At 37.4% G+C, this 72,089-nt stretch overlaps 5 protein-coding genes across 5 annotated transcripts in view; 2 read left to right on the top strand and 3 right to left on the bottom strand.

Moving 5' to 3' along the window:
* The window catches only part of LOC130085179 (aminopeptidase N), a 6,700-nt gene extending 3,381 nt beyond the window's left edge, over positions 1–3,319 (bottom strand). The window contains exons 1-7 of the mRNA XM_056250785.1: positions 2,750–3,319; positions 2,153–2,295; positions 1,540–1,673; positions 1,276–1,402; positions 1,034–1,188; positions 825–938; positions 1–39 (exon numbers count right to left, since the gene is read on the bottom strand). The exon at positions 1–39 is cut by the window's left edge and continues 105 nt beyond it. Of these exons, the coding sequence (XP_056106760.1) occupies positions 1–39; positions 825–938; positions 1,034–1,188; positions 1,276–1,402; positions 1,540–1,673; positions 2,153–2,295; positions 2,750–3,279 (1,242 nt within the window). The 5' untranslated portion in view covers positions 3,280–3,319. The remainder of the gene's footprint in view (positions 40–824; positions 939–1,033; positions 1,189–1,275; positions 1,403–1,539; positions 1,674–2,152; positions 2,296–2,749) is intronic.
* Positions 3,320–4,066: 747 nt separating this feature from the next.
* anpepb.1 (alanyl (membrane) aminopeptidase b, tandem duplicate 1) lies at positions 4,067–10,623 on the bottom strand. The gene is made up of 20 exons (XM_056250784.1): positions 10,003–10,623; positions 9,778–9,920; positions 9,302–9,438; positions 9,074–9,200; positions 8,738–8,892; positions 8,524–8,637; positions 8,283–8,426; positions 8,116–8,181; positions 7,936–8,001; positions 7,674–7,846; positions 7,412–7,488; positions 6,419–6,552; positions 6,250–6,305; positions 6,018–6,165; positions 5,849–5,937; positions 5,661–5,771; positions 4,764–4,931; positions 4,540–4,680; positions 4,365–4,446; positions 4,067–4,273 (listed from the first exon to the last, which is right to left on the bottom strand). The coding sequence occupies exons 1-20, from the start codon at positions 10,587–10,589 to the stop codon at positions 4,124–4,126; spliced, it is 2,868 nt and encodes a 955-aa protein (XP_056106759.1). The 5' UTR covers positions 10,590–10,623; the 3' UTR covers positions 4,067–4,123.
* Positions 10,624–12,823: 2,200 nt separating this feature from the next.
* ap3s2 (adaptor related protein complex 3 subunit sigma 2) lies at positions 12,824–20,268 on the bottom strand. The gene is made up of 6 exons (XM_056250782.1): positions 20,108–20,268; positions 19,524–19,615; positions 19,269–19,380; positions 18,813–18,884; positions 16,027–16,134; positions 12,824–13,104 (listed from the first exon to the last, which is right to left on the bottom strand). Exons 1-6 carry the CDS (start codon positions 20,174–20,176, stop codon positions 12,979–12,981), a joined length of 579 nt encoding a protein of 192 aa, XP_056106757.1. The 5' UTR covers positions 20,177–20,268; the 3' UTR covers positions 12,824–12,978.
* A 5,989-nt stretch (positions 20,269–26,257) lies between these two features.
* wu:fa25f02 (uncharacterized protein C11orf24) lies at positions 26,258–27,469 on the top strand. The gene has a single exon (XM_056250781.1). It carries the CDS (start codon positions 26,518–26,520, stop codon positions 27,049–27,051), a length of 534 nt encoding a protein of 177 aa, XP_056106756.1. The 5' UTR covers positions 26,258–26,517; the 3' UTR covers positions 27,052–27,469.
* Positions 27,470–32,044: 4,575 nt separating this feature from the next.
* Positions 32,045–60,030, top strand: LOC130085175 (low-density lipoprotein receptor-related protein 5-like; the record flags this gene model as incomplete). Its single annotated transcript, XM_056250780.1, has 8 exons — positions 32,045–32,323; positions 42,985–43,185; positions 46,510–46,729; positions 51,696–51,893; positions 55,022–55,218; positions 56,888–57,019; positions 59,371–59,767; positions 59,855–60,030. Coding segments are annotated over exons 1-8 (1,603 nt in total), but the record flags the coding sequence as incomplete, so codon positions are not given.
* Between the last annotated feature and the right edge of the window lie 12,059 nt (positions 60,031–72,089).

The following is a 72,089-nucleotide window of genomic DNA, read 5'->3' as shown; positions in this document are numbered from 1 at the left end:
AAAAACACGGTGTACGTCTTTAAGGATGATCAAATCTTTCTGTAGGAGCGTTAAGGGAGAAAGAATATGTCAGCAAGCAACAAATGAGTCTTTTTTATTATTCATGTTCTTATAATTAAGAATATATATTGTTTTCACAACTTTCAAAAAGAAGAACAAAATATAGAGATTGATAACGCAATAGTCAGAAGATCAAGACAATACCGTCACCCCCACAGCAGCGTTAACTAGGTTTTTTTGTAACTTGATGCAAAGGTAATATTACACAAATAATGTTATAAATATTCATACATAAAACAACTTTAGGCTATAATTAAAAATAATAATTATGTAATTTGTTTTGCAGTAGGACGATGGTGATGTCCGTTTAAGCGTCATCACAGTCTGTGTGAGGTTCAATGGTTGCCTGAGGAAAATTACAAAAGGCGCGAGTAACGTGTCCCCTGAAAGTTTTTTTCCCCCATTCCACCATAGAATGTAAAGGTCTCCAGACTCTCCACCTATTTTTTTTTTTTTACAGTATGGTCTCCACACGGGTCAGGGTCACCAAAATGAAGATGTGTCACGGGCCGCATTTCAGCGACAGGTAGCTATTGTTTCCTTTTAAATTTTGCAAGGCAAATTTGCTAAACTACTATTTTGTCATATTTTGTGATATGAAGGATATGAATATGACATTAGTTTAATGCAGTAATACAAAAAACACTTTGAAAAAGGTGTCAATAACTGTTTATGACTGGTAAATGTTCTCAATTGACCAACCATTGGCAGATGCATAGGTCTAAGTTAATTACCGGTAGTGTGTGAAAGTTGTGAACACTCACCACATTCCAGGATGGTTCAGCAAAGTCTGCACCAAGATACGACACATAAGAGGCAAAACCTTCATTCAACCAAACTTCATTCCACCATTTTAGAGTCACAAGGTTCCCAAACCACTGACCATAAACACAAACAAGCCATAGTATTATTATAAAACACATAGTATAGCCACGTAAAACCTCTCATATCATCCTTTTATAAATGCAAGTACCATGTGAGCCAATTCATGGGCTATAATGGTGGCCGTTCTCTCTTTGTTTGCATTAGAGGAGATGACTGGATCATATAGAAGGTTTGTCTCCCTGTAGGTCACCAGCCCCCAATTCTCCATCGCCCCAAAGTAAAAATCAGGCAGGGCAATCTGGTCTTCAAGGTAGAGAATTAAAAATCCTTACAAAAAACTTTTCCCAAGGCAATAATATTCATGAGATGATTTTAGATGCTTAAACATACCTGATTTAGAGAGTGGATATGGTACACTGTAATAGTTTTCAAAAAACTTGAGGATTGGCCCAGTTATATTCAGAGCATAATCACCATGGCCATCCTCAATGGCTTTCTTACGAGCCCATATTCTTATCTGTTCAGAGCAAACATAATTTAGTTCTATGCAACACGAGCAGATATGCTGTAAAGCTCATTTGGTGGTCAATAAATGTACGATTTTTATCTTTTAAAGCAGCTATACTGCTCATAAAAGGCGACAGATGGCCATACCAAGGTGTCATTCGCTGATGTAATATTTGTGTAGTCACTGACAACAAGTGCCAATAGATACGAGGACATGTTCTTTGTGGGTTCAAATGTTGTCACAGTAACAGGTTGTCCATCAAGAACGGTGTCCACTTTCTCTGAATGAGGAAAACAAGCAGTACATTAGATTATCCATCCATCAATCCATCCATCCGCCTTTAAACTTCAAGGCTTTTTAAATGTATAAAATTTTCAGACAATACTTGAATTCAATGTTTGATATTGTATAATTTTCTGGATGCTTCTACAGTACTAAAGCAAAAATAAATAAATCGAATTATTTCACTATTTCACCAAAATAGGGCTGCCAATAAAATAAAATAATTATGATTAATCTCATGATTTCCAACCGGTCTTTAGAACGCAGATTGAAAATGTAAAACTGTAAACTTCAGGAAATGTTACCTTTTTTTTTAAAACAAACATTTTTTAACATTTCTGAAATGTTCTATGCCCCTGCACACTTGTTGCTGACACTTGGGGGACCCTGGAGCCCAGTTTATAAATGTTCTAGTTTACATTATATGGTAGTTAACATAGTCAAAAAGTGTGTAAAACTGTCTTTAGTAAAACTGACCAATTTCCATTCCATTGGACAGGGCCACAGTTCCTCTGTCATGGATGAGGGTTATGTCGAAAACTGCTCTCATTGCAGGCTCATCGAAACACGGGAAGGTCTTGCGAGCATGTGTGGGATGCATCTGGCTGGTGGCAACTATCCTGGAGGAAATAATTATCATTATATTGCTAAGATAAAGTGTTCCTAACACCAGAGGTAGGTACAGACCATAAAATAAGCTCTGGGTTATTAGTATACCATTTTAGAAAAACAGTATTTTCTGTGTCCAAACAATGTGTAGCCTACATGATGATTGAATCGCCTACACATGAGAAATCCTTCTGGATGTTATGTAATGCTCAAACACATAAAAAAGCTTCTTTATGGATCCATTAAGTAATCTTCTCCTTTTATATGAAGGTACAAAGGTTTAACAGAAATAAAACGGCCAAGAGACTCATCAAACAAACATGTGACCTGCCAACTGCAATAGCCTTGAAGCTGATCTTGATATCTCAGATGTTTTTTTCATCTGCCACCATTATGCACATTTTAGAGTTCCTGACTGGTGGTATTTTAGATCTGTGTTCAGATCTCAAACATAGTTGGACTTACTTTTTCTCTCCATTCTCATCATATTCACTCCGGTAGAACCCTGCCAGGTCATCTGCAAGTTCTCCCACAAACTCTGTGTAAAGCTCATAAAGCTCTCCAGCCTTCAGTTTTCCCTTCAACTCTATGACAAGGTACTGCGTCGTCTCCTGCATCCAGGTTTTCCGTATTGAGGGCGCTACTGCGGTACCAAGCGCAGAGAGTTTGGCCATATATCCATCTGTTGAGGTCAGGTTCAGCTTATTGGAGTGAATGAGGATGACATCGGTCTCCCTCAGACATTTGAAGATCACAGTGGACTTTCCAGTGAACACAAAGAGGCCATAACTGTTCGGCTGAAGTCGAGGCCAGAGAGTGATGTTGTAGTAGTCTGGAACCAGTGTGTCTGGTAGACGATACTCTTTCCAGGGCTCAGCTGGAGGTTGTGTAGAAGGAAGGAGTTGAATGGTCCACAACCCAACAATGGTGGCCAACGATGCCATTCCCAGTAAAGTGGATCCAACACACATTGGACTAAAATTGATTCCCACCATGTTCAGTCACCACAGGTCAGCAAAGATCAGACCTAACTGTGATGGCATTTTATTTATTCTTCCCACCTTCTCTCCTCCCAAAGGGGAATAATGGCTTATCCATTAACACTGAGACTAGCCAGTGAAAGAATCTAGTAACCTGATAAGTTGAGGTGCACTAAGATAATATATTGTGGCATGTGTCTTCCCTGACATGTATATGCAGCCATTACTCTTTAGTAAAATGTGATGCAGAAAATCGTGGGAAGAAGCTTAGAAAAACAAACATGGCAGCGTCACAGCTGTGAAATCATCTGATATAATCTAAAATGTTTTCAATTAATTTAACCTTTTTGATGAGTCTGTGCAAGTTGTAAAATATTAATAAAAAATAAGTTTATATCCTAAAAAATGATGGTTATAATTTACCATCTGAAGGACACAGTAACATATATAGTACTACTACTACAATACAAAAGTTTGAAAATTGGCTAGAAAAGTACAAGATAGTTCATGGATTTAAGTGTTTATTTTCATTAGACAAAATATGAAAATGATAAATACCAAAGATTTATACTATTTCCATATTCAGTTCATTTAAATTCATTCTACAAAGTTATTTTACAAAAAATAATCGAAGGAAATAACAATTTTAACATGAGGCACACTTTAAAGAAAGATATGTATATACTGTACATCATCATAGGAATAAAGTAGCTCTGGGAAATATTGCAATTTAGAACATCCTGAATAATAAATAATAATTTTCTTTCATGCTAAAACCCTCTAAGGCCAGGCAAAACAATGTTCCAGTGTTACTGTCCTCCTCAGATCAAGCAAACTATAGTATGTTCATCTTTCAGGGTTACGATGGATTTTTGAGCCAGGCTAAGACTGCATCTTTGTTCTGCTCGACCCATTTGATGTTGGCGTTAGTCCTCTCGATGGATTGTTGAATGGCAAGGGTTCCCGAACCGAAACCTATGTTGGCGTTGTCATCCCTGAACTGTATCAGCTGTGTTTTTAAAACAAAACAGATTCAGAAACATTCAGATATAAGTATCTGTTGTACAAGATGACAATAAATAAAGGGGAAGATCACATACCTGTTGCAGTTCAAACTGAGTTGAGAATCTCTTTGTGACACCATTGATCAGATTGGAGAAAGAGAAAGATCCACCTCCATACCTAATGGAGAATGAAAAGGGGATATTGTAGCTATAGAAAACTGCTGTATTTTTAAGCAAGTAATAGCATAGTCCCCAAGTATTTTTTTCTTACTGATTGAAAATGTACTCCCAGTTGGCCCTAACAAAATCCCAAGCCAACGGTTGGCCGGCCACATTGCTTGCAATGCTGATGATGGTAGAGGTGGCATCTTGCTTCCGAATTTTCGATGCATCCAAAGTGTAACTGAGATACCTAGAACATCAATCAAAGCACATGTATTTAGCTAAATACAATGAGAGATGCATGTAATTGTCAGCATGAATCTGTGAGCTCACCTGTTCAGTAACCAGGGCTTGGTGGCACATGCCATTGCAGCTCTCAGTTTATCTTTCTCTGAAGCAACATTAGTTTTTTGAAATATTTCCCAAGCAAAGTCCCACTCCTTATCATCACCTGCAGCAATGGCACTGCAGTATACTGTAGACCTCAAGTTGGCGTGAATACTGATGCAGAGAAAAAAATGATAGTGACAGGTTATTAAAAATGACAGTTAAATGGCAATCTATTAATTCAAGCTAATCAGCTGATATTTTTACAATATATAAAAGTACTGATATACTGCAATAACTCATGAAACAAAACACAGTGCACCCCCCCAAAAAAAAAAAACATACATATTTTTTTGTATTTGGGTTTGCATAAAATAAAATAATTTATGTATACAGTTTATACTAGGTGTCAAATGATTCTAAACCTTTTCTAAAAACTATTCTGAGCCATTCATTTTTTTTTAAATAAATAATGTATTACATTTACAGTCATGTTCTAAAAAAATGTGACAACCAAAATGTTTTTTGAAATATCTTTTTAAAACATTTTTAACATTTTTATCGCTTTATACTTTAGTTTTTTTTGTTTGTTTGTTTGTTTTTTTATGCAATGACATTAAAACATTTTTAAGTGTAACTAAAATATCCACATACTTTTTGGGGCAACTTTAAATGCATAGGGATATATATATATATATATATATATATATATATATATATATATATATATATATATATATAATATCAGTGATCATTATAAACATTAAAAACATTTATAATGATAATACTATTTTGAAACTAAGAAGTACATATCTGCATCAGTATACATTTTAACTATGATGCACTCAGGAAAGATCATCAGACACTCTCTAAGATTTCTATGTACTCCTGATTGAAACTCACGGGTTGTCATCTGGATTGTTCATCCACTGTTGAAACCAATCTTTTACTAGAGTCGTACAGTTTTCCAACCCAGTACTGCAGGCAACTCTGAGCGCATTTATTTGATTATATCTGCAGAAACAAATACAGTGAATAAAGGCTTGAGAGTAAATCTAAGCATTTATCGTCTCTATATGTGCAGGACTTACTGGTCAGTATGTCCTTTTGGCACATCCTTCCAATCTGTAAGATCTGTAAAGTGTTTAAACAAAGGTACCACCTGTTTTCCAACATATGCCTGCAGGTTTGAAATAATGCGATGTTAGAATTCAAGCTCAGTTCGATTGATGTTCTGAAATATCCAGAGACGACGCTTACCTGCAAAGGGCCGTACAGCTCTGTGCGATCAAACATGAGGTAAAAGTAGTCCAGGTTGTCGAGAGCAGACTCCCAAGGCATGTACTCAGTTTCATCAATGAGGAACAGTGTGGTTCTTAGAGCCAATGTTGTTGGTATAATTCCTGCTCTGTAAATGGCGGAGATACGTTTTAGCATTTGGACTGACTGGAAATTACACTCCTACGTTTGAAGAATGAAGTTTGGATCTTACTTGGCCAGGTTAAAAGCATCATCAATTAACTGTGCCCGGTTAATAACTGGAATGCTCTAAATGGAAAAAGATTGCTGTCAATTATTATGCCGGATAATAATCAAAATTTTCAAAAACTATAAGTATCTTTAACAATATTCCCTGCGTCTTTTATACATTTATTTCTTACATGTCTGGATGTCTGGAGAACATTAAGCAGGCGTTCCCAGTTTACTTGATCATAGTTAACCCTGTAGTATCCTGTCACGTTGATGTTGGCCAGAACCCACTCATTTGCATTTATTTTCAGGTCATCTGTTTGATCTAATTTAGAAAAGGAAAGCAGAAATACATAGATTTATGTTAAAGCATACAATATTGTCCTTTATTAACATCCAATGATAATTTGCAAATATAATTAAGTGCTAAGTTCACACAAACTTGAAAAATCTGTCATCGTTATCATGGCTTTCTTTTCTCAGTGGGAAAAAGAGAAAGATATTTAGCAGAATGTCCAAGCTGTTTAATGAAAAGCATTTAAAGAAAGTGGATGTTGACCACAGCTGCCAAAGTTATCATATGCCTTCAGAAGATTTGGAATATAGAATACAAATGGTATGTAATACTGTGGGAAGCAGGACGAGTCTGAGGGCCGTGAGAGAGCGGCACGAGGTCGGTGGCGTGATTACTGATGCGCGACGCACCGGTCTCTCACGGAGGAGCGGAAGCATAAAAGGAGGAGCGATGACAATGGAGATCGAGAGAGGAACAGGCCTGATTTTATGTTGTGTTTTATTTTGTTATATGTGACAGCAGTCGTCTGTGAGGGGGTTCTGTCTTTTACTTTCGTTGTGTATTTGTTTTACTTTATGTTATGAAACGTGTTGATTGTTCGCCGGTTCCCGCCTCCTTCTTCCCATAACATCTGAACCTCGTTACAAATACTTTTATTTTGCTTTTTTTTTTTTTTTGCAAAGGCCTAGGTCTTTATCCACTGTCATTGTATGAAACAGAGCAGTTTTGGCATTCTGCTAAACTTCTCTTTTGGAGTCCCACATAAAGTCATACAGGTTTAGAACAACATGAAGGTAAATAAATAATGTCAGAATTTTCATTTTTGTGTGTGAACTATCACTATCACAACAAATATAATTGTGAATGTCAGTGTCATCTTAAAACTCACCAGTTTTCTCTAGCAGCCATCTCATGGGTTGTTCTGTTCCTGTCTTTATCCATGTACATGGTACAAACCACTCATAGCTAAAAAATAAAATAAAGAATATTCTGATATAGTAATTTCAACAAAACCTGGTGGTGATTTTTTTAAGTATAATATATCTAATTCTTAAAGTATCTAGTAAATGGTGCCATAATTAAAATCAGTAATAGGTGCTTTTAGAAAAAAATATTTTTCTTCTTAAATATATATATTTTTTTTTACATACTTAAACTCTGATGGCCTGTCTGGTTTAGTGTTAGGGTCTAGGAGGAAATGCTCCTGTGTGATCTTGCCATTTGTTGTGTCAAAAGTGACCACAGGGAAGCCCATTTGAAGAACCCAGCGGTCCATAATTTCTTGCACAGTTTTGGGCAGTTGGTAGCCAGTCTTGTCCACGGCCTACAACATTTCAAATATGAGCGCTTGTGTTTTGTGCCAACGAATCCGATAATTATGCTGCTGATCATTCTTGTTTAATTACAACATACCATTTGAAGATGGTCCCAAAGGTCTGTGTACACTGTGTTTTTGAATTTGAAATGATCCAGATAGGTCTGTTAAAAAAACAAATTTGTTGTGAATGTACAAAAACATTCTCTAGATCAAAAACATATTACATTTTTATTGTATCATGGCACACTAAGGAAAAGCATACAAAGGGAGCTTACTTGGAGGCCTTGAGTAAACACTGGCTCAGTCAGAAAATCAGATAGCATCCTAATTACTGATGCACCCTAGAGGAAGAGACTGCATGTTATCAGACAAACCACATGTAATCAGCATGTTCTTGATTATGAAACATTACAGTCAACTTAGCAAACAGTTCCCACGCTACCTTACTGTAGGAGATGGTATCGAACACTTCACTAATTTGCTCCGGTCGTTGGATCTCCTCTTCTTTAGATGACAAAGGGTGAGACGAGGCCAGTGCATCTATGGCGAAAACTCGGTGCACATCATTAAGAACGATCAGATCTTTCTGTGGGATAGAAATAGAGTCAGTTATGATTTCATGCTCTTGGTGATAGCTTTTAGCATCTGGCATTATTGCCCTGGCTTTAGCTTCAAACACTCACAATGTTCCAATTCGGCTCAGCTTCATCCGCCCCAAGATATTCTACGTAAGATGCAAAACCTTCATTGAGCCACAGGTCATTCCACCACCTGATAGTCACAAGGTTTCCAAACCACTAAAAAGAAACAGGAAGATGGCGAAAAGTAAACTTTACATTCTGTAAATCATTTTCCATTTAGAGATTCAAATTGGAAAAAAAGGACTCCTGATCATACCTGATGGGCAAGTTCGTGGGCAATAATAGTAGCAATCCTCTCTTTGTTTCCATTTGAGGATATTTTATCATCGTACAGCAGGGCCGTCTCTCTGTATGTGATTAAGCCCCAGTTTTCCATTGCACCGGCATTGAAGTCCGGCAGGGCGATTTGATCTGTGCAACATTTTGAGGAATGAGTTAAACTTCTAAAAACCGTCTAAAAAGTAGTAACGTAATCTTAAACTGTCATTTCAATAAAAAAACTATTTCATTGCCTCATAAAATATAGGTCATAAAACAATAAACAAACTAAATAAACCTTTTTTTTCATAATTTCTTGCTCATAGGCTCTTACCTGATTTGGGCAGCGGATAGGAGACATTGTAATACTTCTCAAAGAATCTGAGAATCAGTCCTGTCTTATTGAGTGCATACACTCCTTGTCCTGCAGCTATGGCTTCTCGGCGGCCAAAAATTCGAATCTGTTTGTATAAACGACAGTATGGATTTTTTTAGTAAATTAATCATCTTGGTGGGCAAGATAACATAGTTTTCTCTGTAGACCTTGTGAAAAGACAATTACCTGCAGATCTTTATCTATTTGTTCAATGAAGGTGAATTCGCTGACAATAAATGCCAACAAATATGTTGACATTACTTCTGTGGCTGCAAATGTTGTTTTGGTTAAAAGAGTGCCGTCCACTGTGATCTGAACCTCGTCTGAAAGTCAAAAAGAGATATTGACTGATCAAACTCAGTCAGATGGATTTTCATCAAATTTTCTTGAAATCGGTTTGAATGAACAGAGGAAACTAATTAATCACACTTCTCTATAGTACAGTTAATAGTTTTTATAGTTACAACATTATGGACCCATACATAGAATAGGAACGTCTGATTAATTTTAGTGAATCAATTTATCCTGAACTTTCCTCTCACTTTTTTAAAGCAGTGACTTCACTGTAGTTTAACTTTTTCAAATTCTAAATAACTTGTAGCTTGGCAAGCAGCATTTTTAAAGCAGCCTCCCCAACAATACAGAATAAAGTGTTCATTTACCTATCACAACACCATTGGAGAGGGCTCTGGTTGCTGGATCATGGAGAATAGTGATGTGGAATACTGCTTTCATTGCAGGTTCATCAAAGCAAGGGAACGCCTTCCTGGCATCTGTTGCCTGCATCTGGGTTGTTGCGACCACTCTGAAGAACAACAAAGAGATTTAACTATATACGAAACGTCTTTCAGAACAGAATGAATAGATAGGACAGATCAACTTCTTACTTCCTCACTCCATTCTCGTCATCGTATTCACTTCGGTAGAAGCCGCCCAAGTCATCCGCAAGCTCACCCACAAATTCTGTGTAGAGCTCATATCTTTCCCCAGCAGTTAAACTTTCTTTCAGCTTAATCACCATATACTGTGTTTTTTCGTACATCACTATTGAGTCAATGGAAGGAGCTGGCTGGCTTCCAAGTGCTTTCAAGGTGACTGGCTTTGTCATGTTCAGCTTGTTGGAGTGAATGAGGACGAGGTCTGTCTTTTCCACACATCTGAAGATCACGCTGGACATCCCTGTGAAGATGAAGAGTCCGGATGTTGGATCCAGCTTGAGCCGTGGCCACAGAGTCACATTGTAGGTTAGTGGACTTAGAGTTTGAGGAAGGCGCCACTGGTCCCATGGTTCATTGGATGGTGCCGTTGTTGGTGGAACTGATGTTGCTACTTCAGCTGTGGGTTTAACTTCATTGTTCTTGGACTTCTCTTGGGAGTAGACCACAGAGAGGGCAATGATTGTGGCTACTGCTGCAGCTCCTACCACAATCAGTACTATCCCGACAGTTTTACTGATGTGGAAACCCTTTCCCATGCTTGATGAATGACAGGATGAGAGGAGTGAAACTGACATCTGCACAACTTTTTTTATTTAAAGAACGGGGAAGTCTCTCCTCCCACATGAATGAATGGTTCATCCATTAACAGCGTGTACAAGAGGGCGTTTGAAATATCAGAGGGTTTTAGAAAGTCATTGATGCCTGATGTGTTATCAAAATGTTGCTGTTACTCACTGTTCTATACTTTTTCAGTGATGTGATAACATTCTAATGGTTAAAAATAATTTTATATTGTAAATATATTTAGCAAATTACCCAAACCGTTCAAAATTACCCCAAATATATTACAAAAGAGACAAGCAAAACATTTAAAACACTGGAATAAAGGAATAAAATATTTTATATATTTCTACAATGCAACTATATAAAAAAAAATGCTTTTTTAATAATATGGAAAAATTGGTAGAAAAAATATGGAAAAACAAATCACTAAAATACATTCAAAATACATTTATATAAATATATTTTCTTGATATATGATATAAAAGCATCAAAAACATAAATAAATTGTATATTAAACATATATTATAGATTTAAAGAAAATATATGTGCAGACCACTTGTGAAATCTGTTGTTTCTTTTGATATTAAATCAGATGTCCCACACAGAATCACACATTATACTGTTAAGGCTGGTCATAGTGAACCAAGCATCTAAGTGCACTGTTGTAAATCCATTAAAGCTGAATTTAATTTGCTGACATGAACCTGCACTTCACACAAAAAAGACAGTGTCCTCAGAATCATCTGTACACGGGCTTGTGTAACTGCTGGTACAGACACTTAATTGCTGGTGTAACTGTTAAAGAATAACTACATGTCACTGCAATACAACTATACTGTTTAAGTGGAAAAAATACAGTTTAACTTTAGTTTAGTTAAATTAACTTATGTTTACAGGAGCAAAGGACGGGATTAGTAACAAATGAACTTATAAAAATACCTCCTTCAGTGGTCGTCAGCCTGGACTTTAAACTGCACTTCCCCAAAACTGTCAAATAAAATATGAATTTGGCCTTTGGAATACATGTTTTTTTATGGTGGAACATTGTTCCAGGGATGGTGTTATTATTAAGATTAGTATCTCAGAAAATATAGCCAATAACACTAGTTGGACTTTTATTTGTAAATGCATGGGTGTAATGATTATCAGTCTTTATGATATCTCCCCATCATATTAACTTGCATCAGCTATAAATGAGGTATTCAACAAAGTCAGGAGACTCCATAAAACTCACCTTAGCAATGATCTCAAAGCTTTGTTATCTAATTTTATTTGCCATGTCATAAATTACATAGTTTTTAAATTTTAAAAAGTCTTAATTTTGTAATTTCTTAAATGCAATAAATATTTCATTTATTGCGTGAAATATTTGTATCATTTAATCAGAAGGCTCGCAGTACCTCAGCAGTGAATTCCCCATTCTCTGATAATCTTTTTTATATTTTATTTTTTATTGATAAACATGAAATCTAGACTTGCTTTTAAACATTCTGCATTTCCAAAGAAAACTTGTGCATTAGTCAGACTGAGTTGATGACTTCAGATATCATCTGATGGCTCTTGACCTTTGATAGACAACTGCCTTCAAAGATAACTGTACATGAAACCAGAGATTTCTAGATATGCTATCATTTGTTTTTTGGCTGTATGATGCAAATGCTATCTTTGAACTCATTTTAAGTTTGACCACACCTTTAAGGACCTCAGTTTCCAATGCAATAAAGTTGATTTTATAACACTGCAAACTCATGGTGAAACCATCAACACAACCATGATTTGTCAAAATAATGCTGACCTTCTGTCATACATGAAACACACCTTGCCCCATGATTGTTATATTTTTAGAGACAATGACCAAATTTTATTCTACGTTTAGAACTGGTGACACTGCTGATACGTTCTGTAATGTACATTCCGTAAATCAAATAGAACCTCTCAATAATAGTAAAAAAGAGCCCATTTTTGAGAAAAACGAGACCTGAATCTGGACAAAAACATAATTTTAATGATATAGTATACTATAACATTCAATATAAATTATTCATGTGTAACATTCATAGTTTTAGTAGTTAGTCTGTTGGCAAAAATCACACGTTAGTATTGTGGAATGTTGCTACATTACAGAAAAATACAAAACAACACTATAATCAATATTCGAACACCGGTTTGTCTACAAACCAATGTCTGAAATGAAAGGTACAGTGTAAATGATTGGACCCTGTAGTGTGCTTTGGACTTGTAAGAGTCCTCATGTGACAGTCAGTCATGGAGTCCATAAATGGCATTAGGGAGACAGCATCTATGGCTATGAATGTCAACACACAATGACAACGATAAAACACAAAGATCAGACATGCAAACTCAAAACGGGGAGAGACTGGGCACTTTTATATTGATGTCCCCGATATTGATGTTACGGGGTATTTCAGGAAGGTTCATATTTTTCACAGCAGAAACAGCTCGTGCCGGTGCTGCAGACAGACCACCCTGCCAAAAAAAAACAAAAAATTACTTTATCACTTTTATTTAGTGCAGATTAACAGATCTGTGTATAATATTTATACTTTTATTTTTAAAAACATGTATTATCAAGAAAGATCTATAGGCTACTCTTTAGTTTATAAATTAAGTAAATTTATTATCAATCTTATGTCAGATTCTGAATGTTAACTAATAATCGAAACATTTATTTTAGGGCTGTCAAATGATTAATCACGATTAATCACATCCAAAATAAAAGTTTTTTTTACATAATATATGTGGGTGCACTTTGTATAATTATTTTGTATATATATATATAAATACACACATGCATGTATATTTAAGAAAAAAATATTATTTATATATAAAATATTTATATTTATATATAATATAAATTATATATAAATCTATAATCAGTATATACATGAAAATATTTCTTAAATATATACAAGCATGTGTGTGTATTTATATATATAAAATAATTATACACAGTGCACCCACATATATTATGTAAAAAAAACTTTTATTTTGGATGTGATTAATCACGATTAATCATTTGACAGCCCTAATTTATTTATAACCTCAAAAATCGAATTCTTTCTTTAACTATCACACTGCAAATAATCAGCATTAAATTGAAGCCCAAACTTGGCCCATAAACAAAATCGTGTGACCCAATACAATCAGTCCATTGGAAATTTTAAAGGGTTAGTTCATGTCGTTCCAAAATCCGTAAGACTTTCGTTCATCTTCAGAACACAAATGAAGATGTAGGTATTTGATTACCATTGTTGGTATTAGTATAATTGTTACCTAAGTTCATATATGGTGTGTATTTAGGATATGTTGTGTTTTGTTTTTGTTTTTTTGGTATTGTTTTGCTTTTTTGGTGGGGGAGAAGGGGTTCCCCTTCTTCCTTTCTCATGTTTCTTATATGTATTTATAAAAGAAATTGTAATTGAGTGTTATGACAATGTTTAAGGAAGCAGCTACTTTTGTTTTGTTTTTGTTTTTCCTGTTAATGGTAACCGGGGTGGGTTCAAATAAGTTTGACTTCTACCCACTCCTTTTCGAGCAATAGATGAAATTATTTGTTAAAGTTTGATGAAAGTATGATGAATTTAAAGGCTTTTATAGGTTAATCAAAATGCTTCTTATTGCCTTTGTCATGTGCAATTATATATTGCTCGAAATAAAAAAATAAAAAAATATCTTTTTGATGAAATCTGAGAGTTATCCGTCCCTCCGTTGACAGTTATGCAACTACCACTTTTACTCTTCAAAAAGTTCATAAAGAGATCGTAAAACTAATCCATACGAATTGAGTGTATGCATTTTAGTCCGAATTTTTCCGAAGAGACACGATCGCTTTACATGATGAACAGATTTAATGTAGGCTTTTATTCACATATAAACATTGATCATCTCACACATCAGTTGTGGCTCAAGCTCAAGCATGTTCGCTTGTCGTGCGAGAACCAATGCGGTTCATCCTTGTGTTACGCCGCACGTTTGAGCTTCTGCAAGAGGATTGTTCTCACGCGTCAAGATGGCTCAGTTGAGCTTCTGTTTATGTCCGCTGGTCAATATTTAAACGTGATTAAAAGCATTAAAATAACATTTTAACTTAACCACTCAATTTATATGGATTAGTTTTACAATCTCTCTATGAAGTTTTTGAAGCATCAGTGTCAGTTACATTGCTGTCAATGGATGGACAAAAAGATCTTAATTTGTGTTCCGAAGATGAACGAAAGTCTTACGGGTTTGGAAAATGTCTTTCCAAACCCGTCATGCAATTAATTAATGGAGGGAGCAATTAATGACAGAATTTTCATTTTTAAGGTGAACTATCCCTATAGAGCAAAACCCAGCACAATACAATATATAATACAAAGAAAATAAACAAATACTTTTATTATAATATATGTAACATTTTATTTAGAAATAGTAATTTTTTTTCTTTTTCAGAAATTTCAAACACTAACCAGAAGTTAAACAAGAGAACCTGACCCAGCTTGACAGACCATTTTCAGGTCAAAGTACATAGGGGAAGTCATGAAGTGCCACATCACGTTTCTAGTGTCTTTACCTAAACATCATGTATGGATGTTCCTTTGTTCTCTGCCATGTGCGCTTTATTGTCTTGTGTAACATTTCCTCATTTTAACCTCTTCTATGTATACATAAGAGAGTGCATCAAGTGTTGTCAAACATTAGTGATCGCCTCGATCCCAGATAGGATATCAGGTGACCATGAATCACTGGTATCTGCTGAGACATCTTTCACTATTACATGATATCATTTTAGTTCGTTCACATGATGTACTGTTACGGCCAAAATCGTTTCGGGAAAAACAAAGTGATACTAAACAAGACGAAATGTCTTTTGAGATATCATTCATATTTATAGCGTTTCACAAACATTCCAAAGGCTCTGTGTAAAACATGCAGTAAAAAACTAAATGAATGTGTACAACACATACTATTCAACAATATGATTTATCTGACTGTACTAGCCCTGTTGTATTAGAACTGAACTGAGCTGGACAATGACATCATGTTTTGCAGAACTCCTTTATAGATGAAATTAACAAGTAGTTTAATAATTGATGATCTTTACAACGGAACTGAATCAACACTGAACAGACTTCAGCTGAACAACATTATTTGTCTGTTATCACTGTAAAGCTGCTTTGAAACAATCTGCATTGTATAAAGCGCTATATAAATAAAGGTGACTCGAATACGATTTAACCTGAATTTTTTTTTCTTTTACATTTTTGTTAAAAATTAGCATATAGTATGCGTATGCGTCACATTAAACTGTTTAAAATACTCTTTCCTGTTCCAGTTGAGGCAAAGATGTAGCATGAACTTATGTCAGCTGAACTGGAGTGACTTCAGGTAATGTAAATGTGAACTCACCTCCGATTTCTCCATTCTATTCTGCAGCTCCACTTGGGCGACTATTTCATTCATGTTAGTTTCCAGAACCATCCCGCCCATGACAACTTCCTGGAGAATGTAATGGACCTGAAAAAAAAAAAAAAAAAACTTAAACCTACAAGACTATGAGAATCTGGTTTTGCCTTTTTTTCATTAGTTAAAGGGTTAGTTCACCCAAAAATGAAACTTCGACTTTATTCAGCATTGTATTGTCTTCCGGGTCTGTTATCAATCCGCGTTCAGTGACGCTGCTGACGTGTTATCAGTGCGCCCGAGCTTCGTTTACAGTCTGAGGGAGACGCACGCTGTAAACAAAACAATCTTCGCAAACATGTCTAAGGATTTCGACACAGAGGAAGACTTGCATTTTTTTGCCCAGCCATATTTATTTGAACCCGAATACACGGACACACCAGATAACACGTCAGCAGCGTCACTGAATGCGGCTTGACAACAGAACCCGAAGACAATACAATGCTGAATAAAGTCGTAGTTTTTGTTATTTTTGGACCAAAATGTATTTTCGATGCTTCAAAAAATTCTAACTAACCCACTGATGTCACATGGACTACTTTGATGAAGTCTTTATTTCCTTTCTGGACAAGGGCAGTATACCGTGTATATATTTTCAATGGAGGGACAGAAAGCTCTCGGACTAAATCTAAAATATCTTAAACTGTGTTCCGAAGATGGCTTGGAACGACATGAGGGTGAGTCATTAATGACATAATTTTCATTTTTGGGTGAACTAACCCTTTAATACAATAATGACGTATGAATAAACAGCTAGGCTAGACCACCCTATTCAACAACGCTCAGTCCGAGACCTTCGCAGCCTTCGAAGGATGCAGCCTCTGAAATGGGACACTGCTTATGTTTTTGATAATTTAAAAGAACCAGTTCGTAAAAGTCACTTGTTGGAGAATCGAAATACACTGGTCCGATTTCATTCACTAAAAGAACTGGTTCATAAGAATCATTTTATTTGGTCACACTGTGAGTGAGTTCGACTGATCGATATACACTCATCTAAAGGATTATTAGGAACACCTGTTCAATTTCTCATTGATGCAATTATCTAATCAACCAATCACATGGCAGTTGCTTCAATGCATTTAGGGGTGTGGTCCTGGTCAAGACAATCTCCTGAACTCCAAACTGAATGTCAGAATGGGAAAGAAAGGTGATTTAAGCTATTTTGAGCGTGGCATGGTTGTTGGTGCCAGACGGGCCGGTCTGAGTATTTCACAATCTGCTCAGTTACTGGGATTTTCACGCACAACCATTTCTAGGGTTTACAAAGAATGGTGTGAAAAGGGAAAAACATCCAGTATGTGGCAGTCCTGTGGGCGAAAATGCCTTGTTGATGCTAGAGGTCAGAGGAGAATGGGCCGACTGATTCAAGCTGATAGAAGAGCAACTTTGACTGAAATAACCACTCGTTACAACTGAGGTATGCAGCAAAGCATTTGTGAAGCCACAACACACACAACCTTGAGGCGATGGGCTACAACAGCAGAAGACCCCACCGGGTACCACTCATCTCCACTACAAATAGGAAAAAGAGGCTACAATTTGCAAGAGCTCACCAAAATTGGACAGTTGAAGACTGGAAAAATGTTGCCTGGTCTGATGAGTCTCGATTTCTGTTGAGACATTCAGATGGTAGAGTCAGAATTTGGCGTAAACAGAATGAGAACATGGATCCATCATGCCTTGTTACCACTGTGCAGGCTGGTGGTGGTGGTGTAATGGTGTGGGGGATGTTTTCTTGGCACTCTTTAGGCCCCTTAGTGCCAATTGGGCATCATTTAAATGCCATGGCCTACCTGAGCATTGTTTCTGACCATGTCCATCCCTTTATGGCCACCATGTACCCATCCTCTGATGGCTACTTCCAGCAGAATAATGCACCATGTCACAAAGCTCGAATCATTTCAAATTGGTTTCTTGAACATGACAATGAGTTCACTGTACTAAAATGGCCCCCACAGTCACCAGATCTCAACCCAATAGAGCATCTTTGGGATGTGGTGGAACGGCAGCTTCGTGCCCTGGATGTGCATCCCACAAATCTCCATCAACTGCAAGATGCTATCCTATCAATATGGGCCAACATTTCTAAAGAATGCTTTCAGCACCTTGTTGAATCAATGCCACATAGAATTAAGGCAGTTCTGAAGGCGAAAGCGGGTCAAACACACTATTAGTGTTCCTAATAATCCTTTAGGTGAGTGTATGACATCAAAGTACCATGAGAGCGATTTGAAAGACGATCACACCTATTATTGTGTAGTATGGCTTTTATAATCTAATCATTCAATTTGGACTGTAAACTTTACTTATTTAAAATCACAACCCTAAAAATACACACAAGCACAGGACTACTGATGCGCATTATTAAACATGTTGCATATAACAAATCCATCAAGTTACCGTAAAGCCATACATTATCATTTCCCAGTAATTCCTTTCACTCATAAAACAATATTACTGATTAGATAACTGATGAAGCCAGCGTAGTGCACACTTCTATCATGAACGTATTTTACAGTGCTGCCATAAACCAACAGGACATTATCAGAAAGTAAATCCTGACCAACATATAACATTTCCCTTACACGACGGATCAAATTATGATCACCCCCATTTATTCATGCCCAAATAAATATTTAACCAAAGAACACTTTTTAGATAGCCTAACCAAGGAGGTAAAAAGTTGCATGAGTCATTATGAAGTGAACATCATACACCTGAAAACTGACCTTATCCATGTGAAAGATTAAGTCCAGTTCACACACATTCTCAAAGCACTTGTCCAGGGTTTCCACAAAGACCTGCATTATAAGATTATGTACAATAGTGAATAACAACATGTTCTTTCATAGAGATTTCTAAAAGACTTTGTGTAACACAATACAAAAAGGAGCGAATCAACCACTCATGCAACAAAGTACTGTGGCAGTACCATGGTATCGGATGGCAGCATTATATACTGAATAACTGGTATTTAAATTGTACTTAAAGGTAATATTAGTATTGTTCAGTGAGCATTAATGCATCCTGATATTTCAATGAACAATTGCATTAAAACAAGGGTTGTAAACTTTGCCTTGTCTTTATATATGCCTTCAAAAAACATATGTGGGCAATATGAAAAAGATAGTACCCCCTTGTGGCTGTAAACCAGTACTACAACATGAGAATGGCAGTATGTTCACCTGTATGAGATCTAGAATCCCCAGCTCACTCTCTGATGAGTCCACACAAAACACAAAGTACAGAGTGGCATAGTGTCTGTAGATCAGCTTGTAGTCAGAGCCGCCGATCAAACTAAGCAAAAGGATGAGCGAAACTACAGTAAATAACCTTTGAGAGCATCCATCTTTATACAGTCATGGATACTGAAATATAGATAAAAATCATATCAGCAAGCCCTTATGTGTAAGTTATTATGTAAAACCCCCTTCTGTCACCTTCCACCCTCCAGGAAATTGCAGACATTATCATCTCTTTTGGACACCAGATGAAAGGTCTCCCGGATGATCTGTTGCTGCATGTCTTCTGCCTGTGAAAGAAACATGATCAAACTGATTACAAATTAGTTTTATCCTGGCTTTTCACATAAACTCATCATTACTAAAAAAATATACATAGGAAAAAAGCAAACACTAGTAGTATAGACCACAAAAAAATGGTTTAGTATTATATAAATTACGATTATGAACATATGATATAGTAATAGATTCTTACATTCATAAAGTGGAGATTATAGAGGCTACATATAATAAAGCATTACAAATTAGGAACTGACTGTCCAGTAAGACCTTGAAGCTGGAAAAACAATCAGATACGAAAACAAATATTCCTTACCACGAAACATATTTGACACACATCATTTATCTGAAGCTAATACTGCATGGTTAACTACGAAACATTTAATAAATATCAATTAATTAAATTAATCTGCTGATAGTGTCTCAGGTCTCAATGAATGATAACAAATGGCATTAGTTGGCTTGGCAAATGCAGTTTCAGTGTCTTTATGCGCTTATCTTACAAAATATTGGTAGAATCTGATGAGCCTGGGTTTCCCATGGTTGTTAAAAATAAGAATAGCCTTGATCATCCTTGTTTTTTTGTTTATTTTTATGTGGTTACTCGTTTTTAGCGAAGCTTCTGCTTGTTAATAAAATGACTCTGAGTACTTCCGTGTCATGTGACTTAGTTTTTTCCATTATAAAAGTCCTTGGAATTAAAACTCCAGACTGGAAAAGTAGATTGTTTCTTCACTTTACCGCTAATCTTATCTACCAATGCCAATATCATCATATATATCTGGTAGATATGATGACATTGGTAGATGAGCTAAGTGGCATTCTTTCATCTTTACTTTGTATATTATAATACTTATATTTAGTTAGCGTTATTTGCTAATATTCATATAAAAACCAATCGTACATATGATCCCATTATACTTTAAAAACTATAACTATCATGGTTCATGGTCATTTAAAACGATTTTATGTAATTTAATCTTCCGTTAATAAATGTCCACCTACGTACAATAAACTCAAATTGAATTATGATCTGAGTACCTTTATTTTGACACGCTCACGGACCGCAACGTGACCCGGAAGTCCTGCATTTCTTCTTGTCGCATCACCCGTGTGTCGTGTCTGTCAGCTATCTGCTACTTACCTAAACAGCCCAAATTAAAATATGAAGCATTTGACAGGAGAGTGACATTAAACACACTGCATGCGGAATGAGACGGTATTCATGAGCTTGCTTACTACGGTAAAAAGAGTGTTTTGGAAACGCTGCTGTTTACATCTCTACAAACTGATATTTGTATTGTGAAAAGAAGCTTTGTATTTTTTTGGTAAGTGCATCCTCGTGAGCTTTCTTTATATTTGTCAAGAATGCTTTAATAGCTAACACCGATTTTGTGTTCTAATTTTCTTGTGGTCATTCAAGTGCATGTGTAATTAAGCCACATTGTAATTAGTGTAATATTTATATATTTATTGTAGGAAGGTGGGTCTGCTTTTAAGAAAAACATCTAGGCTAAATGTAAAGAGTTAGAAAACACATGTTACATTGTAAACAACAAACAATGGTGTTGTTTGTGTCTGGTCACTCTTCTTAACTGACCTACATTACCCTAGTACTGACTCTTAAGGTGTTAGAAACCATAATAATGCACACAGATACGAATTTGTGATTTGTACCAGCATGCAATTGTATGTTAACCTCCATTATGGTGTATTTTTAAATTATAAACCCTCTAGTAATGTGGGTCCTACCCCTTTATAGTTTAAGAAAAATGGATGCAACAAAGCTTGAGGATTCTTTGCTGATAGTTCTTTGGGAGTAGTGATTTAACCCTGTGTTTTTTCAATAGCTACAGACTGCTTTATTTCTTGTCTGTGTTTTATTCCAGCTCAGGACGGACCATCCGTGAATAATCTGCTTCATCTGAGTGAGTTTCATTCCTTTGTTCAAGCCTGGATGGAAGTCATATGATCTGCACATCCTGGAACGGGTTTAGTGAGCCCTTCAGTGCTGTTTGCAGTGGTGGCAGTAACCAGGCGTTCTGAGGGGTGTGGCAGAGATTTATGTGCTGCGCCCAAGACCTATTTATTCACTTTTGAAACTTCCTTATACCTAAAACAGCCTGTATCAGTGCAGCAAATCACATTTTCTAGCACCGACAAGGGATTAGACCTTACGCTACTTTAAAATTGGAGTTTATAATCTGAAAATGAATATAAAAAGTTAACTGTATATTATGCTTATGTGTTTTTATTGCACCTATGGTCTAGTCTAGGTGAATAGGATTGTGAAACAGCCGTTTTGCAGGTAGACCAGTAGAATTTCAAAATTTGTTCTAGTAGTGTTTTGGAATGTGTACTAGATGGCGCAATTGAATCACATTTATGTTTATTCTCAATCATTTCTCTGATGCAATTGACTATCTATCTATCTATCTATCTATCTATCTATCTATCTATCTATCTATCTATCTATCTAATGTATTTAAGAAAAATAGGGTTGAGTTACAGTTTTATAAATCATTGCTTTTGTATATCCCACAGATGTTGGGGATGTGACCTTCTCTCTCATTATGATCATGACTGTCCACCCCGTCCTGGTCCTGCTGCCCGTCCTTGGGCTCCTTGTGCTTCCATGTGCGCCCACGCATTTGAAGAATGGCTTCAAGATAGTGGTTAATAAGACTGTGGAGAGTCCAGGGGATTGTGACATTAAACTAGACTGTAAGTCTATTTCTAGGGCATCTGAGATATCCTTTTGATTTTTATACATTTATTATTTCTGAATAGATATTCTTCTGTTTTCATTCAAGTATTAACTGATAGCATGTTGGGATAAAAAATAATTGCAACTTTAGAAACCACCATTATTATCACGTTTTTTCATTTGCCAGAAATACGAGACATCTTTTTTTTTTTACTATTTATATTTTATTATTATATTAATAATTTATACTGGTATATTTATATTAGATATATTTGATATATTTTAATGTCAAGCTTTATTAACAAATAGAAACATGTAAAAACATATTTGGGTCAATGACATTTTTGTGTCCAAGTGCATTATTTCCTTTTAAAATAATTAATATTTAGATTATTTTTAATATTTAATATTTCATTATTTAAATATAAATGTATAAATTATTGACATATTTTACTTTATTCTATAAAACCTATTTAGTTTTAATATATTTAGTACATTTAAAGTACATTTAGTACACCCCCCTCTCAAATGTCAGGGTGGCACAACTGCAAACATGACTCTTTTATTATGAATATTTTATTATGACAAAGTAATAACCAGTAAACATGATAATGCATCATCCAGATGACCCCAACCAATCCTTGTGCGTGAGTGAAAAGGTCTGTAGATCTAATGCTAATGCTCTGATTCTAATTTCAAGTACGGGTAGGTTGGTACACTTTCCATGTCAGGTGGTACAACTGCATATATATACATATAACTATTTGGTTTTACAGTCTGACATAGAAACCTTTAAATGTTCTTTAACAACTGAAACTTGTTTAAACACATTGTTCGTGACTAAAAAATCATCTTCCTTTTTTTAAATGTCTATTACCCATTTATATAACCTAAAATACATAATAATATTACATGGATACATTTTTTCACACAGAACCTCAATGATGCAAGTTGTTTTGAGAACTTTACCATGGTGTCATATCTACATCAGCAGAATTTCCTAGAACAGTCAGCTAGAATTTCAATGTCAGAGAAAACAATTTTCACCCAAAAATAAACATTCAGTCACCAAACCTGTATGGCTTTCTTCTGTGGAACGCAAAAGAAAATATTTTAAAGAACTCTGGGAATCAAACAACATTGGACCTCATTGACTCTCATTGTATGGATCACTTTTAAAATATCTTCTTTTGTGTTCTGCAGACGTAAGTCAGTCATACATGTTTTGGAACAACATGAGAGAATTTACATTTTTGAGTGAACAATCCCTTTAAGTTTTCAAAATGATGCATGCGCATGATCAGCTAAGTTCTGTCTCAATAAGGCAAGTGACATTCCTGTGGCCATCCTTATTGTTGACCCGTGCAAATATATAAGACAGGCGGAAAATGTAAATGACAGATTTGTTTGATTCTTTTCCACTATTTCCAAGAGTTAAATCAGCCGGTTTTCTTTGTTTCTTTTCAGGGCTTGAGAATAAAATGCTTAAACGGGGTACCTGCAGAATATCATATTTTTCTTAAAGCAAAGCCACATGTTCTGTTTTGTCTTTTTATACATCACGTCTTTCCCTTGAAGAGCGTGCACTTTCAAAGAGGGCCATATGTTTTGCATTTAAGATGAAAGAGAGGCCTGGGCTGGCTGTTCTGCTTATGCGCCAGGCGCTGCTTCAGCGGGCCATACCCTTCTATGCTGTTTTTTTTTTTAAATCACTTTTCCTCTCCTCTTGCTTTGGCCACACACGTTGAACTTGACTATCCCTCCACCTCTGTAAACACGCAGACAGCCAAAATGACCCAGGGGCACGCTGGTTTTGTGTTTGTGGGTAGAGCGGCTGGCCCTGCCCCGCCCGATAACACTCACGTACACAGTCGGTATTGAGTTTCCGTCACGTTAACCGTTTGGAGATCGAAAGCAAGGTCAGAATCACCACCGCCATCTGGAAGTCTGAAATGTTTGGAATGATGGGGAGCTATAAATACATAAGCATTCCATTCCAGCTCAGGGAACGGTGTGTTTTTTCGACACGTCAAAGACCAAACATACTATGTAGCGACTGCAAAAGTCTTGACCGGTCCTCTACGATTCCACACCGGACTGCATTCGCCTTTGCTTTCATGCGTTTTCTGCTTTAAACAGCTGCAGAAGTGTTTAAAAGGGAAAAAAATGCACACGATGCAGCTGGCCTATCAATTTAGTGCGTCAACGCTGACCAAGAGATGATTCAACCGGCATTTTTCACCTCACCGAGGTTTATTATTGATTCACCTGGAGCTTTAAATGCTGGATGAGTGTCTGTTGGCTCGGTCCGAAAAGGGAAACGGGGGCATTTTGGAGCATTCTGCGGTGCCAGTGCAAGCAAATTCTTTCTAGCCCCGTTGGTCCTGCCGTGCTGCAGCCACCTGGTTAAGTAATCAGGGGAAGTGGGAATAAGGGAAAGAGTGGAGACGGATGTGGAGGTTGAGGTGTGCAGTACCTAACACACACATGGCTGTTGGGAGGGGATCAAAGAAAGGTGCGGCAAGGCCTGTTTTTCTTCCCAGACGTCGCTCGTTCCCGAAGACTGCAGAGCTCAGGATATGCAGTTTGACATCCAGTAATGAGCATACAGGGAATGTCTCTGTCCCAATGAAAACAACTGAGGTTAATGAGTCACAGATTGCACTGGTCATTTTATTTAACATTTTTAGAGCAGGCTATAAAATATATTTGGCCTTGACACTTAGTTTAGGTTATTTGTCCTCTTAAATTTGGATTATTGGTAGCACAAAGTGTCCTTTTTATTTATTTAATTGATCATATTGGAAATTGATTATGCCATTCTGGGAAGGTTCATATTGGTGTAATGTACTGTATGTTTCAGTTTTTCATCTCTTGTGCGTATATTGGCATATTATGCGTTTCATTCAGCTACTTTACCTCCTATTTTGGAAGGAATCAGACTGCTATTCAAACTGGTTACTCGTTAGCTTTTTTTGAATAATTTGTTCAGATTTTGTTAATAGTCAATTGTTTGTGAATTTTACTGCACTGGTGTTGTTTTTTAGCTCATCAATCAATTCAGTCTGTAAACTCGCATTCACAATTCTGGTATTATTTTATTTTTAATTTTTTTGCGCTGTAGCACAGATTCATTAACTCAGCAGTAACAATTCAGGAATCTTACATGGTTTTGAAGTCAATCGAAATTGACTGCAAACTAGCTTTATTTTAAGCGACAGCTTCTTTGAAGAGGAAGTCTTGTTGATTTGTTTGTTCTTAATTTTTCAGGTCCTGAAGGTGAAAACTGTTCGATGGCTATTTTTAATGAAGAACAATCTCTGTGTTATCTGATCAGCTGCCCAAATAATACCCAGAACTCTTCTTGTGGAAATGTCACGAAGATCAGCGAGCTGTTAGCGGAGACAGGTGCGACTACAAATGCTAATACCTTTACTTTGTTTTTTCTGCATTCATTTGTGTTATATATGTTTTTGCTTTCATCTTTTGCAAGTATTTGATTTTTCTTCAGTAACTTTACCTCTTATTTTGGAATGATTCGTTACACTGTTTTCTAAACAGAAAATTGTGAGTCTTTCTAATTGATTCATTAACAGAATTGACTTTTTTTTTTTCTTTTTTTTTAAAATAATTAATTTATGTGCTGGTTCTTTTTAAAGAATCTAAAACACCACAACCAATGTAGTCCAATTCACACACAAATTACTCTTTAGAGTATTGTGTTTTATGAATCAGACTACACTGGTTGCACTATATGTTTCAAAAAGAATGGCAAGAGTAATTTGTTTGTGAATCAGACTACACTGCTCCAACTCAACAGAATAAAGTTTTCTTACGATTACCTCATCACATTTGATCTCGTCTCATTCAGAATATCAGCCATGTCAACCGTTTACCAACTCAAACTTTGTTTTTGCAGAGTCTGACAATGTGGACAATAATTCGACGCTTCTCCAAGGGTCTTCTGGCACCAACTCTTCCCAATCTTCTCCAGACGGTTCTTCATCTAATACCACACTACCATCGGCCTCTGAAGCTAACGTCTCCATCTCCACGACTTCCACTATTACAAAACCGACCACTTTACAAAACGACTTGACAACTAAAGTGACTACCAACCTGCTGACAAATTCAACAGAGAAGTCCACCACAGCTGATGCAGTGCCAAAACCAGCGATCATAGCAGCCATTCCAACAACACCAGCCATGACATCTACCACCACAACTACACCCAAACCAACCACAACCAGCCCTAAACCCTCTTCAGCAACTACCAGCACAACAACCACCACAACAGTTGCACAAACCATAATTCCAAAACACCCTTCACCTTCACCATCAGGGACCAAATCGTCTGTCAACATCTCACCATTAGTGCCTACAAAACCTTCATCCAATTCTTCCTCTAAACCAGTACAAACTTCTCCCATTCCAACATCCTCAGATGAGAAGCCAATGCCAACCACGCCAAAAACCTCAATGAGCCCCTCAGTAGTGGCATCCAAACTGCCGAAGGACATTCCCAAAAGGGACCAAGCCATTGTTAAGGTGGCCGGAGACTCTTTGACCAGCCACCTGTTGAACACAAGCTCTCTGCTGGCCGTTCTTCTGTTTGGCCTCCTCTTTTTCGTGGTCACGGTGGCGCTGTTTCTCAAACAAGCGTACGAGAGCTACAAGCGAAAGGACTACACTCAGGTCGACTATCTCATCAATGGAATGTACTCCGATTCGGGGGTCTGACCGGTATTTTGTGGTTTACATTTCAGTGTATTTCCGTTTGGTAGCAGATTGACTTTGGTTTGAGGCCCCTTGGTAGCACTCGCTCACATTTCAAACGCTCGAAAGCCCTGTACGACTTCTAGCTATGGGAATCTAGCTGGTGCTCGAGTGAGTTGGTGTGACGTATATCTTTTGTTTCTATGCAGATTTAGCTTCCACATAATTCTTGGCACACGGGGCTGAAGCCTTAGTATTAACTTAGCCCTCAACCTTCATTCAACGAACATTATAAGGGATTCATAGTGCAATATTTGGATATGTTTTGTCTAATCTGTCATGTTCAGTGTTTCATCTGCAGCTGATGAGTTGGCTGCAATAATTGCCTTTTTATGTGTGTCGGAACGGTTCAGGAACATTTAAAGAATTATGAATGCCCTTTTCTTTTTTCTTTTCTTTTGTATGTGAGAGTAAGGAATAAATGCCAAACCAGGAATTGTGGCACAGAAGCACATTATTGTAAAGCCAAGGGAATAACTCAGCCATTGTTTATTTAGTGTCTGGAACAAAGAACAGATGATGATCGTGTTAGTTGGGGATCAGAGGATGGTATGAAGTATGATAGTTTGAAATGTGCCAAATTGATTTTGTAAGTCTTAATAGCTGCACTGTTAAAAAGATGTTTAATAAAGAAAACTTACTTTGCACTCTGTCTTTTTTATTATGTGAAATCTCTGTGATCCATGTATAGCTGAAATCTGTGCACTAGTTTCCACACACACAAAAAAAAAGAACTTCCATCATCATGGCGCTTCTATGTATTTCCCTCCACTTAATATATTAAAGAGATAAAATTTAAATGGTCACCATTTGAGCAGCACATTAACACATGACAGGGCTCTTAATAAAAAAGGAAACTAAAATGAAACATTTAGACTAACTGTAGGCTACAGCCTTGTAGGCCTATGCTAAAAAACAAACAACATATTGGTAAAAAAAAAAAATAGAACACTATTATTAGTAGATTGCATGTTGGTAATATGTCTCTTTAGTTACACGTTGTCGTGAACAACGTATACAGTATCACATATATAACGATTCCCGGGTCATTTTGAATCGGACACAACCGACAAATGACTCGGTTCAGTGTAGAATCAGGTATGAACTCAGTAACAACCCTAACAACGCTTAAATGATTCGCAGACTTCGTGCATCTGATTCAAGCTGATTTCGGGGCTGTTTTGTGAATCTTTTTTTTTTTTGTTTTTTTTTTACTTTACTCATTCATAAGAGTCATTTGGTCTTGAATCAGACATCACAGCTCACATTTTGTTATTTGTCACGCTATATTACGAAATCGCAAATGCCGCACACGAAGTTTTCCCCATTACATTTTAAATCATTATCCACTTTTTTTATTGTATTTTTGACCATTCGCAGAACTATTTTGGCTAACTTGCTGTCAATAAAAACAATCCTCTAAGCACTGTTTAAAGGGATATTTAATCCAAAATCCGGTCATCATTTACTCACCCTCAAGTTGTTCCAAACCTGAAGCAATTTATTTATTCTGCTGAACCCAAAAGAAGATATTTTGAAGTAGAGTAAGTTCAAGGGGTCTCCTCGCTTTTGGAGCCAGTGTGCCCCGAATTTCCCATGGTTTCAAAGTGTTTTATGAGTAGACTACATATATCATTCAGCCTTTGGAGTAAACAGGATGCCACACATAAACAAGCCACATCTGTCAGCCAATAATTGCACCTTGGATATGTGCGATGCACATTGTCTAATTTTAAAGGTCTGGAAGTTTAATTGGCAAGGAAGAAAATAACGAGTTGAAAGGAAGGTGGGCTGACACCTTTACAACAAGCTCACCAGGGGACGGTTTTGTTTTGGGGGGGAAGCACAACAGCAGTTCCTTGAAATGTGGATTTTATTAGAGAAGCACGGGATGGAGCATGGAGTCCGTTGTTATCTTCTCCTAGCGGTTGTGTGACTAGTTGCTGACCTGATCTGGCCTTAAAAACCATTTTTTCACAACCTATGATTACCACATTTCTTGTCGAGAGCTGCATTTTCGTAATTCTCAAAGGAATCGTCTCAGGCCTCAAAATTTCCCAATCTCTCGCTTTCTAAATCCTAAATTTTTACATCATGCCAAAAGAGAAACAATACTGATGAATTTCCAATAAAAATGTTAACCTCGCTCTCCAAACAAAACAGTGGGCCTCTCATTGTTTTGATGGTTTGGTATTGATACTCCGCTATTAGCCGTTTATTTGCTACAACTTTCAGCACAATATTGCTGTTTTCCATGGTTGTGTAACTAAGTGGCAGACACATAGCCTATTTCAGCGCGGCTTCAGGCCGACTATGAAATCCTGACTATGAGTTTCCAATGAAAAGTATAGGTAGCAAGCAACAGGGTTAGTGTAAAGCACTTTGACATCATGCCTCTATAAACCCTTTGTTTTAAGAGGACTTGTTCCAGATGGCATCTGTTACGTGCAAAATATGTCTTGCATTAAGTCTTGAATGCATTAATGCAAGGTCTAATATTCAAAAGTAACAACGGGCAGTGGAGAAAGTGATTTTTTATTTACGCGCAGTGCTCGGCGGATCAAAGAGAATGCCGAGAGCTATTGCACAGGTGACTGTAAAGGCAGGTTTCATTACAGCATATTTCTCTAGGCCCGGGAATTACTGCCTGCTTCGCTCACACGCACTACCGCGCACATATGCTTTCACTTTGGATTTGGAGTCGGTTGCAGAACTTTACCATTGAACCCACAGAGGGCTTTCAGTCTGCCAGGGGTTCAGTTTGATCCTTGATGTTTACAGCACCTCAGGAATCATGAAAGAGGCCGAAATAAATTTGCATCATTGTATTTTACCTTTTTATAAAATGAGCTTTCAAATGAGCATAAAGAAACATAACAGGCTAGCAACTAAAAGGAGAAGGCTGTGCCGCAAGCTTGGCATGTTTAAGCTGCTGTTTTCTAAAGTACAGAGAAGAATTGATGTGTCACTCACTTACAAAGCATGTTTTATGCATTTTAAAACTTGCATCTCTTCCTGTAGCACAGCAAAATGAGATCTCTTTAACATCTCAATTGTTTCTCAGATTGTTCTACGGAGAAAACGACTCCAGGCACTAATCTCACATTTGTCTCCTAATGTTTCAGAACTCATGTTTTAAAATCTGCAATCAAAGAACTCAAATATGTCTCATCAACTTCTACCAAATTCTAGATACTTCTATACAGAATAATACAAATCATTCAGGGAAATAAAAAGAGACTAAAATGAGTCAATTGCTAATATACCAGAAGAGCCATACGCTATATGGACTCATTTGGGTCTCTTTTTATTTCTCTAAAAGATTTTTTATAATTCATCAAACATTGATGTTCCTTCAACTAAAAATCCCCTGAGATACCAGAAGATCTATGAGATCAGGGTATGCAATGCAGGTCTAACATCACTTCCCTTCCACTGAAATGACACAACATTACAATATTTCCCGCTTTTTAAAACAACAACATAAAAACAGAAATGAATTAGTCATGTCATGTCCCTGACTTTGCCCCAAAGCTTAATGAAGGCTATACCATAGTGGACCTATAGTGGGCCCCCTTCATCAGGGCCCCGAACAAGAGATCCCATTGTCCTTCCCTGTTGACAACCTTGGCTATAGTGTGTATATATAGATTGTCCTATGATTTAAAACATCACAATTAGTCATTGTACGTCTTTATTATTAAATACAACTAATAAAAAGTCAAATGCACTGATTTAAAGTCAGCGTGCTTTCTTGAAGACTTTACACTATTTTGAATAGGCCTACATCAGAATTGAGTTTTATAATTCTTCTGTTCTGCTCTTTTTACATTAAAGCTTCTGGATTTATTTCTGAAAGTCTATTTCTGTTTAGACAAACCTAAAAAAAACCAGACTTTTAGATCATTATTTCACAGTGTGGATGTTTGTTGACTATATTTTTAACTGTATATATGTCAATAAATCATAATGTTAATATGCCAGCCTATTTGAGTGATTAAAATCTGTTTGTTACTGTTTGTACTGATAACTTATTTGGACACCCACATGATAACATAACGAAAGATCACTGTGATACACACACAAACATAAAACACCATCATGGTAACACACGACATCATAATAAAGCAATAAACATAACCTGAAAAACCGAATGCAACATAAAAAACTCCAATGGAAAAAATAAGAAACTGTTTTTTAAAGCATAATATTTTACTCTAATATACAATACCGATCAAAAGTTTGGAAACATAACTATTTTTAAAGTTTTTTGAAAGAAGTCTCTTATTCTCATTAAGCCTGCATTTACTTGATCAAAAATACAGAAAAAAAACAGTAATATTGTTAAATGGTATTACAATTTAAAATAATGATTTTCTATTTTAATACACTTTAAAATGTAATTTATTTCATGATGCAAAGCTGAATTTTCATCAGCCATTACTCGTCTTCAGTGTCACATGATCCTTCAGAAATCATTCTGATATTGCTGATTTATTATCAGTGTTGGAAACAGTTGTGCTGCTTATTTTTTTTATAACATGTGATACTTTTATAATATTAAGCAGCACAACGTTTCCAACATTGATAATATGTCAGCATTTCTGAAGGATCAATGAAACCTGAAGCAATGATGCCGAAAATTCAGCTTTGCATCACATAAATAAATTATATTTTAAAGTAGGCCTATATAAAATAAAATAAAACATTTTCTTTCATTTATTTTAAATTGTAGGCCTAATAATATTTCACAATATTATAATATAATATTTTTCTGTATTTTTGATTAAAACAAATGTAGCCTATGAGTATAAGATACTGCTTTCAAAGACATCAAAAAAGTAATGTTTCCAAACTTTTGAAACGACTATACATTTATCTTTACACTTATCCATTTTACTGTAGTATTTGACTTTTTTCTAAATTACTATCAGTTTACAGTTCTTCTATTATTCTGGCGAGGCGAACGCGCCACAGCGCAGCACAATCCCACTTGATGACGTCGATCAGTTTCCGCTGTCAGTCATTCCCCTCCTCGTGCCTCCTCTACTATCGCTAGAAGAGTCGCTCGGGCGAAAAAAAGTCCGACTCATCGACCTACGGACTACAAACTTTCTCCTAACACCAATACCTCGAAGAAATGGAGCTGGGATTATGGAATTAAAGCCCGGAGCGCTTGCGATGGAGATTTTATTGCTGGAACTGCTGCTTTGTTGTAGTCTGACGGTGATTCGTGGTGAGTAAAATAGTTTTTGTTAAGTTTTTTTCCTACGGCTCTGAGGTGTTGAAGTCATTATATCACCGAGAACAATGTGATACAAAGTAAAACGCACGAGCGCGAAACAAACTAGGGCACGGTTGGTCTCGTGCAGGTTTTTGCCTATTTTGTTTTGTCTCGCACGAGCGTGTATTTTACAGAAGATGTGTAGCAGTAATAGTGCAACAATAGTTTGAGAAGTAACTTTAGTGGGTTAAGTCTGGGAAAGTTGAACTGATTTGATCTAAACTATAGTCTGCGGCGGGTCTGTTAACCCAGATGTGCACTTCTGGAAGTTGAGTCGAAGCTTTAAAACCAAAATCCACATTTTGGGATGTGTGGGATGTGAGTATTTGACATGTTTGATCGGAGTTTTTTTAGCTCCCAGCACGAGTAAACTGCTCTGGTTGTGTGTTATGGAGGCCTCGGTGGTGTCGGATGTCAAACAGCGATAAAACAGTGTAAAGTTGTAAAAAGGGCTTTTAAATGTTTTTAAAAGTATGTTTTTTTACCTGACCTTCATCTGAATACTAGTATTGGATATTTAGCGGATAAACTAAGGTTACAGTTTCAACGGAAACACTGCTGAAGTTCAAGAGTAAAAAAGAAAGACTCTCAGCAAGCCCAGATACCTCCAATATAAAGAGCCAACACATTTTTAATAAATTCATAACCTTAATTAACATTACTTGTGCACAACAGGTAATTCGTTTGAAAGTTAATTAGTTAGGATAAGGTCTAAATGGGTAGCCTAGTTGGTGTGTCCATAATTTTTTTAGTTGAACGTATATAAATTTTATGTCTAGTCTACATTTCAATTTTTTTTGTTTTGTTTACTTAACTAGATCGTTTAAAATGTACCTGCAGGGTAATACATGAATTTTTAGAAGTAGCCTACAGTCTTTAAATTCTTAAGCTGTATGAATAGTAATTATACACTACACTGTAAACAATTATGTGATCAATAAGTTAGGAAAATAAATGATTTTACATTGCATTAACTCATCAAAATAAGTTATACAGTTTTTAACCTTTTAGTTGAAGTTATACAAGAATCAACTTCTTTTTTATGTCAGTTTAATGTCATTTAAGTTGAAATCACTTCAAGTTGACTGTACTTAAATCTGGCAGCAACTTTTTTTCAGTGTAAAAGAATAGGCTAAGCAAAATAGTTTTTGGTGAAGTATATCACATAATGTCAACTCCCTATTTAGGCTATTGGAACAAAAACTATTAATTAAATGTCTATTTTAAAAAAAACCTGGACACGTATGATTAATATCAGATAGTTTCATAATGTTATTGAGCAGCATTGCTGAAAACTTTGCTGTTAAAGTTGCTGGTGAGAAATGGGCGTTCAAACAGGCCTGTGCTTAAATATTTATAGTTTTAGCACCATGTACTCATTATTGGTTTGCTGGGATGTTTATATTCACCCCTAGCAAGAGCGAGATATTGAACTCTGGTTTGGTTTTATTTCTGGGGGAAGCAAGCAGAACCGTGTGAATATTTTAATTCAGATTCATTGAGTCATTATAGGCAATGCAACAACTCGTCTATATTGTATTCAAACTTTCTTAACATTTACCAGCCACTACACATAGACCTTTTATATTAGACAGACTAGTCTACTAAACCATTCCAACAAACTTATTTGCTTAAATAATGGTTAAGATGATCAGTTAATATACATTGGAATAGTTAGAAATGCTTTTATTTATATATTGTAAGATATATTCAGATTTGAATGTAGGCTATATGAACATTTGAGCAAAAGTGTTTGCGAAAGACTTATTAAATGTTATAATATAGCGTTACCAAGTTGTCAAAACAACATGAATCTAGTCCATTTCAATCCTATAAAAAAGTAAAGATAAAAAGTTTTTACAACCTAATTCTATTGGAAAACCTTTAAGTTCCACAAAGAACAATTTGCTTACATTTTCTCCATTGTACTATAAGAAAACCATTTATATAAGTGTGCTTTAAAGGGATGGTTCACCCAAAAATGAAAAATTTGTCATCACTTACTCACCCTCAAGTTGTTCCAAACCTGTACGAGTTTCTTTCTTCTGTTGAACACAAAAGATATTTAAAAAAATGTTGGTAACCAAACAGTTGACGGCACCCATTGACTTCCATAGTATGAAAAAAATACTATGGAAGTCAATGGGTGCCGTCAATTGTCTGGTTACCAACATTCTTTAAACTATCTTCTTTAGTGTTCCACTGAAGAAAGAAACCCATACAGCTTTGTAACAAAATGAGGGTGAGTAAATGATGACATAATTTTTTTGTGTGAGCAAGCCTATCCCTTTAAAGAACCCATAAACCAAGATTATAATAAAAAGCTTGTAATATCAAGAATTTCCTGCTGCAAAGTACCATTGCAGAACCTTTAATTTTCAAGAGTGAGGGAAAAAACCTCCTTCTTCTTGGCCGAAATGTACCTAAATTATTGCAGGCTACTTTGTTTGTATTGTATGCAGCCGTTGTTGCATTATTACAAGCTATTATATTGCAATTATGAGAACAGACCGTCATGTTATTTGTTCTTTTAGAGTGTGGGCTCGGTGTTCTTAAATGTTTGGAGGAAAACCTGATTTATTCAGGTCACGTCAATAGCAAGTGGTTCATTTGTTGACATGTCACTATGTAAGGTAATGTCTGCCAGCAAGGATCACCAAATGTCAGAGCCTCATCTCTGTAGTTTTTCTAGTATAAATTCAGATTTAATAAGTAGTAGTTGTTGGATATCAGATGTTAAATGTATCCAAAGTTCGTTGGAGTTGCAGAAACTTGATGGCGTGTCTGATTAAAACACATGGACAAATACCAGTCCTTTGCTCTCTTTTATTTTAAGTTCAGGATGCTTAAGTCTTCACATGACATGAAGTTCAATAATTCACATGGAACTGATACACATGATGCCAATGGACAGTGGACAAACCCAGTATGTGATTTTTTTTGTGTGTATTGTATTCTAACATAAAAGCGTTTGAGGAAAATCTGTTGCATGTATTGCTAATTTAACATGCGTGAACAACAAAAGGCCTTGTTAAATTTTAGCATAACAATAACCACAAAACTTTTGATGCAGTTGTTAAGCTCCTACTGGCAATGCCAATCACTCCTTAAGCTAATTAAACAAGTTTGCATGTGAATAAAAGGACTTATGGGGGAACATGAAGGAAATGTAGCATCCAGTTCCTGTTTTTATCTTATTGTTATTTTTATGTAGTTTTTTTTATTTTTTATTTTGTAGACTATGTAAGATAGATGCATAGATTTTTAAAAATGCATTTTGAGGATATAAATATGACTTTAAGTGTGAATTATTTTATTAGGATCATAAGAAGGTGTCACAGAGTTCACCTTGGTTTTTTTAATTTTTTTAAACGCTTTGCATACTTGCATGTTTTCCTTAACGCAATCTCTTGGCTTTACTGTATGGTCTCTTGCTGATATGGGTTGGAGGAAGTGAGCGACCGGTTTTGATCGTAATCAGACAGATCAGGTAGGTAAAAGGAGATTGAGGACAGAGGAAGAAGACAGATGAGCAGCTTTTCATTTGAAGCTCTTTTACCCACTTTCCAGGACTCTTCACGTGTTCGTAAACCTCTAGCCTCCTTTGTGCTCCTCCCTTCTGTAGACGGTTAATTCTGGTGACAAGCTCAGACTCCTTCAGCTGTTTCTTTGTGCTGTTCATCTACAAAGGAGGAGCCCGGTGGGCCCAGGTGCTCTCAACTACCCCTCCCGGCACTACAAAAGTCAGAGAAGAGCGGAAGTTCCTAAGTCATATGGGTGCTTGGTTATAGAGTGGAAATGAGTTCTCCTAGGGACGTCTGTTTAGAGAGATTAGCGATCTTTACGCTGTGGCTGAAATTTATTGCTGGACTTTTGCTTGATTTTGTTTCTTCTAGTAAGCCGCAGTGTTTAAATGTCCATTGAAACGAGGCTCGCTTTGCTTTTGTCCTCTAGATCTCTGGCCCGTTGACTCTAAAACCATTACGAAGTTTCTGGAGTTCATCTGTTTTCCCTTTTCTTTCTCATAGTGCACCTCAGATGTGTACTGGGAGAAAGATTTGTGTCCACAGAAGTTTGAACTTGTAGAAACTCCTTAAACGAATCTTTGAGTGGCTTCTAATTATGGTATATCTGTCTAACTATCTGTCTAGATCTGTCTGTCTAAAATTAATTTTATTCTCCTATGGGTAACTTATCAGAATCATCAGAAACGATAAAAAAAAAAAAAAAAATCAATTGCCTTACAAATAAATAAAATTATGCCTAAATAATGCCATAGGGAAAAAAAATGTAATAGCCTCTGTGTGGACAATAATGAAATGATTTTAATTTAACCATATTGTTTATGAAAATGATGTGAGAAATAAAAGCTGAAGAGCTGAATGAACACCGGGAAACTGAAGTGCTTTGTTAGTGGATTAATTAACTTAACCAAACGCATCCTAATATGAGATTAACCGTATATTTATACAAAACAAACATATTACAATTATATCTGCACAAAAGTGAACTTGAACTAAGTTACGTGTTAGTCAGAATGCTCTTCAATGCACTGAAAGACAGCAACTAACTAACCTAAAGAATTCACAACGTTTTTATTACAATAGTGCTCTTTATAATGTTATGTAATATGACAGTCCCAATCATAGTTATTTAAGTGTGCATTGCAGCATGCGCTGAAGCTAAAGATGATCACCGGCATGCTTTACTACCGCATTCATTCTTAACTAAATGCTTCCTATATGAGATAGCCTAAATCAAATATGTATACACACAAAATCCCTAGTTATACTGTACCATTGAACAACCTTTATATTTTGTAATAAAGGTTAGTCACAAGGGCTGATAATCTAATTTTCTTTAAATAAAGCCTATCCTTCAACTAATGTGTTGGGATGAATAATCTCGTCTGTTTGGGTAGGAGATTGTGCTGGGGGGGGGGGGGGGTCGTGGTTATGCATCATGCTGGTGGCGGACGGTGGTGTATTTTCTTGCACATTTGGGCCGCAGAGGTCCGTGTGATCTCATAAAACAGTGCAGCTGTTGGGACGAGGTTATCTTTTTAATCCCCACTGCTCTGTGCTCGCCGGGGAAGGAGGTGTCCGAATCCTCCCAGGCTCTGGTGGATCATTCCAAAGGCTTTTCTGTGCAGATGGAAGCATATGCTGCAATTATACTGCTTGAATATGCATCGCCAATAGTCCCATTTAACTAGGGCTGGGCGATAAAACGATAGCGATATAGTTTTCCTCGATTATAACACAACTGAAAATGGGTCCTATTTCATCTGTTGGTGGCCCATAACATCTGCTGGTGGTGGCAACTTTATTTCCAACTACTGCAGTGAGCTTCCAAAATGGGGATTTATACCATCTTGTCCTATGTTCTCAAATGAATGACAAAAGCTCAATATGCACTATGCAAATAATGCTGTGCATGCTTATTGCAGACCGTTGCACCGGTGATTATAACAGATAAGCGCTGCCATTTCTCCTGCGTATGAGAAACATTAAATGGCAAACGCGGCAAAAGCAGAACGAAACAGAGCTGCCACGCGCCACATAAAACATTTATCAGCTTGGCTCAAAACACAGCGTGAGCTAAGAGCGAATGCATTTACTCGCTGACCATCTCAATCACACGACCAGTTACCAGTGCTGTGAGATCCAGTGAGACGCATTCGCTTTCGGTGCAGCAGAGTTGTCCCATACAAACCACAAATCAAACTTTCTGAACAATACTGACACGGAAAACAGGAGAAACATTGAGGCAAAAGCTATAGAAGCCTTTTCAATCGACAAGTCGCCAACTTTTACCATGATTTACTGTAGTAACACTAACTGAAACCACGAGATTGTGGCAGAACTGTGGGATATTCATACCAAATTTTATTCAATTATTATTAATGTAGACATTAAATGAGTAATGTAATTCAAAGTCCTTATATAGGCCTACAGAAAGACTGTGCACTACTATTACTATGAATGGGAGAAAGTGCAATGCGAAATATGGCAGAATAAGTCCCGCCTTCTAAAGAAAAGAGCCAATCGGCGATTGGTAAAGTCATCGCATCACTGCAGCTGCCTTTGGAAGCTCCGGTTCCTATACACGAATCCGACGAGCGTTCTGTGTAGGCTGCCATCTTGTGGCGACGCCATTACTGAGCTGTTACCGGTATGTAAACAAACCTCCATGATAACGCACCCTCGATGACAGCTACAGCCAGGCAGAATGACTTGTTGGGTTGATGATGTTAGACAGTGGCCTCCAGTCACAGATGAAGGTACAAACGATCTTACAGATTATTTATGAAAATAGCTTGGCAAGCTAGCTAGGCTAACGTTAGCTAACGAGGAAACTATAAAAAGATCTGTCCATTTGGCAACAATAAATAAATGAATGACATCAAATAAACGAATTCATGTTTTTCATTTGTGTCCATTATTTATCTCATTTTCACATTGCAAAAGGCAAGGGTAAGTAGAAAGTATATATAATATCGACCAATTCGTGTTTTTAAACCATGGAAAGAGGTCAATATAACAGCAGGAGAACAATTATGTCACATAACGTTACATTTAGCTCAGGAAAGCCATTTAATGACCATAGCATGTTAATTGAATAGAAAAAATAGATAGAGAGGAGATTTTGCTGAGCACTATAATACATATGTATTCTATTTTTTTACTTGTCATTAAATAATTGTTATTATAACAAAAACTGCATTATGTTTAATTTAATTTGTTATTTAAAAAAAATTCTGTCACAGTCAAGCAAATCAAACATTAACAACAGACATAACAGTAATGTTACTAACGTTACTGCCCCAATGCGCCCTTTACTGCCGCCATTGAAACAATTTAAAACGGAACATGTTTTCCCACTCGACATTATAAAAGTTGTAACGTTAGTGACAGTTGTAAATCGCGGGCTGTTTATTCCAGTGGACGCAAGTTGCAACTAAAACAATAGGAGGCAATGGCGCAACGCTACCCAGCAACAGCTCAGTTATGGCGCCCGCTTACTTCCGGTAGTTTCGCCGGATTCGTCTATAGAAACGGTCAGTGTTCTCAGATGTGCGCTTAGGACTGCGCATGCAGGTTTTTTTTGTCATGATTTGAGCGTTTAGAAACAAAATCTATGAAGCAGTTGTTGTCAGATTTCATTGGTGATTTCAAATATGAAATTTAATCGTAAGCTTGGCAGTTTTTAAGAATTTGATGTTCCCCATTCAAAGAGATAGAAGCTGCACTTGCATGTCCGAGAGGCGTTTCAAAGTTGGCCGCCGAGTCAAATGACTTGTCTTAAAGGGACTTTGATTTAGGCCTAATTGGCAGTATTTTTTTGTAAATAAGCTATAGCAGTTTGTGTGCATTTGTATTTATAATATATGTCTTTAGGCTACTGTTTTATAAATAGTTGCTTTTTACCATGGTAGTGGTTTTGGGGATGAGTGGTTTTACCTGTGGTCCAAATACTATGGAAGACCAAATTTTACCCTACAAAATTTTGCCCTTTAAAATGAGGTTGGTACAATTTTTACATAATTTTTCCTGTTTTGTTAATGAACATAAATTTGCATCTGCATCCCAACTAAAGCAACTGCTACTGTCAACTCAAGCTACTGTCAAATGTGCCATTTTAAGAGAGAAAATATGTAATATACATTTTTTTTTAAATGTTCACCTGGCTGTTTGGCAAGTGTTTGTCATGTTCTGAATCTTCTGATGATTAAACCCACAATTAACTGTCTGGTTTTTCTACAACTTTTCACTCAGTAGCAAAACTCTGCCTTTAAACTTGAAAGAAATAAAGATTTGACATTTATCGTGATAGTTACGAGATCGACTGATATGAAAAATGTTATCGTCATGATCGCCCAGCCCGACACCAAACTGTGTAATATGTAAATGCTTGAAGAAACGAACTGATAAGAAGAAAGAATAGACCTGCATCTCCTTTTCAGAGAGATTTGAGTTGGTTGGTCTCTGTCTTTGATGTAGTTGTACAGCTGGAAGAAAGGAGTTAAAGAAGTGGACCAAATGACTGAAAGAGCAATCTGTGGGCCAGGCGAAGTGAGGACAGGGTTTTTTTTGTTTGATGTCTGTTGTTGCTTACGGCATGTGTACTTCACGCCTCTGTCACTGTTTAGTTGACGAAGTGCTGTGTTTGTATCAAGTGTATACAACTGTAAATCATGCTAAAGTTGCGTTTACACTTGCCAAATAATTGCAAGACACTTCCTGTGGTCATAGCCGGGGACACAAGTTTGTGAAAAACTGTACAGAAAGGTCAGCTTAAAGGTGTTGTTTTGGACTTAGCATCATTTTGATATGTCTACAGTAAATTTGTCTTGAAATCAGTGGTTTTGAATAGTTTTAAATGGCTCAGATTAGAGAGGATTGATTAAATCTGGCTTCTTAGAGTGACGTATATGGCAATTACTAAACGATATGCATATGTGTGTTCTTAGCAGGAAATATTGATATTTAAATGACGTGACTAGCTAATGCTGAGCATCTGGTATATATCTCTTCAGTACTTTAAAGGTATTTTTCTTTTTGTTTGCTCAATAAAGTTTGATTTTCAAAGTCAAACAACAAGTCATTAGTATATACTTTAGATTCAGGGTTTTTAATTCCAATTAGGAAATAGTTCATTAACAATTTAATGTCAATTTAGTACACATTTTTATAAAAATAACCAAAAAAAATCATTTTAAGTGTATTTTAAATCTTTATATATTATTATTTTTATTTTATTTATTATTAATTAACATATAATAAGGCATCCTGACTTAATGAAATGTGTTTTTAAAAGTTGAACTTTTTCATTTTCACATGATGTGAAAAAATATTTTTTATAAACTTCTACAATTTTTTTTTTATCATTTTATTTTAATAATTTCAATAATATGCCTATAAAAAACTACTGACTTCTAAAGCAGTTTTTTATAATGTTTTTTGTTGTTGTTGTAATATTATCTTCGAATTATCTTCATTTTAGGCTCCTTAATGTTTGGTGCCACACTTTTTAGGAAAATCAACCTATGAATGGCTTATTTATAGTTGCCTTGCCTATAATTTAAAAGGCCTTATGTTATCGTATGCTGACTAGTGAAAAAATAACCCTCAAGCCCAAAATTGCTGCGGTGTTTGCTTTTAGATAGCACCAAATCACATATCGTGCACTGTTTAGTCTCGTAAGACTGCTTGCTTGGTGGATAGCAGCCTGGGCAGAAAGCTGAGATCACGTGATGGAAAATGCCACTTTAAGGACCATTGAAATCTCAAAGTAACAAATTGCTATTACTTCGGCTCATGCTTTAGGTTGGCATCTAAACAAACCTCTAATCACAGGTATTAAACTTTGGCGTGTAACTCAACCTGCAAAGTTTTGCTACAGACTTGAGCGATAGCTATCTGAAATCATGCAGTTTGTTGAGGAGAGGCTATTATGCGATCAGACTTACAGTTTTTACCTGGGTGAGGAAAAAAACCTGCAGACTTCCATTGAATGGCTCTCCTCAAGATTGTAACCCTCTAGCGCATGACATGTAAATAAATAATAATAGTCAGAATATCTTTTTTATGGAACTGTTTATTGAACAAAGGGCAAAGCATATAATGCAATGCAATACACAGATGAAACATGTACAAAATGTTACTCAAAAACCTGATGTATCATATTTGATACTCAGTTTAATGTATGGATAATCAACTAAACCTAAGTTGCTTCATTCCAGTGAGTATTCACCTTGAAATATTACTTACAATATAAAAGTTGTTATTACATTTAGTTTACAAAAAGACAATTATACTAAAAGGCCTTTTACTTGCTAAAAAAGTATTAAACTATCAATCAGACAACAGAAGGCGTGTAATAGATTGTGTGTGTACAACAGGTTTTTCATGTTGCTAATTTAGAGGCCTTCGACCCTTTCGCCTTCCGAAATTTGCGTATCAAATGTGATAAAGTTGGCTTTATAGGGTTAATATTAATCCTTGAGGAGTTTGAAGTGTTATTATTAATAGCATCACCACGAATATCAGAAACCCGCAGTTGCTTGCCGATGGTGACATGGTTCTTAGTAAAGCGGCATGCTGGTAAACCACAGCAGGACGTCCCAACCCTCAGCGCACTCACCATAGCCATTGTGTCTGCAACTAATGACATCATATGTCCTCCCCCCACCCCCTAGAAGTTATTGCCTGCGACGTGAGTGGCACTTGCTGGCACATGCGGACGGGTGCGAGGTGCCAACTGGCAGTCCCCGTGGAGATATCTGGGTGCCAAAATGAAGGGCAGACATTTCCGTTGTTTCCTCTGCTATCCTTTCCCTAGAGAGCGTCACATGTGCCTCTCATTTAGCTCGATGAGTTCATGAAAAACACTGATTATTTAGAGACCGGGAGCCTGGATTGCTGCAGACAGACGGAGTGGATTATCAAGCACGTTTTTTGAAAGGGCAGATTTCTTGGTAGCAAAAATGCAGAGTCATAATTTGTAACGAAAATGTTATTGTCTGTTGCTCCAATATTATTATGATGATTTAACCCAATGAAATGAAACCTTGCCCATCTCTTTGGTCACATCTGAACTTTCGCCACCAGGTTCTCCTTTGCTGCTCTTCGCCAACCGGCGGGATGTTCGTCTGGTGGACGCGGATGCGGGCCGGTCGGAGTCCGCTGTGGTCGTCAGTGAACTTGAGGATGCGGCCGCAGTGGACTTTCTTTTCTCTGAGGGCCTGATATTCTGGACGGATGTCAGTGAGGAGGCCATCAAACAGACCCACTACAACCTCACTACTATCTGTAAGATCAGTGTTTTTTGATTTGGAATTACTGTAAATGCCAATCAACACACTCACACTGACGAAGGCAAAGCGCCGAATAGGGGTGTAACGGTACATGTATTCGTATTGAACCGTTTCGGTTCGAGGCTTCCGGTTCGGTACGCATACAAACCGAACGATTCCTTGGACCATTTTTCCTGCCGACAAAACCGCGCTGGCGCGAACACCACAACGTTGCGCAACATCAAATGGCAAGCGTAATGAAAGCGGAACGAAACTGCGCTATTGTGCTTCACGGATCGTTTATCAGTTCGGAGCAGAGCAGCAACATCTGTGCAGCGCGAGCCGATCTCGATCAAGCGACACTGTTACAACCGTTACAACACAGCGCTAAGATCCAGTGAAGAAAACATTTGAGTTCGCCACTGAAGTAATAACATCGCTGCGAGATCTAGTGAGAAGCATTCACATTTCTCCGTAATTAACCGTAGATCTCTATTAGATCAAACAGCGCTGACGTGGACACCAGGAGAAATATTGTGCCGTGAATGAACTAGTAATACTTTACGTCCACAGATCAGCAACATTCACCATGGATTTAATATACTAACACTAACTGTAACCAGTTTGGCTGGAATAGTGAAATGCTTTCAAGTACTTCACACATCTTTTTCCAGCACTTCAAAACTCAAATATTATATAAATAAATAGCCTATATGAAGAGTTCAGATGCAAAAGCCTCTATAAGTGCCATTTGAAATTTTCTTCTAGAAATTAGAATGATCATTTTTATGAAGCTTGTACATTTAAGTTCAGTAATTTCACTCAAATGACAATTAATAGGCAATCTTCATTGCCATTTAAGTGAAATTACTGAACTTAAAAATACAAGCTTGATAAAAATGATCATTCTAGAAGAAAATTTCAAATGGCTTTTGCATCTAAACTCTTCATATATTTAAATGTTATTTTTAATGTGATGACCAAAACATTATTTGTTCATCCTTCAAAGATGACCCCCATTTATAAACCTGAAAGTTTCAAGATGTAGGAAAACTCACTTATTTAAAAAATATTTTTTCTTTTAACAAATAGGAAATTTCTCTGGCATTTCTTACTTTTTGCTGTATCGAAAACGTACCGAACCGTGACTTTAAAACCGAGGTACGTACCGAACCGTGATTTTTGTGTACCGTTACACCCCTAGCGCCGAAACGTTTGTCAACTTTATCTCCTGTCTGTAATAAAAGAATTTTAGAGTGCAGACCTTTTTTGCATTTCTTTGAACTACTGTAGATGGCAATGTAGATATTGCTGTTTTAGAAAAATTACTCAGCTGTGGGTTTTTATTTCTTTGAGCACAATGCTGTTTTCCATACTACTAGTTATGCACTGATACTACAATTCTGGATGATATCGATAAGCTGATAAATAGAAATGGTTCATATTTTTCTAAAAATAAAATGCATTAAATCAAAAGAGAATAAAGCAATGTTGTGATGCGTAAGCGAATATAGACATCACAACATACACTACTGTTCAAAAGTTTAAGGTCAGTAAGAGTTTTACTGCACAAGCATTTTACTCTTTGGCTCACAAAGGCTGCATTTATGTGTTCAAAAATGCAATAAAAAAAACGGTAATATTGTGAAATAGGTTTTCTTTTTTAATAAATGTTGAAATATAACGTGATGCAAAGCTGAATTTTCAGCATCATTACTCCAGTCTTAAGTGTCACATGATCCTTCAGAAATCAATCTAATTTGATGTTTTTTGGTGCTCTTATTATTATCAAAGTTTTTGCTGCTTCAAGGGGCACTTGGCAACTCTAGTCATTTCTTCGCTGATTTTCACTTTTGTTGTCGCATGTTTTCTCATCGAGCTCCCCCTACAGCTGTGCGGCGTATATTTTCACAACACAGTCATAAAAAACTCACTTGCGACACCTTACTCCCACTTTCTACCGCTGCTCGTGTGCGTTTGTTATGATCGGAGCCGGCCAACTTTATCGTGTGGAGCTATGTCTACCGAGTGGGTAATACAACAGTACACAGTATCATAGAATTATGTCGAATTGCCATAAAGCAGTTCGTGTTTCTCGCTCGTTCTCGCTTTTCACGAGACTTCCTGTTTCCAACTTCCTGGGACGTTAGTCCCCATGTTGCAAGGTTGGTTTTCCGCCTGGGGACGCTGGGGGGAGCGGGGAAAGTCACCATTCTCTCCAGAACAGGTTATTGAACCATTCAAATTTCTAAACGGATTTATTAAGTTGAAATAGTTGCCAAGTGCCCCTTTAATATTTTTGTGGAAAGCATGACACATTTTTTTCAGGATTCTTTGAAAAATAGAAATTTCAAAAGAACAGCTTTTATTTTAAATGGATTTTTTTAAATAACTTTAGAAAAGTCTTTATTGTCTCTGATTAATTTAGTGCATCCTTGCTGAATACAACTATTAATTCCTTTAAAAAAAAAATCCTACCCCAAACTTTCAAATGGAAATGGATGTCTAATAATATTGAAATGTCATTATTATAAAAGTGGTGGGAGCTTGTTGTAGAAAAGCCCTCTTCAAGAAATAGGACTGTTTTGGAGTTAAATATTTGCCATAATCTAGTGCTTTAAGTTAGCAGTAGATGATGACAAAAGTAATGTGAAAAGTAGTTACTAATATACACTACCGTTCAAAAGTTTGGGGTCGGTACGATTTTAAAACTTTTAAAAGAATTCTCTTCTGCTAGTGTCAGTGTCTTCAGTGTCAAATGATCCTTCACAAATCAGTATAATATGAGGATTTGATGCTCAAGAAACATTTATTATTATTATCAATGTTGAAACAGTTGTTGGTCTGTCAGTTGTACATTTTTTTTTTTTTTTTTTTTTAAGGATTCTTTGATGAATAGGAAGTTCAAAAGAACAGCATTTGTTTGAAATAGAATCTTTTGTAACATTATAAATGTCTTTACTGTCCTTGATAAATAAAAGTATTGATTTCTTTCCTCCAAAAAATAAAAATAAAATTCTCACTGACCCCAAACTTTTGAACGGTAGTGTATAAAAATAATATATAATATAAAAAAAACCTGCAATATAATCTCATTCATGGTTCCACATATTCAAAAACGCATGTGATCAGTTTTGAGACAACTGAGAATCAATGCCGCTTGGCATAATTTCTCAGTCAATTAGGACATTATTTGAATATGAATACATTTTTGCTGGCTGCAACCCTGCTATAGCACAGCAAAAATGTTGGATCATTATCTGGAGGCAGAATAAAACATTTGAGGAATGCTTAAACTGATAATACTGTTATGGAACTGAATGGACGCCTTGTTTTTCAGCTATGAAGGAGGCCACACTGGGCAAAGGGCAGACGGTAGTGGTATCAGGTCTGGATTCTCCCGATGGCTTAGCCTGCGACTGGCTCGGACGCAAACTCTACTGGACCGACTCTGAGACGAACCGCATCGAAGTAGCCAACTTGGACGGCACCTCTCGTAAGGTGCTCTTCTGGCAAGATCTTGACCAGCCCAGGGCAATAGCGCTAAACCCTGCTCATAGGTGAGTTCCTTCCTCTCTGGTCTCATTTCCTCTTTCTCAGCCCCATTCTCCATTCAGTGGGTGGTCTTCACACGCGTCCTTCCACCCTTGACCCCCCAGCATTCATTAATATGTGCCCTAGTTGTTTATTTATAGGCCATTAGAACTTCTCCCCTAAAGGGAGATTGGGATGCAACGTAGCGTTCAGGCTGTTTCCTGTTGTTGTGTGGCGTGTAGATCCTGCATGACAAACCTTCACTCTTCTGGTGCCGTTTGTTCGCTCCGAAGTAGATTCCACTTGTGTGTCCACTCTGACTTAGCTGGCGAGTTGGTTTGTTTATATGCAACATGTAACTTGAGTTCTGAGAGATCGCTCTCACTTACATTACTTAAGCCCTGGCTTAGCATGTACGCACGTACTTGGCTTGAGACATGTTCGGTAATGTGAGTCAAGTCTGTGCCATGCCTTATGGTTGGAGGATTGTAAAAATTTTAAGAATATCATCAAATTTCCTTTTTTTTAGGATTTTTTTTTTGGGGGGGGCTAAAACAACACAACGTACATTCACATAACATGTTAACGCAGAGGTCAGGTTATGCTCACGTGAGAGTTATTCACAATCATGAAAGTTTATTATTTGCATGTGTATTACACCTTGCCGGTTAAACATTTTATTTGCACGCTGTTCTGCATGTGCACACTAAAAGCCTGTCAAACAGCATGTTAGTACTAAACCAAGTTATATTTTGCGTACTATTGTGCTTAAAAACTGTCAAATACACACATGGTTTACATAAATGCAGTTGGTTATGTCTTAAGTGAACGTAAACAGTTGTGAACCAGATGTGTGTCTGTATATTGGATCCGTGCATGAGGTCATAAAGTGACAACAGCCTAATAAACATACTGCCGCTTGTCGTTAATGTCAATCAAACAACAAAAGACAGAGAAAATCACTTACTGCTCTTCACTGCATAACTTCAGTAGCTTTATTAAGTAGATTAGTTTGGCTGTACTGCTCAGTCAACTGGAAAATATTAAAACCAACATAAAAAAATAAAATCGTGAAACACGATTTTCCTGAAAAAAATCATATGATACTTTTGCCATATAGCCCACCCCTAAATTAATTACTTTTGGTCTTTATATATTTCTGTCAAGTTGTCACCACGAACATCAGAAACCCGCATTTATGTATGTATATGTATGTAACATAATTTTATTTTAAATAAAAATGTATGTTGGAGATAGATAGAGAGAGAGAGAGACTCTGGGCTGTTTTCTGCCGATTAAATATCGAGGTCATTTTAATCGGGACAGCTCGAGTCTAGGTTAAAAAAGCTAAATGCACTGCTGCTGAACTGTGCTTTTCACAATTTTATCATCCATCTAGTTGTGAGCCCAAGGCTTTTAGCTCATTGTGTATTTATGACACCCAAGAGCTAGGACATTTTTCCCAGAATGCATTTCACTTTGTACGGTGTATGATGAAGACATTAAAAATGGAGCCAGACACTGTTCCTGGCCGTTAGCCTAAAGAAACACCTCCATACCGCTTGCTTTTTATCAAAACATTAGTTGCCTGTTTTGTAAAGTTCATTGCATTTGAAAGAGATTTTCAGAGTGAGAAATCCGTTCTCCCGTTACTTTGCAATCCAAAAAGTTAACGTCTGCCATTTTTGAGCAGACATATTTAAATATAAGCTTCGTGCACTTTTATTTTCTTATTGTCACCTCCCGAGAGCTTTGAGTTGAGATTTACCGTGGAGATCCAAGACCTCTGACAGGGCCCTGCTTCAGATCACTGAAAGGGGGCTCTGCTTTTTACAACCCCCTCAGAGTGAGAGCAACCGCATGCAGGGGCCCCTGAATTATGTTTGTCTGTTCTCAAGACACGTTCATTGTTTTCACATTCTCCAAAAGAGTCTTGGGAGGAGTGAAAAGATGAATTGCCATCAGATGAAAAGAATGGGTGTTTTTTTTTTTATTGCCATGCTAAATTTGCTGACTCTTCTTGAATTTTAAAGTATGACCAAAAAAATAGTTTTTATTGCCAGACAGACATGGCACATCCAAATATCTGACAGAAGTGTTTTATTCGGAGTTATATAGCGATGAGGTACCTGATATTTAACGTTTGGAGTCATTGTTCATCAGTTCATTGGGGGGCTCCAGTTGATGTTCTCTGTTGCGTGGCCAAGCATCAGGTTTATATCTGCGTATAACACAGACAAAATCACAACAAACTCGCTCGCACGCACTCCAGAGATACAGACGCTGGTTGTTTGTCAGAGAGTGTTTCTTTAATGTGATATCTGGTTTTGGTAGCAACAGCACAAAGAGACTCAGTGTTGTTATGGTACTTTACCTTTTCTTCTGCAGAGTAAAATCTCTAGAATTGTGGTTATAAATATGGTAAAATATGTTAATTGGACATTTGAGTACTGCACTCCTTGTGGTAGCTAAACACATTAGCGAATTGGCTTTCTGAGGAGTTCTTATCTGGTTTTAAGCAGGAGTAAAACTAAAAAAAAGTGCTGATAACCATAGTAACATGATCATATTCCTATAGCCGTTACACTAACTTCTGCCGGACTACACAAAAAGGTTGTCTGTTGTTAATAGTGTAGTGATGTATGAAGCACAGATTGAAAGTTACTTTCAAATTTTCTGTTGGTAACCTTGGCAAGGTCCACCACGTGGGGAAATCTTTTGAATTCCAGATCCCATGGATTCCTATCCAAATGACTGGAATTTGAAAGCACAAATTTGTCAAGCAACAGTAAATGCGACCACGTTTCGCAACTGAATCAGACCACATAATTTATCTTATTTGATAGCTGTAGCAATGGAGTTTGAAGGCCATAAATGTAATTTCTCAGAGAGGTGTCTTAGATGGCTAGTCAATTAGCCTACCATTGTGACTCATCCGTAGCTAATAAGTTACTAAATTTGAAGCCAAAGTCCCAGTTATAAACCTCACTACAGATTGACATTTGAAGAGTTATTGTCCTTGTTACTGCCTTCTGCAAAACCATTGTTCAAGCGCCTCTTTGTTCTGTCAGCCGTCAGATTTCGGCAGTGGTGTAATACTAAAGTTCCTAATTGAGAAAAATACAGCACAACCGTTGGAGCCACAGGCAGGCTAATAGGATGCATCTCAGGGGAGGAAGGGCTGGTTGAGTTTTCATGCTTGGTCTCCCTGCTGGCATGAGGCTTGATAAGTGTTTCCGTTGGCGACACGCTCGCTGTCGTAGCTTGTACGCTACAAGTAATCACGGCTTCTCTGGGCGAATGCTTCCCTTTATGCATTTTTTTTCTTCTTCTTGTCAGTTGTCTTTTTTTATTCATTCCCCCTCATTCCCCCTTGTCTTCATTCTCTTTTCTCCATTGGTTTTTTTGTGTTGATTAGAAAACTTGCATTACATTTTGACACATATTATGGATGTAGTTTAGCCACACAACTCTAACAACTTTTCAGATATCCTGTTCCCTCACAAATAGTGTATACTTGACCTTCAAAAATGGCTAGACTCACAAACACACACGATTCTTTACAACATATTTATATATTTATTCATTTAGCAGACGCTTTTATCCAAAGCAACATGAACAGGGCATTGTTCTGTTTAAGGAAGGCATAAAACAACTTACCTACATAGTTAAGTTAGTCGACAGCGTGAAACAATTCGCTGATATGCCGTCAAGACAAGAACAGTTCCTGAATTGTAGGCTACTTCAGTTACAATATATCACAACGTATTGTAGCATGAGCTACGCATAATTCCATTTGAGAGGTGTAGTGTGGCTTTACCTTTGATAGGAGTGATATTCATAAAAGAAATTCACTCAAATTAAAATTGTCATTTGCTCGCCCTCATTTTCTATTTTCTGAGAAACACAAATGGAGGTATTTAGCACAGTGTCATTGCTGCTCTCTTCCATATAGTGAAAGTCAATGATAACGGTGCTTCAAACTGCAACAATGAGAAAGCAGTAACATAAAAGTGGTCCATATGACTCGTACACTGTAAAAATTTGCTTTGTGTGAGAAAAAGACTGAAATTTAAGTTGAAATGCATTGAAAATCTCTATTTTATGACTTGGCAAGTGAAGACTCATTGCAGGTTTGTCGTCAGTGATACCAAATGACATTGTTTTTCGCATCTTATAAATTATGGCTATGCATTTTATGTAGGGTTGTACGATTTGGGGGGGGGGGGGGGGGGGTGGGATTGGATTGTGTGATTTTTATTTTATTTTTTTTGTGTGTGGATAATTTTGATTTGCGATGTTTCAAAAAATTGCTGTGCTTCTTTGTAGGGCTGTTCAATTTGGCTGAAAACGTTGTGATTTATTTATCAATATGTCTAAATTATTATTATTACTAAATAAATATGAATCAAAATAAGAAATATTCATATATTGTAATATTTCACGTAAAGGAGCAGCATGTTCAATCCGAGCTGCCCTTTTTTGGTATAAATTTGATATTTGTCAGGTTAGTATAGCTAGTTTACGATCCTGTTTTCCATGCACATTTGAATTATGTCTTGAAGACATAAAAAGGCTTTCTGCCAGCAAAGAAGATTAGAGTTGTTGAGCTTGTGCTTGGGTTTGGTTGCTGTGTTGTGTTTCCCTCATATGAAGTGTTTCAAGCAAGACAGGCTCTGGCAAATATAACGCTGATATGATTTGCTTTGAAAACAGCCTGCTCTTGAAACGTTTGTTTAGTCTAACTCCAAATCCATGTTGCCTAACCTTGAGCAGCTTCCAGTCAATATGTAAACCGTTGCAAACGCAATGTCCCACCATACTTGAGTGCGTTTGTTCTGATTGCATGTTATACTCCTTGCAAATAGGGATGTGAAAACTACATATTTTCATCGTCTAGTCGGTGGGTTGTCTGAATGACTGGTTGACTACTTTTGACTTTGTTTTCTCTCAGATAATGGAATCCAGCTGACTGACCTCTTTTCTTCTCAGGTACATGTATTGGACCGACTGGGGGGAGGAGCCGAGAATAGAGAGGGCGGGAATGGATGGCACCAATCGACAAATCATTGTACACAACCAAATCTATTGGCCCAATGGACTGACCATCGACCTCGAGGAGCAGAAGCTCTACTGGGCAGATGCCAAGCTCAGCTTCATCCACAAGGCCAACTTGGACGGAACGGCTCGGTCAGTTCCTTTATTCTTTCTCTCTTATTCTAAATTCATCTCCTTGTATTTATTTCCCTTTACCATCCGGTTTGAAGCTGAATGGTATGGAGTCTTTGGCCCAATCTAAACACACCCTGCACGTAGGCCCTGCTCAGGACACCCCCCACCCACCCACCCACCACCACTTCCGCCCACTCTTAACTTGAGATGACCTCCGTGCCATATACCACTGTAACCCGATCCTGCTTGGCATTATGGGTATGATTTGGGCCCCAAAGCCAAAGGGTTACATTTCCTTTTGTGTGTGTAGGATTTTGTAGCAACTTCAATAAAGAAAGGTATGTCGGACCCTCTGCTATGTTGAGATTTGCATTGCTAGTCGATCTGCCAGAGTCGTATGGTCTGACTAGGCCTGTAGTTCAGCAGACGTCATTGAAAGAGGAAGCTGACCTATATCTGGAGACCAGAGTATCATAGAGACGTATGTGATTTTAGTCTTCTATATGATAATTGATTCCTTAATTTGTTTTTTAAATGGCCTTCCATCTTTCATTAAAAACCTAATTACTATAATTATAATTTAATAGAATGTTTTTTTAAAAGACATCAATAAAAATTTAGGTGGCATTCCTATTATTCCAAAAATATTGGAAAAAAAAAGTAATTTTATTTTTTATGAATAAATTAAGTGGCTTTCCTAGTATGCATTATGCAAATACATTTTTATTTTTGAAATATATAAATATATTTTTCTTTTTTAAGTGGTGTTTCTATTCTTATAAAAGACAAATCAATTTAGTGATTTAATTTTCAATGTTGATTATAAAATGTAATTTTTATTCATTTTAATTAATAAATAATTGATTCGTTATTTTTTTTAAATGCCATACCTTATGGCATTTAATTCTTATGTTTAAGTCTTATATTTATTAATCTGAAATGTTTTTTAAGTTATTTTTGAATTATAAAATGTATAGCTGGCTCCCTAGTGAGTGAATAATAAGTGAAATAAGTGAATTCCTTATTTGTCAAAAAAGACCATTTTTTTCATATATATATATATATAATTTTATTAAATAATAGTTATTTTAGTTATAGTTATAGTAATAGTTATAATAGTTATTAAATAATTAATTTTTAAATGCCGTTCCTAGTCATAGAGTTGTCAGTCTAAAAATATGGATTGATTTAAATTATTTTTCAATTATTAAAAATGCTAATTGGTTCCTTCATTCTTTTTAAATCGTATTCCATAATTTATGTAGAATCTGATTTTTTTTTTCTGTTTATTGCATGTTTTTTTCTATCCCTACTGTGTCATGTTTACTTTCAAGTAATAATTTACTCTGCTTGGTTATTCTTTGCCCACATTTGTTGTGTAACCTGGAACACAACGGAGAGCATCTAGTGTAATTCTTCAAAAGGTCAGATTTGAGTGATTGCAGTCGTCTTACAGCTGTGTATCAGTGGTGCGCTCTTTATTCCGGCTTCTTAATGACACACAATCCTCACACAGAAGTGGCCGGAGAACAGACACTTTGTAGGAATACTGCTTACTGTCACATCTTAATTTAAAATGGTTAGCGCTTCTCTTTAAACGTTTACCCTCGTTTGTTTTTAAAATAAAAAGCCCATCGAACACCTTTGTTTAGTCGGTGTTTCAGATTGCTTGCTTCAAACGTTACTACCAAGAGTGCATCAAAAGCTGTAAAAAATCTGGTTGTAATTACGTTTTGAGAACACTTACCCCCACACCACCACCACCCCTCCCCTCATTCTGCTGTTCGTCACACGCCATTAAAATCGGGAGGGTGAACAACATGTCAAGTCTAACTCTTCCAAGCACGCTCACGCACACTAACTCCCCCGACCCAACCAGGAAAATGTATCCACTCTCGACCCACTATAGCTTGATGATTGATGAACGCCATTTGTTGGAATGGCAGCATTATAGTTCTGAACACTTGTTACTTTGATCCGCACCCATTTATTTATGTCGGGTGGTTCAGAAGGTCGTCGTTCGGCCGGACAAACGCGACAAGCGGCGCTCCGATGGACTCCGAAGGGAACTTCACTTAATAAGGGCAGCTGTACAGTTCGAGCACGGGGATGACTCCCTACTAACGACCGAAACAGATGTGGTCTTACAGGTCGATGACAGCCTGATTTGTTTAATTCCCCCCTCTTCTTGGAAAAGAAGTCCTATGGGCCCCCCAAAGGGAAGGGGGGTTCGGTTTCGCATGAGCTCCAGATTTCCTGAAGGGTCTAAAAAAGTCTTCAGTCCTCGGTTGATGTTGTTGGCTTCTTGTTGTGGTCTTAAATTCACGTTCTATATGCCTTTTTGGAAAGGGTAATACCTGTAGGCCTCTTATGTCTTTGAAATTGAGACATGTAGGACAACCAGAGTCCCTAACTTACATTTACTGGAATTATTTCCCATATAAAGAATTCCGACTGGATTCATAAAGCATGCTGGCTTGGAATGCGTGTTCCCTGCTGAAAAGACCAGCTTAGAGCATGACATTCCTAGTTGGTCCAGGTTAGTTTATACACATTAGTGCTGGTTTAACTGTTGAATATTGGTTGACCAGCATGGTTCTGAACTCATGGAACCTGGAAGTGTTGCAGTTTACATGATTTAAAGGGGTAACACACACACACACATAAATTCTGTCATCATATACTGAACCTCATGTTGTTTGAAACTTGTATGACTTTGTCTTCTGTGGAACTGAAGATGTTATGAATAATGTTTTTTTTTTTGTATACCGTCAAAGTCTATGGTGTCCAAAACAATGGAATTTTAATTTTTGGGTAAAAAAATTTTTTTTTTGAAAGTCTCTTATCACCAAGGCAACATTTATTTGATCACAAATACAGTAAAACAGTAATTTTGTAAAATATTTTTATTAAATAAAATAACCGTTATCTATTTTATCATATTTTAAAATGTTATTTATAAATATTTTGCTGTCACTCAATTTAATACATCCTTGCTAAATAAAAGTATTTTCTTAAAAAAAAAAAGAAATAGACCCAAACTTTTGAATGGTGTGATACTTTAAAAGCTTTAAACGTCCAAAACGCAACATGTGTTGGCCATTCGAGCGGGCTGTCTATTTACATATATCTGTTGACGCTTGCAGAGAGGCTGTTGTGGAGGGTTCTCTCACCCACCCATTCGCCCTTACTCTTTATGACGAGACGCTCTACTGGACCGACTGGCAGACCCGATCCATCCACGCTTGCAACAAACACACCGGAGAGAAGCGGAGAGAAATTCTTAATGGCATTTACTCACCGATGGACATCCAGGTGCTGGGCCAAGAGCGGCAGCCCAACAGTGAGTCTACACATCACAAAAACTCTCAACACTTGTTGATAGTTTTCTTTCTTTTTTGTCAAACTAGAAGAAAATACAAATTTTTATCCCAGGGCTCATGAGTTATGTGCTGGCCCTGAGATTCAGTCTGTTTTGAAGCTCTAATGCATATCAAATTTTCACAAATCATGATTGTGAAGGAACAGAAATGTTCAGTGTTTCACTCAGGTCAGGTTCCCTCAAGAGATCCTTGACATTCCATGTTTAATTATTTTTTATTTTTTTTGTCCTTCTTTCAGCACTTACTGTACAGTCTCTTTGTAAAAGTTTCGGCCTTTTGGCCCATGAAGCAATCTGGGTAGAATAGTTCTCAGGGACTGAAATTTTTCAAGTGTCCTGCATTCCACTCTGAACAAATAAACAGCTCCTCGGTGGAGACAGGGAACAGTCCCAGCACGATCCCACCCCCACCTTAGTCTGTGTGTGAGGATGTGGGTGTGGATTGCTTCGAAACATTTAACAGCCTGCAAAAAGCCCACTATAGTGTTTGTTGTGTTGGAGGTAAGATAATAAAGAAAGGATGTAGCAACCATCATGCAAATAAAGGATGAAGATCTAGACCAGTGAATGTTGATATAAACAATATACACAATGAATTTAATATATATATATATATATATACACATACACACACACACACACATTATGTAAACACAAACTTTTATGTCAGATGCGATTAATCGATTTGACCACACTAATTATTACTGTATACATATTTATAAATGATTTATTTGTGTTGCATAGTCAATCGTTATTCTTTGTCCTTAAAAATGTGCCAGAATCAATATTTTGTGAATTTCCTCACATGTCCCTGAACTGTGGACCAGTCATCAGTCAATGTGCTGGGCAGACACCACATCTGCAAACAGCACTGAGAAAGAGGGGGGATAACAAGTGTTGGGTCAGGGCCGCATGTGTTTTCCTGATGGGAGCAGATGCATTTTCTGAGAGGGTATAGCAAGCAGAGCGTGACCTGGTGGAAATGGAAAAACCTGTTACAGGAAATAAAATGTTTTTACTGCCACCTGCTATTGTTCAAGGGTTGCAGTTTTGTTTAGGAACTGAGCAATGCTGCTTTTTCGAATCACAGGTGAAAAGGAAGTTCATGGCCGTTTGATACTAAATACTCCATCATATGAGGAAAATCTCAAGAGTTCCCCAAAAAATAACATCATTTTTCAAACAAGTCCTACTGTAGGAAAGGAAAATCACAAATTAGATCTCTTTATTATATTAATGGTTTCTCCTTGACATAAATGTAATTAAACTTAGACTGTTCCTTAAATCATCTGCTTCTGATATTCTTCAGATTTACCGTGATAACAACCAGTTGATATCTAAATTAAGCAAACCATTACTAAGAACTCCAATAAGTCTCCTAAGCAACCTTTGAACAGGGTTAATCTGTTCAAGTCATGGTTATTTAAAAACCAGACCTGTATTTACAACATAATTCACTCCTCTAAAACATTAATCGCCCTATCTGATGAACTTTCTCAAATTAAGGTGAGAATGTGGTGAAACATTTGTTTTCTGGTCATTTTTTAACCTAGAGGTCATTGCTCTTTGCAGTAATGTCTAATAAACAACGGTTTTATAGCTTTCCTCTTTCCCTGTCTTTGCTCCACAGTTCAAACTCCATGCAGTGAAAGAAACGGAGGCTGTTCCCACCTGTGTCTCCTCTCTCCCGTGCCACCCTTCTACAGCTGTGCTTGTCCAACAGGGGTTAAACTCCAAGACGATGGAAAGACTTGTCGACCAGGTAAAAAAAAACAGATAGATAGATAGATAGATAGATAGATAGATAGATAGATAGATAGATAGATAGATAGATAGATAGATAGATAGATAGATAGATAGATAGATAGATAGATAGATAGATAGATAGATAGATAGATAGAGGAGAATGGAAGGGTTTTGTTGCATTTATAATTGTATTATGATGTCCCTGCTCTCGAGCGTAAAATTAGATTTTTATGAACTGTGGCCTTTCATGGGCTGGTTTTGGTATGAGGATTGGCATACTTTATAAAACATTAGCATGCCGTCCCGCGCAGAAAACCATGACAGAGACTAATGTTTGACAGATGGCGGCCCCTTTGAGTTCACAGTTCAAAATCACTCTCCTCTGATTCAGCAATCATGAATCATAACCTTGTTCCATAACATCTGAACAATTTCCCTCCATTTTCTCATGCTCACAAGAGTTTTAGCCTAGAGTAAGAGCTAGTAAACCTAGTTTGGGGCTTTGGTGGTCCTGTGTCAAGGTAACCATTTAGGGGCTGACCAGGTTAGACCAAGGTTTGTGCGTTCAATTACTCAGGGGTTTGTATACATTCCCACGTCTCCTCACTTCTCAAGGAGTGCTCCTTTGCTCATTGTACAGCGTGTTTCAAAAAGATGGACCCGATTTGAAATCGCTGCATCTCTTCAACCACGAACCGCCCATGAATGAAACTCTCACCTCTTGAAAGGGTGGGGCACATAGTTTCAATGGCTGCCGCTAGATACCTCTCCCAGCGCACAAACAGCCTCTAGCGAGATCTTTTTGAAACATCCTGTAAATCAGTGATAAAGTCATCATGGGGTGCTTGGAAATAAAGGGAATTTTAAAATGGCTTTCCAGGTCTGTAAAAGTCGTGGATATCGATAAAATCATGTGATTTATCTGTGCAAAATGTTCTTTTAAAAGGTGGGTTTAAAAAAAAAAATTGTCAGAATGATTCATTAGCTTCTTGGTCAGAATTCTAACAATTTGCAGTGACTAACTTTTAATGAAAAAAAATCTTATTTCATTAGTGAAAAATAGTAATTATAATAAAGTAAACTGGGGACAACATAAAGATCAAGGTGTATTTGTATGTCCAAAAAGGACTTTTTCACAAAAGTGTAATGCATTTGACTGATTTAAAATGAATGCAATTGTTCTTTTGTTCTTGATGAGGATGTACATTAAGCATTAAGGGCTACTCTAAAATCAGGCGTCACCCCTGGCTTGCTTAAGGTTTTTTTTTCCCAGCCTCTACAGAACAGACTCATCCATTGTATCTGTGCACCCAGCCTGTTAACAACAGACTGCTCTTTTATTAGAAAAAAGTTACATTCACCCCTTCCCAAGTTGCTCTGCCTTTCTACTTGAATTTATAACTCCTTCAAATTTGAGGTAGTGTATTCCCAGGCCAGGAAACAATAAGATGTATTCTTTAAGTCCTCATTCCAGTGGTGCAAGTGGAACATGTAGCTGTCCAGAATTGCGTTAGTGGAGGACGGGGGAGGTTGTCTGGCCAAATGAAACATATTCCCACTGACCTCAGGATTAAGCAACTCTCCTGAAAAGTTAGACAACTAATCAGAACTCAAACAATACCCCATTGTACTGGACTTTGATTAGCGGCAAGGGCACAAGTGGGTCCAGTAGGACAAAGGATTAGCATGAGCAAACGTCCACACCTTGTACTTGTTTAGCTTGGTTGGCTAAATTGAAGGCATTTGTTTTGGTTTTGTCAGACATCCACTCACTTTGATAACATGCAAGGCAGAACGAAGGACAAATTAAAACCAAAAGCAGCATAAAAAGCACATGAAACCCTAGAGGCCCTCTTCTTATTGGTGTCAGCGCTGATGGATGTCACTACTTATTGGGTGCCGTGGACCGCAGCTGGTGTTGTGGGTACTGAAGCATACTCGGTTACAAAGAGAGATTAAATAAGGACAAGGTTGGACCTAATTGCTTCTACAGATTGGGTCTAGACAGATTCTACTATTGGTATTTAAACCTGGCATGCGGTTTTCATAATGGAGCAATGCTATCTTGCAGTGCAACGTCTGCAGGGACAACTCTGCAATTCATGCTACTAATTGCTATTGTCAGCCTTAGTTTTCTTTGACGAGTTGAATTTCTGCCCTAGGCATGGTAGTAGTCTTAATATACATCTTTGTAGACCTTTTTGCATGATGTTTTACTACTTCCTGTCATCCTAATTAATGTAGACAGTGTAGGTCAAAGGCCACAGCATCTCTGGTACTTCAATCTTTTGCAGAATGGACAAAAGAACAGAAGTCTTCATTGTTCTCATGCTCAACCGTATGAGCAAATCTCGATCTTATTTCCAGGGGCAGAACAGGTGCTTCTACTGGCTCGCCGTACGGACATTCGGCGGATATCCCTGGACTTACCTGACTTCACGGACATAGTCTTACAAGTCAGCGACATCCGGCACGTAATCGCCATTGACTATGACCCGGTTGAAGGATATGTCTACTGGACGGACGATGAGGTTAGGGCCATCCGCCGCGCCCGAATTGATGGAAGCGACGCCCAGACTCTGATCACCAATGAGGTCAATCATCCAGATGGAATTGCAGTGGATTGGGTGGCACGCAACCTCTACTGGACGGACACTGGCACCGACCGCATTGAGGTGACCAGACTCAATGGCACTTCTCGACGCGTCCTCATATCTGAGAACCTGGACGAGCCACGAGCCATCGTTTTGGATCCAATAAATGGGTACTAATGTTATGCACTTAATTTAAGGTCATTTCTGAGATCTCTAAGGAGATTCCCTTTGAAATACCTCTTGATTCTGTTGTGCAGATACATGTATTGGACTGACTGGGGGGAGAAGCCCAAGATCGAACGAGCAAACCTGGATGGCACTGACCGGGTCGTGCTGGTCAACACCTCTCTTGGTTGGCCCAATGGTTTGGCCGTCGACTATGTCGCTGGAAAGCTTTACTGGGGCGACGCCAAAACGGACAAAATTGAGGTAAGTCAGCTAAAGTTTTACTTTAAAGGAGAATTGCTGTGCTGTCGTGTCACCTTGTTGCGTGGTTTACTCATTAGATTTCCCTTTACTAAAATATGAGTACCAATTAAATTTGATGGTGTTCCATGCTCAACAAGGAGGTGAATTGAGACTCTTGCTTTGGTGCTGATTGAATAGTCTGAATATGTGGAGTAATGAGAGGGGACCTGAGGACTGGCAGAGAATCCAAGAGCAAATTCCTTGTCTAAAGTGAGCAGCTAGTCCTTCAAGTACTTCCTTGAAGTGATCATTGTGATGGCCTTGTCGAAGGCTCTGTCTCGAAAACATCCAGTTGTTTATTCGAAACTACCATTTGAATTGCACCCCTATCCTGCAGTAAGCGAAATTGCAGAATGATTCTAAAGAGAGAGTCTTGAGACATGATACTTGAGTGCATTAAGTGCACATTCTCCATTGACACTGTCAGTTTATTAAGCTGTTTCGATGTGAAGTGGTTTTGGAATCTCAGACTAGTTGTGTAATATCTCAAAAAAGAGGGACACCAGACATCCGGTCAGTTCCCGAACTTTTGTTTTTTTTCGAAAACCCAACCATTGTGAAACCAAGTATATTTGAAAGGATTTCCTGTGTAAGATTTCATATTTAGATGTTTTTTTTTTTTTTTTTTTAGCATTCTAACTCAGGCCTCAGACCAAACATCTTGATTTATTCTGTCATAATTTCTCTCTGTCTGTTTTTGTTTCCTCAGTGTCTGTTATTTTGTGGCACAGGCTTCTTGGTCTGGGCGTTTTCATGGTTTTGGCATTGTGTAATTAGTCAGCTACCTGTAGGCACAGGTCCCTGGGTGTCATAATACAGAGTTTTTTTCATGCAGTCAATATGCCTGAAAGCCTGTCTTGTAAACACAAAAGAAGCTAAGGAAACATCCCCCTCTTATTTTCTCGCACTCTTTTGCTTTTCATCTCACGCTGACTCAACGATCTTTCCAAACCTGGCTCTCTCAATATATTTTTATACTTTGGTTAATATTCTCTTATGGATTCCATTAACATTTAATTTATTAACAATAGTTAATGCATTAGGTATCATAAACTTACAATTAACAATTTTACAACATTTGATTAGTGCTAATTTATAAATATGTTGTTCACTGTTAATCGATATTTTTCATATTTTATCATTATTCATAATATATCTAAGGTTATTTTTTACAATTTGAAATGTTAGAAATGTGTTTGTATGTGAAGTTAATATTAACCTAGATTAAAATTTTTAAAAAGATTTGTTAGTTGAGGATACCTAATGTATTAACTCACATTAACAAATGGAGTGCATTATAGATCAATCTGAAATTTGTCTGCATAACAGTACAGTCAATTACATGTTATGTAAGCCCATAAACCTGTTAACCTAGGTGTGTGGCAAGTTAATGTAAGAGCACTCAAACTGTGCCTTTAAAGGGTAGGTATTATTTATTGATACACTGAACTCCCAGCGAGCAGCCTGCTTTGGACGTTTTGCCGACAGTCACAGCTAGCAATATGCCATCACATTCACAACTAACCTGTTCGTAACCCAGGGCTTTTTTCAGTCTGCCAGGTTTCCTGCTGTGGCGTTTTAAAGAGAAGGGGCAGTAGGACAGGCGGGCCAAGGGTGAACAGAAGGGCAAGGGCGGCCTAAAAACCACCACGACACTGCGCGAGTCCTTGTTTGCGTGCACTCTGCTTTACTCTCTCTTTGAGATGCGGAGGTGTTTTCTGTGGCCGTCTAAGGGAGGAGCTAGGTGGTGTTTTCCTGTGTTAAAGCCAAGCTGAATGAGTTGAGGATTAGGGCACTCCTGCTGACAGATCGAGTTCGGTAAAAGGCCAGATGCTCATTGAAGTCCATGTGCAACACCTTCTAGAACAATCCTCTCCAAATCATCCCAATGAAGGACTACTGAGCACTGGCACTCTTTAAAGGTGTTTTTCCTATATATATTTTTCCCTATCCAGTGGTTTATATTTTTAGCCTCGTAGGCAGCGCTCCGACATATTGCATGGTTGCGCTTCAGGCTACCCGGGTTTGAGTCTTGGTCCTTTCCTGATCCCGTCCCCCTCTCTCTCTCCCAATTCACTTCCATGTCAGACTTCTACACTCTCCCATCTCAAAGGCAAAAATAAATCTTATTTTTAAAAAACAGCTGTTTTAGCTGAAGCTTGTATACTTCACTGACAGTTTCATCGTATTCTCCACAGGAAAGAGAGTAGTAGGTGTTTTTTGTTAGATTTGCAGCCTAGGTTTTATAATCCGTTCAGCCATTGAGCAACAGAAAGCCCTTATTTCGAGAATCTACGTTTGGATGAATTTGAAATTCAGATGGATTGGTCACTCACCATCACCCCGGAACATTGTGTTGCTCAGAGGTTGCTCTTTTATACATCAGGAGATTTAATGAAGAGTTGAGTTATATTTCATTGAAGTTACAATCTTTTCTCAGATGTTTCTTCCTTACTTTCTTGGGATAAATAAAAATAAACACAAATAAGATATTTATTTACTTAAATAAATGCAGGTATCTTGGTAGATCTGATTGCTGTGTGAGACATTGTTGAGATCTTCTCTGAAACTCTAGAGGAGACTTGTAAGATTACTGTGGCCTTTCTTCTTTGAAGCAAGCAACTGTCTCATCTTAATCTCATCGCTGTAAATGACAAAAATGATTGAGATATTAATGAGCACAGTCACCCAGGGGAGCGTTGTTATTGCTCACGTTACTTTTATTAATCTGTTATGCATTAGCATTTCATTATCAACTTTGTCTTAAATGTTACTCCTTAAGATAAATACAAAAAAAAAAAAAAATTACAAATGAGACAATTGCTCAGATAATTTAGTTCCGAGTTTAGCAGTTATCTTGGCAGATCTGAGTGCTGCATGAGACATTGTTGAGATTCCTGGGGACTGAGGAGTAAAAGTATGTTTAATCTCATTGCTGTAACTGAGAAACAGTTGAGACATTACATAAATCTCATTTGTGATTGTTCTTTCCCGTTGGGATCGTCACCCCAGAGGAGCATTATTATTGCTCGTTTGTTGCTCGGTTATTTATCATATGAGGATCAACTTTGCCTCAAATGTTTCTTCTCAGTTAATTTAATCTAGATGAATTTGATGAGAAATATCATACTGATATTTCTGACTTTTGTTTGCAGACTTCAATATCTTGGCAGGTCTGACCTCAGTTTGAGACACTGTTCTGGTGATACTCTAGACAGGGTTGTTTTCTGAGGAGAAAAATCTGTTTAGCAGAAGACTTCATTCATTTGCTCCCCATTTAATGTCATTAACGTGTAGGAGAAACATTTGAGATATTAAAGAGTCCTCATTCGTGATTTTTATGTTCCTTTGAAAGTGTTTTGAAGGGAGATTCGGGACACACTCTTTCTCCTGCCCTGGCTGAGGAGGGAAGCCCTGTGGTCATGTGTTCAGAACTGACCCCCTGCCTACTCCAGAACAAAAGGCGCACAGAATAGAGGCGAAACCTCGCGGAGGTCCTCCTCAATCCACGCACGCCACCCCACCCCTGCACCAGATGCACTTTTTGGGTGGCTGCGCCACATTCCCCAGGCTCCTAGCAGCTGACAAGTGTGTTCTGTTCTCTTTTCTCACAAGGGTTCTTCAGATTCACCTTAATGGAGGCGGAGGCCATTCTTTAGCTGGCCCACTTACCCTCTGAAAGGAAGAAAAGCCCTTGAAGTGCTAATCGCCGGAGTTTCAGGACAGCCCGGCCATCAGTATTTTCTCATTAAAGATTATGTTTTTTGCATACTGATGCTCGCTTACCTCATTTCAGCTGCCCTTTCTGTTTTGAAAGGGACGATTCTGGACTGCCTCCGAACAGAGTCACATTTACATGTTACTGTTTGCCTTTTTTTTTTTTTACCCGCTTGGCTCCTTTTGGTTGATGGTGGGTATGAGGGAGGGCGGTTCTTTTTTAGGAGCTGAAAACAACATTAAGTTTTAAATGAGGAGTTTTGAAAAGTGCCTTCTGGCATTTGGAATGTGGCTGTTCACTGCCTGAATGGTTATAAATAGAGGAATGGAGGCTTTCGGGCCCTCCTCCCTCCCTCTTGCCTTCTTGCTTTTTTCCCCCTCTTTAACACGGCTGGTGATAGGCCATGTCTGAAAAGGCCTTTTTTTACCTTCCTCCTCAAAAAGTTGAATTGCATTTGGGGCTAGGGACATTTCCATTGTTCATTTTTCATGTTTGTGAAAGGACAATGTAGCAGTTTCTTCAACCTGTTTTTGAGACATGATTTTTATGTTGATGTTTCTGTTAAAATAGTTAAGTTTTTTTGTAATATATGGCTGCCATAATTGGCCTTATAGGGATAATTCGCCCAAATCTTTTTATTCTGTCATCATTTACCCTCATGTCATTCTTTTTAGTCTCTTCTTTAATTTTTCTTCCCGTTTTCTTCCTTTTTCTGAAATAATGGTGAGAATACAAACATTTTTATATATTTATTACAAAAAAACACAACAGAATACATTTGCAACACTTGACGGGTTTTCCATGCAATTGCAATTCAATCTTTAGAGCATCGAAAAAGATGCAAAAGCACCATAAAAGTAGTCCATATGACAGCTGTGTGTGGGAAATACTTATATTTGCATTACTATTAACTGAAACCATTGTATAAATTAGGATTGAATCAATTATTTATTATCTATTTTATTTTCGGTTTTATTATTGGTGATTCATCCCCTTTAAAGCATCACTGCTACAATCACGCACTTTCAAACGGACATCCGAGCTTCTCCTTGTGTGTTCATGAAAGCAGCTATCTTCAAATCTATCTTCACTTCACTCAGTGACCTGATCGCCCAGCAGTTAACAGCTCACTGAAGATAGTCAGTAAATATTGACTTAAATATCCTCGCACTAAGCTATTGACTTCAAAAGACTTGGTATGTAGCGCATTAGTATTATGAACCACTTTTATGATGCTTTCGATAAAAAGGTTTTTATCCTTACGCTTGACTACGCTGAAGCACATCCAGGGACCTTTGCGTTCGCAGTCAACCACCTGGAATGTCCTCACCTTCACGATACAGAGCTCCAACTGGTGTTTCAGGTTCATGGCATGTTCTCTTTAACGACCGAAGGATCATTTTGAATAAGTGCCAAGAGCATCCTCTTTCATCTCAGGTCCTGCACGCCTGAAAAGGAGGCTTGATTATTGGCACTTTGCACTGGAAGGTTCTTTCTTAAACCGTATGGGAATTGTGGGGCTTTCATTTCTGTCGCTCTCTCCGTGTGTTTTCGCCTATTTACCGTGCAGTCAAACTCTCCCCCTTCTTCACCCCGCCCCTTTGAACCCTTTAGATGTCGCCGCAGACCCCCTCAATTCACCCCCTCGGTGTAGAGATGTTTAAGATAACTCATTTGACTGATGTGCCGTCCTCGGTTTAGTAAGTCCCTCGCTTTGTGGGGCAGTTATGTAGATTCTGCTTTCACAGAGTCTTTTGTGACCCTGATTGTGCAGTGCCATGGGTGCCTTCTGGGTTCCCATAAAGGCAAATATGTAGAACAGAGTGAAGCAGAACTTGCGCAAAACAGGAGGGCTTTTTTTTAGGGTCGTCTCAAGCAGAGATGCGAGTATTGAGGAAAACTGTTTGTACACTGGTTTGAAGAGGATATCAGGGAGTAGTTTGCAGTAAGTTCGATTAGTTTATTTATTTTAATATGTAGTTTTTTATGGTATCAGGTGAGCCTAAAACCCTTATATTTGTCAACTAGTCGGTGGGGTTGCCTAAACGGCTAGTGGACTGATCAGTCTTAAGGAAACTGTAGTTTTGCACATACCTAAACCTAAAATTTGTTGTACATTTCTTGTGCAGTCTATAATGATAAATTAAATTATTGTATACCAGTCCCTTTGCAAAATTATTATTCATTTCTGTATTGTCTATTTACCTTGCTTAAATAGCCTGTTAAGTCTTAATAGCTCCGTTTTCCCCCTTTTCCCTTCCCTAAAAGTCTTAATTTTCCTCTCAATAAAGCCATTTGACTACAATGGATCTTGAAGTGCATTTTGATGGCCCTTCAGTATGGCAACACCGTGACAATGAAAAGCAACAGCTTGAAAGAGGGCTTTTATTTGCAGCAGAACGATGTGAGGTGGCCGAGGGCTCGTCTACTGATGGATGCTGGCAAAAAAAACATAAGTGTGAAGAGGATCAATAATGCTTTTCTCTAAAGTCCCCCCAAAGCGTTTGCTCCAATGGCCCTGGCACATTGTGGCCGGCGGGAGCCGTGAAACTTGATTTGCACAGGGTTTTTCCAGCGAGGGGCCTCTCGCTAAAACATTGGCCATGCTAATGATAGTTCTTTTGTCTATGAGTTAGCGGCACATCCAAGGCCCATCAGAGTGAGGGCTGTTTTGATTTGGACGGTAGTGGTAGAATAAGCTGTTTTGAAGAGGCTGTGAGCTTCAAATGCATCTCCGTTTACATGGAGTTCGTACAGGTGATGGATGTCCCACACAGGTCTGGCAGACTGCCAGAGAACTTCCTTCCCAGGCAGGAAGTTGGCATGTTATGTTTGTATACTATATTATTATTATACTACATCCGAAATAAGCGATATATAGCTCATTTCAGATGTAAGAAACCTAAGTAGTCATATAGTTTATTAGTTTTTTAGTGTTGTTATTAGTAGTACACTCACTGTATACGGTTTTAGTATTTTTTTTAAACTTTGAATTAGCTTTTTATTTTTTGTATTTTATTTAAATTCACATTTAGGTTTTAGTAATGGTGTTGTGTACATTTTTTCAGTTTTAGGATTTTAACTTGAACTTGCCCAGGCAACATTTAAGCTTATGTGTTTCAGGAAAAACAGTTTCCAAAACAATTTGTAAAAGTTTTAGTTAATGATGACATATGTATATATATGTATGTGGATGTATGTACGTCACTGCAGTCATCTTTGCTTTGATTACAATCCTCATCCATCAAAACTTTACTAGTGAGACGCTGGTTTGCTTTATCCAGCCGAGCAACGTAGTTTGCGTATCATCTGGCTATATAGCTGTGTTTTGATGTTCTGTTTTGTCTGTATTTCACACAGTGCTAGACGTGAGTCTTCAGAAGTAATCACACAATATGACCATTTTCTTTACATTTGCACTGTTTTGGACTGATTGTTTAAATTAATTCACTTACTGGATCATTGGATTGGAAACCTTCCTGGAGGGTTAGAAAAGAAATCTCCACCTATTAGGGTTACAGGTGCTTGCATCTTTGTAACTGCTTGTATATGTTAATGACGGAATTACACATGCTTCAGTAATTTATTTGCATTAGATTAATTTAACGTGATAAGAATTGAATTAATTGCATGCATTAACGTGAACAGCCCTAAAATATATACATGTATATTATGATGATTTAACTAGGATTGTGACATTGAACTTGGCAGTATGTTGACCTTGTGTAATGTGTATATATGTCTTTAACTTAGTCTGTAATTGAATATTGGCCAGAAAACCATAACATAGAATCGATGCCCACCATGTAGGTACGATGAGTGGTCTCTGCTTTCGTTTTCTCACTAGAATCTGCTCAGATGCAACAGAATTGCAAGTTTGCGCCTTTTTGCGGCCAAATCCAGCCAGTGGTAGTCCAAGCCAAACAGAACTATAGTTAATTGCCTGGTAACAGTTTTGTTGCTGTTGCTGGCTGTTTCACCATGAGGTCTTAAACTTTGATGTTCCAGGCTCCAAGGATACACGGTTTCACTTGAATTATAGGGGTATAAAAGACACCTGACTTTCGTAATATTTTCCATCTCCTGTGGCCAGCTCTGCGCGCACAATCCAGCAATTCTTTCACTCATGCAGTTTTTTTAGAAATTGTTTGAGAAAACAAAAAATATTTTTACAGGGTAGCAGGGCTTTGACAGACTGCAGAAATGCTTGAAATGGCTCTTAGTCATGATAATGTAGATGAATAGATTGTTGTGTGTGCATATAGTGTTTTATGTGTGCTTAAATAGTAATAATTGTTTGAAAAAAAACATAACATTTGATTTTTCTTCTTCATCTATGCACATTACATTGTGTTTTGGCTTAATCTGAATAATCTGCTCTACAATATGCTATTTCCAATATTCTGTTTGTTTCATGTAGTATGGAAAAACACAAAATATTTGGATTTTTTGGACCAATCACATATCACATTAATATATGGACAAGCATATTGTACCTATTGCATTACAGTGTGTTGCATTAATCCACTAAACATGCACTTTTTAGAGTCGGTTTTCAAAGACATGTTTATTATGCTTATGTTGTATTAGATAAGCCCTTTCTAACAATGTATTACACTACATTTCTTTAATGTTTTTATTACCTGTTACTGATATAGTTATCATATTTTGTAACAGGAAATTCACAATTTGTCACCAAATTAAAAAGCAGTAGTTAGGATATATATGGTCTGATTGTAAGCATTGTAAAATCCAGTTTCTGAGCTTTCATGCAACACTGAAAGGGTTAAAAAAATGCAAAAAGTAAATGAATCTGTTGTCTTACTGACCATAAAATGCTGTTTATTGTCAGTTATAATTATTTGCTTAGAATACTATATGGGTGTTTCATGCTTTTGCAACCGGTTACTCTTTCCATGTCTCTCACGTTACAAGAGAGACTTGTAAAAGTGTAACGTCTGCCACCCTTGGCCTGGTTTCACTCAGCTGTCCTAGTCATTCCTGTCCTGTAGCTTGGTTATTGTCACCGCAATCCATCTCATTTCCTGAGGGATGTTCGCCACTGTCCCACATCTGTCAGCGGGAGGGTGGTGAAGGGGGAAGTCGCCCAGCTCTCCGCTCCTGTTCTGGAGATGTTCACGGATTATTAACATAATACAGCAGCAGTCCCAAAAACACAGCAGCAGCAGTGTTGTGGTAAGCAGTCACCGGCAGCTGTCGACTCTGCTGTCTGCTCACAATGCATCCCATATGTACCCCAGAGAAAACACATTGTTTCTGAATTTACAGCCAATTGAGACTTGTAGCTTTCTGCTCGGGTTAGATAAACCTTTGGCTGTCCCAGGCAGAACAGCATACTACTGTAGACAGATCAGCATGGGAACATTTAAAGTTTACGCGAGTCAAAGAACATTATGAATCCATTGATTTCAGTGGGAGTTTGTGGAAATAATGTCGGGTGACCAAACCATTACGGAAACACACACTGCTACACCAGGCGTCAAGTTTACAGACAGGAATTGTATGTTGGATAACAAAGTAATTTGTATAGCATATAATCTAATAGTAATATTGTAAATTAATATGTAATGTGTTAGTAATAATTATACTAACTAATAATATATCATATATTTTAATATAATATTATATGCAATGCAAATTAATATTAATACTATATTAATAAAATAATATTGTGTGTGTTTATGTATACTGTATGTATATGTGGGTATGTACTGTATAAGTTAATTTTCATATTGAGATGAATCGATGCTTTTTTACACCATGTTCACTGTAACATGGGTAAATTTGATCTTCATATTCATATAATTTATTGGTCACTTTGGATAAGGGTCCAATTCTCACTATTAACTAACTATTAACTATGACTTTTGCCTCAATAAACTCCTAATTACTGCTTATTAATAGTTAGTAAGGTAGTTGTTAAGTTTAGGTATTGGGTAGGATTAGGGATGCAGAATAAGGCATTAATATGCGCTTTATTGCTAGGATATTGACTTTTTATCAGTACTTGTATGCATGCTAATAAACAAACTAGTTAATAGTGAGAATCTGACCTTAAACTAAAGTGTTACCAATTGATTTTTGCCAGAGAATATGAGCCACTTTTATTGTTTCTGCTGCCTTATTGCAGTCTATGAACTTAAATGTAGCATTTGTGACAGTTTTGGTGAGATGAATACTTTCCTCTCGACTGTCTGACCTTCTCATCTTACTGCTCTTTGTCAAAACATAAGAGCTCCACTCCCCGAGTCTGGGTGTGTGAGGGTTTTTCTTTCTCTCAAAGAAGCGTTAGGCATCTGAAAGTAATGTCAGATATCCACCGGATGTTGATGCATTTACTTATGTTGGCCTGTTTATGAATCGAGTAAACAGGATACAAACATTTTTGTGAGGTTGGTCTACGTGTCTCCTTAAATTCGGAGATGGTGCCAGCCAGATTTAAAAGCATGAAGTCCAATGGAAAGTGTAACATACTCAATAAAACTAGGATTTAACTGTTAATTAATGTTAATTTATTTAAACTTCTGTATTATGAGTATGTGTGTATATTTACAGTATACTCTGTGTGTGTGTGTGTATATATATATATATATATATATATATATATATATATATATATATATATATATATATATATATATATACAGATATAGATATAGTATGTGCATATATTCATTATTTACAATTTATTTACATTTGTCTTTTTGTTTTTGTCTCCAGACTGTTAGAACATCAAGTATTTAGAATATCATTTTAATATCACTTTTATCTCTCAAGACGTCTAAAGATGATGTCTCAAATGTGGCTCTTATAATAAATATCCGAGACCGACTGTCTAGCATGCTGGTTTCTGTTGTATGCTGTCAGTTAAGGCCATGGGAATGATAACTTCCCTCTCAGGACTCCAGTAGCCCGTGGGAGTCGTCAGTAAGCGGATGACCTGTAGGAACATGAGTCAATATTTTTGCAATTTCACAACCGTCAAGTCGCATCTTTCATTCACTTTTTGATCTGCCAGCATTTCTCATTGGGAACTTTCTCAGCGCTTGTCTCCCCGAGCTCATTCAAAGTCGGAGGAAGTGCAGACGCAGCACCGAGCAGAATGGCGAGACTTTTTTTTCTTTTTCTTTTTTTTTTTTTTTAAAGAGAGAGAAGCAGAGTGGCCGATCATTCTGTTTGAATTAAGGCAGTGCTGTTCTTGGCCCAGACAAGCAAACAACAGATAAAAAGATAATATCATCCACAGCTGAGTCGGCCTGTCAGAAGAGCCGGCCAAACCTCAGGTGAAATCGTATGATGTTTCAAAGCTCAAGCAGAAAGGGGAGGTTATTTTGCAGGATTTTATTCTTGACTGGGTAATTGAAAAAATCTGGCAGGTGACTCCTCAGGGTTTGGCATCCAAGTGTAGATGTGTATGTTCTGTTACAAGGTTTCACATTCAGCGTCCGATCGTTTTGATGCGTGAACACGCACATAAGTCCTTTAGACAACAAAGAAAACAGATGTCTCTCTCTTATCAAAATTTAGTTTATCAAGAAATCATCATTTTCCCCCCTACAATGGAATATTTTGGAATTAAGAGTTATTTTTGTGATTATCTGTCTGTATCTATCTATCTATCCGTCCGTCCGTCCGTCCGTCCGTCCCTCTCTCTTCCTGTCTCTCTCTCTGGCTGTCTGTCTATCTATCTTATCTGTCCTATCTGTCTGTCTCTCTCTCTCTCTCTGGCTGTCTGTCTCTCTCTCTGGCTTTCTCTCTCTCTGTCTGTCTGGTTGTCTGTCTGTCTGTCTGGCTGTCTGTCTGGCTGTCTGTCTAGTCTGGCTGTCTGTCTGTCTGGCTGTCTGTCTGTCTGTCTGTCTGGCTGTCTGTCTAGTCTGGCTGTCTGTCTCTCTCTGTCTGGCTGTCTGTCTCTCTCTCTGGCTTTCTCTCTCTCTGTCTGTCTGGTTGTCTGTCTGTCTGTCTGGCTGTCTGTCTGGCTGTCTGTCTAGTCTGGCTGTCTGTCTGTCTGGCTGTCTGTCTGTCTGTCTGTCTGGCTGTCTGTCTAGTCTGGCTGTCTGTCTCTCTCTGTCTGGCTGTCTGTCTCTCTCTGTCTGGCTGTCTGTCTCTCTCTGTCTGGCTGTCTGTCTCTCTCTCTTTCTCTCTCTCTATCTATATATCTGTCTGTCTGTGGTCTGTCTGTTTCTCTATCTCTCGATCAGTCTGTCTGTTTCTCTGTCTATCTTTCTATCTGTCTGTTTGTATGTTTCTCTTTCTATCTCTGTCTATCTATCTGTCTGTCTGTCTGT

Source organism: Rhinichthys klamathensis, unplaced genomic scaffold (assembly GCF_029890125.1).
Source record: "Rhinichthys klamathensis goyatoka isolate OS25496 unplaced genomic scaffold, OSU_Roscu_1.1 h1tg000076l_1, whole genome shotgun sequence".
Lineage (NCBI taxonomy): Eukaryota > Metazoa > Chordata > Actinopteri > Cypriniformes > Leuciscidae > Rhinichthys > Rhinichthys klamathensis.
Note: the sequence above shows the minus strand (reverse complement) of the source record. Positions and strands in the feature narration are given on the sequence as shown.

Bases quoted from the DNA above. Each gene is read 5' to 3' on its own strand.
- anpepb.1 (XM_056250784.1), bottom strand. From the start codon at position 10,589: ATGGGAAAGGGTTTCCACATCAGTAAAACTGTCGGGATAGTACTGATT. The intron at 5,938-6,017 runs GTAAGCGTCGTC...TCAAACCTGCAG, and splicing joins AGCTGTACGGCCCTTTGCAG to GCATATGTTGGAAAACAGGT. The intron at 5,772-5,848 runs GTAAGTCCTGCA...TTGTTTCTGCAG, and splicing joins CCAAAAGGACATACTGACCA to ATATAATCAAATAAATGCGC.
- ap3s2 (XM_056250782.1), bottom strand. From the start codon at position 20,176: ATGATCAAGGCTATTCTTATTTTTAACAACCATGGGAAACCCAGGCTC. The intron at 18,885-19,268 runs GTGAACATACTG...CTTATAATGCAG, and splicing joins GGATTCTAGATCTCATACAG to GTCTTTGTGGAAACCCTGGA. The intron at 13,105-16,026 runs GTGAGTTCACAT...TTTTTTTGGCAG, and splicing joins ATAGAATGGAGAAATCGGAG to GGTGGTCTGTCTGCAGCACC.
- wu:fa25f02 (XM_056250781.1), top strand. From the start codon at position 26,518: ATGACATCTACCACCACAACTACACCCAAACCAACCACAACCAGCCCT.